Source organism: Stegastes partitus, unplaced genomic scaffold (assembly GCF_000690725.1).
Source record: "Stegastes partitus isolate 25-593 unplaced genomic scaffold, Stegastes_partitus-1.0.2 Scaffold1758, whole genome shotgun sequence".
Taxonomy (NCBI): Eukaryota; Metazoa; Chordata; class Actinopteri; family Pomacentridae; genus Stegastes; species Stegastes partitus.
The window spans coordinates 1-70563 of record NW_007579489.1 but is presented as its reverse complement, the minus strand read 5'-3'; the positions used below and the strand labels follow the sequence as shown (position 1 = coordinate 70563).

Sequence of the window (70563 nt, the reverse complement as noted above, 5' to 3'; positions counted from 1 at the left end):
CACAGCGGCTTCAGTGAGGTGCTGGTGGTTGATGCTACCTCTGATCAGACAGCAGACGATAAAGACATGAGAGTGGCACAAATATTCTTTTCTAATTCTTAGCAATTTCCTCAAGTTTTAAACTTTCCCATTAAGGATTGCACAGTGGCTTATGCACTGTCACTGGAGGATCTGGGATATGAGTGTTTGCTATCATCAAGTTGTTATGACGATCAAATTCAATCAAATTTACAGGATTGCTTAAAGAGAAAAGAGTTATGCTTCTAAACTGTTATTCTGTGTGTGTTGCTTCAAAATCTTCCCCAAAGAAGATATAATACTTTATTACTGTTTCAGCTTAAGTGATTGGAACTTGCTTTGGTGTTTGCAATTTTCTCACATTAAACAAAAGCTGAACAGCAGCTTTACGACACATAAAAACACTGAGACAAGCACAATATGTACTGTGTGGAGTCTGTGGGTGCAGATTTATAATCCATGTACACTGTTTTCACACCAAGAGTTGATTCAAATCTTGATATATTTGAGGCTGCAGTGAGTCGTGTCATGTTGCATTGCATTAAATCACAAGGGTTGTCTAATATTGTTGTTTTGTTGTGTAGCTGAGATGTGTAAAGTATGAACTTTTCGGTACAAAGTTGAACCGTACTGGAGAATTTAATCAAAATTAGTGGCCTCAACAATAAAGTTAACCTTTTAATGCGAGCACACGCTGCAGGATTTTACATTACACTGAACAAGTGTCCACATTTTTCTCTCAGTGATCTGACACCTCTGAGGATGCAGTGAGCAGCACCAAACAAATAATGTAAATGTTCACTTTTTATAGTTGTTTCTCAGCCCATAAAGGGACAAAATAAATAAATAAATAAATAAATGAATTAGTTTTAATAGAAGGAGTTATATCTGCAAGTAACATGATGCCAAGCACATTAAAGACGGGATTACAAGCTAACAGAACGCCAGCAGGCAGGCAGGCTGGCGGACAGACAGACTTACATACAGATGGACAAACAGACGGACAGGCTGGAGGAAAAAAACGTGCAACAAATACATCTGGCTTTCAGACTCAGACGTCGTGCCAACCTCGTGTGCATACTCATGCACGTGTGTGTGTGTTGTGTGTGAGTGTGTGTGTAAAGGTGCGAGGCAGATGGAGGGCTTACGTAAGTCTCAGAAATACGTGTGAAAAGAAGCCACACCAGTAGAGGCATGCCCTCCTCTCCCCTACCATCTATTATTTCTTCTATTTTCCCTCTTTATCCCCTTCTCTCCTTACTTCCAATAAGCTGCACATTTCTCTTTTCCCCCCAAACTCTTGTCTTTTATATTCCATCTTTTTCTGCTTATACCTTCCTCCCAGATCTCTGTGACCACTGTGTCCACAGCGTTTCAAAAATAATGTGTGTCTGTGCATATGTAATGCATTCCTGCCTAAACTAAAACTCAGGCCACATCTTTGAAATTCAGATTGTCCCTTGTATGTTTTGTGTTGTCTTGTGTGTGTGCGTGTTGTGTGCCATCGAGTCAGATCGTTACCAGAACACATGTGTTCTTTATTGCTCTCCCGTATTAGATTAGTCTCCAGTGATTCAAACTCTTGAATGTGTGGGTGTTATTGTGTGATTATGCTCAGCTTCTGCAACAGTTAGAAAGACAGAAAGATTCAGAATGACAGACAGAGATAGAGCAGATAGTCTGCCTGAAAAATTATTTCATTAGTTTTTTTTTTTTTTTTTTTTACAAGAAGGCTTAATTATAGGGCTAACATCACCCACATATCTCAGAGGTAACATCACACATAAACAAACTGCTGTGTACATTTGCAAAGTGTTGTTGTGCATTTATAGCATTGCTATAGATTTTATTTTTTCTTTTAATGTTCAGTTTGGAAGTTTTTTCTCTACTGATTGGTGCTGGGTAGGAAATGCCTAACGGGTTTATTAGAGCTTGTTTGCTGAAAATGGCTGTTCAGCAGAAGATTTGTAGTCAGAGAACTTGAGCAGCTTTCAAAGTAAAGTAACAGGATACATCAGACTTCACTTTCAGTAACAATTGTCGCAGTGCTTTTTGATTGCAATTTCAACACTAAGTGGGCACTAAGTGCACATTAATCTGTGGTTCATGATCATGTCTGCTTTTGCAGTGGTCAGATCCAGTTTCAAACAGCTGTAAACTGAGGAAAGGTATTTTTGTTGTCATGTCTCCTCTGCAGTTTTTATTCACTCTGTCTTATTTACTGTTGCTTCCCATCTGGACTCATATAGGTGATATATAAACATACACATGCAGTATGTAAGAGTTGTTTTGAAAATTAAAACAACTGGGAATCTTGTTTATTGACTTTTCAGTTATGTATTTCACAAACTAGTGAGTAACTTACAATGAACACACCACCTGACATCACGCCACCATCTGCTCACCTGCCATATGTACTCTGCTGCATGCGCTGCAGTCAGTGCTGCTAAGAGGATTGTCTGAGCAGCACTATTTCTAAATTACCCCCAAGCACTTTTCCTCTCCATTATATTCTGAAAAAGAAGTTGTCATGTCAGCACATATTGGACAACACACACACCAACACCCATCTATGGTCAGGCTCCAGTCATGACAGAGGATAACTGCTCCAGCAGTACCTTCAGCGTCATCAACAGATGCATAGATATTACATTTTTTTGCTGCTGCAGCTTTGATTGTGTCAGACTTCTCCCTGTTGGTGCGCCAAGCAGAGCAAACCAGATTGCTTGCCATATTGGTAAAATGTGCAGGAACAGACTATCAATTTAGAGCCTGAAATTGAGATAAACTCCATTTTTCTTTCAGTAGCTTCAACCTTGCATAAAGTGCTCCATGCACAAAAAGACACTCTCGCAATAAAATAAGCTCACTAGGCAAACACCTCGACGAATAGCTTAGAAATCAGCTCACCATCAAACCCACACACCCTCTCAGTCATCGAGTTCTTTCTTTTTTTCTCTTTGCAGCCAACCCCATTGATGTCCTGAAGGTCCTGGAGCTGTCGGAGAACATGGAGGGTGTGTCACTGGAGGCAGGACTGTGCACCAGCAGGAAGGGACGAGAAGAGACAGACCTCTCCTTTAAAATCGACAAGAAGATTCAACTGAGCGCGCCCACCAGGCAGCTCTTCCCTGGTAAGTTTAAATAGAACTCTGGTTTGGCAAAATAACAACTGTGTGTCAGTGAGAATGTGTTTTATTGAGTGTAATTGCCATAATGTGTATGTGTGTGCACTCCCTCCAGATTTGCCATTTCCTGTGGATTTCTCAGTGATGACAACAGTTAGGGCTGTAAAAGGCTCACAGGTGTTTCTTCTCTCCCTGTATGACTCACAGGTACGTATCATGCATGCTACATCAGGATGTTGGAAACAAACTCTCCCCTTAGCATGCATCAAGCTAAACGTTTATTTAAGGTTTCTGTCCCCCACCATGTTTGGTCTTTGGACCATCTCCACCAAACACGTTATAATAAAATTTGAATCTGATGATTTTGCGACAGACTTTGAGCAAAACATTGAATCCCTACCAACCACGCACTCCACTGGGATCAGCTACACAGCTTGTCCTCAAAATGGGAAATTGTTTTGCCAGTTTCGTTCCAAATTTGTCCGAAAAACTGTCTGACAGGATAATTTTAATATTATATATACAGTATTCAATTTCTCTTTCCTCCTGGTCTGTGTGTCTGCTCATCTCTCAGGGCACACAGCAGCTGGGTGTAGAGATTGGCCGCTCCCCTGTGTTCCTGTATGAGGACCGCGAGGGTCATCCATCCCCAGAACTTTACCCCATCTTCAGAAAGATCAACCTGGCTGATGGCAAGTGGGTAACGACACATACACAGGCACCTGCACACACTTTTGTGTTTGTCTTGCATTTCTTTGCTTATTTTTTTTTTTAACAGCGACAGTGCCCATTAATAAACTGAAAATATTCCAAACATAACCCAGAGGCTGTTATTCATCTGTAGTCCCTAGACGAAAGGATATAAAATTACAAGTCACTGAGATCATTCATAAGCCTGCAGAGGAATAATAAAACCAAGAGAGACTATAAATGTTATTAAAAGCATCCTGCAGGATGTCGTTGTACTTCTTAGCTACTATAAAAAAAAAAAACATGCAGTGCATGCTACAAACTTTCCCTTTTTAGGTTGCCGCAGGATTCTAAAAACAGACATAACACACCTTCTCAACAAGGCAGAGCCATTAAAAAATAATTTTCTTCTTTTTCTCTTTCCTTGCTTGCAGGTGGCACAGAGTAGCCTACAGCGTGGAGGGGCAGTCGGTGACCCTCTACCTGGACTGTGTGAAGGTGGACACCCTGGACCTGCTCAGAGGTCACGACCCCCAGGTCAGCATCGAGGGAGTGACCGTGTTCGGAACGCGCCTGCTGGACGAGGATGTGTTTGAGGTAGGAATATCTGAACACTTATATATGCTTATATGCGTTTGTCACATCCTTACGTTGTGTAAATTTGTCATATTTAATGCACATATTTAATAAAACTAGTAACAACAAATCATTCCCTTTGTTCAGTGTAAACTCATTTGGTTTCAGTAAAAACTGCAAAAAAAAAACGTACAAAGGATTAGAACACACAATAAGTCCCTTGTGTGTTGTGAGGAAAAGTCGCTGCTTGTTGCTGCTTGTTTGATTTATCCATGAAAAGGTGAAAAAATGAATAAACATGACGCTCTTCTCTCTACATCACCCTCTAGTGGCTGTGAGTATGTAGTGCAGGCGACCCTGAGCCCCACAAGCCTGAGCTCTGCAGCAGCAACAAATATTTATTGTTTGAGCTCATCAGTAGTTATTGCAGAAATTAGCACAATAAGCACCAAAACAAAAATCTGTAGCTGCGTAAAGTGTTTGTTGACCGAGTTTTTTGTTTGTGCTGCAGTCTGAGGTCATTTTGACATACCTCGAGTGCGAACTGTGACCTTTGTTTTCAGCGCAATGTCAGGTGGTCCATCTGTTTAACTGAACAGCTCCCAGCCGTGTTTGGCTTGGACTCCTTTTGCATGTGTGAAATAGAGGGAAGGAGAAAGAGTTTGTGTCTGACTGTGGGTTTAAAGTGCTGGCACCGCTTGAGACCAAAGCTCTGGAGACGATTAACTGCAGAACAATGATAAAAAAAAAACAGCCTCTTAAGTCACTTTGATCTGACTAAACGAACACATACAGTCAGAGACGAAGACATGAGAGACACATGCATATGCCATGTCATTCATTACATTAATGACGTACTTTACAGTGATATCATCTTTAATCTAACACTTCATGTGCATTCCTGACGACTAATGTAGAGTCACAGATTTTCAGAGTTTTGTTTGTTCGTGTTTTTGTGACCCAGGGAGACATCCAGCAGCTGCTGCTCATCGATGACCCCAGAGCTGCAGAGACGTACTGTCGGGACTACATCCCAGACTGTGACGCGCCTTTACCTTACGACAGCATACTAACAGAGGCTGAGGAGGTGAGTCCCCTTCTAGCAGCCAATCAGAGCTGAAGCACCAGAGCGATGAGATTCCGATAAGAGTCTTTCAGTCCACCTGGCCTGTTCCACACCCACTGTGAGGTGTTGAATGCTGTAAATCCAGACTGTCGCTTAAAAATTAAAACAGCCCTCAAGGTTACAAGCAAGAGGAAAACTTTTACAGGTATTTATGAGCATTTAAGAAACCAGATATGACAAAAAGATGGATGGTTTAATTACGCTGGCGACATATTTACATTATGAAATCCTCACGGCGTTGTAAATTAAAACATCACTGTGGCGAAACAATCGCTCTGTGGAGGGCTGGATAATTGTTCAGAGCTGTTTAGTTTCCATTATGCTGTAAATATTTCTCCCTCAGACACATCTCACAGATGCCTACAGCTGCTTATTTCCCTGCTTCAAGTGTGATAAAGCCATTCAAACAAAGTTGAGTGTCCATTGAGCTCTCACCCACTTTGTCTCTCTCTTTCTCTGAATCCCTCGCTCCTGTACAAAATCACATTACATGGCTTTGTGGTTCAGTGTACTGTGCCAGGTTCTGTGTGCCAACGCTCTGCACTCCTGGGAAAAGTTTCAAATCCTCTTCCGCTACCGCTGTTTGATTTATCATCTGGCTTATAGCTCAAAACACTGTGGGATTCCTCTTTCCGTTTCTTTACTGTTGCACCTCCAGAAATGCATTTGGCATCGAGAAGCCAATAAAAAACATGGGATTGGAGAACTAATGAAATCGTCACGCTGAAATGTGCTGGCTTAAAGAAGACGAGGCCAACTTTAGCTGTGCCATGGGCAGAATATGCCACACTTTTATTGAATTTTTCATGATATTCTTTGTGTAACAGAGCGCCCAGTCAGACAGGCTGATAGAGAAAATGTTTCTGATAGCTCAAGAGTCGCCTTTTGTGTCCTGAGGGTTATAAGTCTCATTTTTTATTGATGCTGTAGGTTTAATGCATTCGTTTCAAAGCTACGTTTGTACATAACCAGGATTTTCTAGGCTTTTTGTCATCTGTTTTGGTTCTTTTGCGGTCTTCAGGTGGAGAGAACACCTAAGAAACGTGTCCAGGAGTTTGAGGAGTTTGACTACAGCGACCTCTATGAAGACCTCTCCGTTTCCACCGTGACTGCAGGTTCTAACGTCACTGAGTACGAGGTGAGAGTCTGCATGAAGAGCAGCAACATGAAGTTCCCCGTGTCTCGTTCTGTCCTTCATAATCTGACTCGTGCGTGTTGGACAGATTGTAGAGTACGAAGACTATGACAACACAACAAATTACTACCACGTGAACGAGTACGAATATGAGGAAGAGTACGACGATCGCTACGGACCGGCTGAGAGAGAACGGGAGACGGTTCTGAACACAGAGGTGCCAAGAGTTTATTCATTTGACGTAAAGTAGTTATGTTTCGAGAACAGAAAACTCCCTTTATGTGCATATCAATCATGCTGTTGATATCTCTCTACCTTCTCCTCTCACCAGAATTTACCAGAGAAGGGAGAGAAAGGAGAGCCAGGTGTTTTGGGACAGGTAAGAAAAACCCTCAAAAGGTTTTTATTGTCTTTGATTAAATATTCCATCCAGACATCTATTATCTGCACCTGCTCGTCCTGTGCCGGGTGGCGACGGAGACACTTCCTGATCCAAATCAGAAAATTAAATTTAAAATAGAGTGAATTCCGTTGAGGTAAAAGTCTTGTACAGATGCTTGTGATAAGACTGTGATGGATTGAGCTTTTTAGAAGGACTCGATAGAAAATGAAATTACATTTGTCAGCTGTGGTTTGAAAGAGATGTAAGAGCACTAACAAACACCGGTAGATTATGTGATAATATTATGTGTAATACTTTGGAAAAATATGCCTTTGTCACAATGTCTGTTGTAAATCAATTATCAGGATTAATTTATTGCAATATTAGAATTTTCTAGCATTTTTGGATCAGTGTAAATAAGTACTTTGATTGTCAGTTTGCTGAATAAACCACAGTCCGACTTTTAATTTAGGATTTTACTCATTATGTGGGTAAATTATTTGAGCAGAATGCCAAATGTCCCCTATTTTGGTAACATTTCTTATATAATCTAACTGAAGGGATCCTGTTAAATAAAACTAATGTCATGGGTTTTATGTTAGAATATGAACATGGGGCACTATGTGGTTATATTAGTGGTATTCAGCTGTCAAATTTCAGTAATGGCTTCAAACAGTCTGGGCTAGTCAGGCTTTAGGATTGATGGCAGTAGACGCAGTCAGGTATTGAGTTGAATTGGTATGATTGGTATGGCTGGTTACATCATAAGGAATGAACCTCAGAGCTTGCCATGTGAATATTTTGCAGGGAACACAGATAACAGGACCATATGGGCCTCCAGGACCTGAGGTAAGTGAATTTTACTGCATGACATGTAACCTCAAACACATTTTTCTTCAGGTTTAAGAAAAAAAAAAGTCCTCTGCACATGGAAAATGCAAACACAGCTGCAGCTGCAACGGCGATGAAAATGGACGTGTTTGATAATTCAGATTAATTGGATTCCATCATTCTCAGCTGACTGACTGACTGACTGACTGACTGTTTGTATGTGTGTGTTTGCAGGGAGAGCAGGGACCTCCTGGAGTCACAGGACCAGTGGGACCTCGAGGAGACCCTGGAGAGCTGGTGAGGATTCTGCCTTCTGTTTGCTGACTGAGTCCAACACACACTGGCTCCTCTGCTTAACCGTCCTTATCTCTCTCCTCTCAGGGTCCTCCAGGGCGGCCAGGCCTTAATGGAGCTGATGGGATACCAGGTCCCCCAGGAAACATCATGCTCATACCGGTAACTGCAAGATACTGCTGTGTTCCCTGAGGCCCTACAAGCTGCAGTGCTGTAGCTGTGGCAGTTATGTGGTCCCGTGAACCCTTAACAAAGCCCCAGGGCCAAAGTGAATGTTTAAATGTCGTTGCTGAGAAATGTGCTGGAGACTGTTACAGAAGTTTACCGTTTGTTTGTCTTTGAAACCTTCCAAAAGCCCCGTTTCAGCATGTTGCAATCTGTATTTGGTATAATTTATGTGCCGAATCAGTCAACTGTGGTTAGGTGAACCAGCATGATTATTTATTTTGCTGATCCCCTTAAATATTAATCACTGGAGCTGAGATCTGGTGACTGTAAAGGCCATAGTGTAGGAGTCATGCTGTTTTCATACTCATAAGCCATTCAGTGACCTCTGTGTGGAGACTTTCAGCATCGCATATTTCTCCCCTCATTTCTTCTGCCTTTTCCCTCAGTTTGTCTCCCATGTAAGCTGCACATTGTTATGTAAGACCTGAGCAGCAGTTCAGTGCGATGGCCACTGGGTGGGGTGTGGAGTTCGACTTAGGAGCGTCTGTGTGCTTGTGTGTGTGTGCAGTTCCAGTCCGGTGGTGATCCAAGGACAGGTGCTGTGGTTTCTGCACAGGAGGCTCAGGCTCAGGCCATCCTGCAGCAGACTAAGGTGCACAAACATGAATATTGCACACACACTACTGATTTTGAATTGCAATTTGCGTGTCACTCTGAAGACTAATAAAGCCTGGCTGACTCTTCCATCCCACTTCTTCCTCCTCCTCCTCTTCTAGCTGGCTATGAAGGGACCGCCGGGGCCGCTCGGCCTCAGGGGCCGACCTGGACCGCTGGTGAGTGAGCTCAGAGGTGCACTTATTTACAATATTGTTGTGTGCCTACACACGTAGGCAGACAGACAATTAATCCCAAGGCAGACTTTGTTGTGCAACTGAATGCTGCTTATTTTTTTTGATTAGATGGGCAGACATATGCATTTGTGTTATACATTAAAACGCTACTATTGTTAACACCACCTACTATACATTTAGTGAATATAAAATATGTAGTATGTAACATAATGTCTCTAAATTAGGCACCTGTATGTATGCTTTAAGTTTGTATAACGCGCACACACACAGGTGTATGAGAGTATCCAAGTATTTAAATGCATATTTAGTACATATGTATATCAAAGTGAAAAGGGAGTTCTTAGCTATGTAATTGTAATAATCAGTTTACGTGTGTTTACTCCGTTCATGTTACAGATAAATTGCTGCTAATGTGTCACATCGCTTCCCTTTTTTAATTAAAAAGAAAATGAGATTTTCTTAAATTTGGAATATAGAATTTCAGTTTGCAGTTTAAGGTTTTGTGACTGTTAAACATGATATGATATTATTCTCAAACTTGTTTTTCTCAGGGCTCACCTGGTCCTTCAGGCCTGAAGGGGACCAGCGGTGAGATGGGGCCACCAGTAAGTTATCTAGTCGTCATGGCAACACTCACCTTTGGATTACACCGAAACACATCGGACAACCAGCTAGATTCTTGTGTTTAACACCGCTTAACCTTTGGCAGCATTTCACTGTGAAAGTCACATGTGTCTTTGCTTGTCTGCTCCTCTTTTTTTCTTCCACTCTCACCTTTTCTCCTCAGGGCCCTTCAGGACTGCCAGGTATTCCAGGTCAGAATGGACGACCCGGGAAACGGGTGAGACAATTTTTCAATAAATGGCATTTTTTGTTTAAAAAAAAAAAAAAAAAAAATCTGTTATGTTCTCATTTCACAGAATGCCTGTGAAATCTGCTCACAGTAACTCAAAAACTTAAAGTATGTCAGTGAGGAATCTACCATGATGTCTATCTTTGCGTGTATTTATTAGGGTCGAGGGGGTGCAGATGGAGGCCGTGGTGCAATCGGAGAGACTGGAGCAAAGGTGAACCGATGTCACAGTCACTCTTTTCAGTCACTGACTGTTCTGTCTTCTTAAAATATGACCTTATGGCTCCCTTCTTTCTATATTATCTTAGGGCGACAGGGGCTTTGATGGCTTGCCTGGACTCCCTGGAAACAAAGGACATAAAGTAAGTCATCTGACTGAATGAGTGAGTGGTGGTAAGTAGATTATTCAAAGTACCGACTGTCCAACTCCCATGTGTGTTATTTCCCAGGGGGACAGGGGGAAGCCAGGCCCCGCGGGTCCTTCAGGAGAGCCGGGAGAAAAGGTCAGAGGTCATAGAGGTTTTGGTTGTTTTTGTCTATGCGGAGCTTTCTATGTGTGGATTTTCATGTTTGTTTTATTTCGCAGGGTTCTGAGGGGCCATCTGGGCCAAGAGGACAACCAGGCGATGCTGTGAGTGTCCACACAAACACAGACACAGAAAGAAGAAACTTTCCACTTGTTTTACATACAAATATCAGTTTACTTGTTATGATTAGCACCACTAAGTCTATGAAATTAGTTGCACTGCGTCTTTTATGGCCCCGAAGGGACTCTGATTAAAACCTGAACTTTGTAATAGAAGGCCTGTGTTCAACTGGAGTTGTGAAGTTGAAGAAACACTGGCGACCGCTGATGTAAAATTCATAATAGATGCTATTAGGTTTTCATTATGTGAGCTGCAGGATTCAGTGTTTTGAGCACATGCTAGAGCCTGGAAGACAGGATATATCTGCTTCTGCTGATGATATTTTTACCATTTCTGTTTAAATCTGCATGAATTTTAAGATTTTATTGCTTTTATCAATGTCTTTAAACGCACTTAGATTTTATGGCTGTTACCAAGTCACGTGAACAGAGTGAAATGATTTCTACTCCTCGCTCTTAAACCTGTTCGCTCCCATCGCTCTCACACTTTATAGCCCCCCCCATGGCTCTCAGCTCAATATCGATCAATGTTCAACTCAGCATTCCCCCCACTCCACACAAATCGCTCACCGCTCACTCCAATAACAGAAAAAAAGTTGCACACGCACTGTATTTGATTTCAGCTCTAACTTTAACCAGTACAAATACAGCCTGAGCTTGCCAGATTCCCCTGTTCCCTTCCATATTGCTTTAAACATAGTTTCATTTCATTTAAAAATATCAAAATCCAACTTCACTGTAGCTTACGGCTAACGTCTCCATGCATTCTTGGTTGGGCGTGCTTCAAGTTGGTGATGTGAGCGATGAAATTAGAGCAGCGGGAGATAAGATGACACACTGGCTTTTTAAAAACGAAACTCAACTCTTCGCTTCATCCAAAATCCTTCTTACACACTCGCCACTCATTTGCGCTCAGCTTTGCTCTTGTGTCCTGCTGCCGTCATATCACAGACAAATACGTACCAACGCACAATACTCATGCACTGAAAAGGTCTCTAATTGACTGAGTAGATTTCTTGTCTCATCACCTTCATTTAAACATGACTCTAACTGTAACATCAAAACTAAATTGTGAGATCTTGAAGTGAAGACTAACGAAAATATCCAAGTTGTAAAAAAATGTCCTCATTCATTTCAGTCAAATGGATGGAAGTCTGCAGACACATAAACTCAGCTATCTGCTGTCCTGGTGCATGTAACTGATAACTAATTTTATTTATTGATTTACAATTCTCCAATTTCATTTAGCAGACGCTTTTATCCAAAGCGACGTACATCTGAGAGTAGACACACATAAGCAAGGATCTAGTCAGGAGAAAACAATCCAGATAGGTGCCATAGAACAAGTTCAAGTGTGATAGGACGTTGATGCTAATAGCAGGCTGTGTGGGAGGTAATAAGATTTTTTCTTTAGTTTTTTTGTTTGTTTGTTCTTTTTGTTTGTTTTCGGGCAGTCAAGTGCAAAGGTGTTCAGTGAAGGGTTGGTCTTTAGTCTTTTCTTGAAGACTGAGAGGGAGTCAGCAGATTGAACAGAGTTTGGTAACTCGTTCCACCAGCGCAGAACCACAGAGGAGACGAGTCCACCTATCGTCCTCGGGCCCTGTTGTATCAGGCGACTTTTGTTGGTCGAGCGTAGTGAGCGAGAGAGAGTGTAGATCTGATTTCTCCATTTATTTACCTATTGACACCTTTAGTCTATTCAGTGTATTTTTTTTTATTTTAGGGATGTTGACTTCTAGATTGTCCTTTACATGTCCACCGATCTATATTTTATTTATAGATCATACAGTTCAACCTTATTGAATGCGTTGTTCATGATAGCGTTTTCTCACATCCTTACTCCTTATGTTTTTATTCTGTCTTTATTCCTTTCATCTGTAAAGCACTTTTTATTACATTTCATTTGTATGAAAAGAAAACTATAAAGACAAAATGTAACTGATTGTTTGATTGATGTGTATTTCAGGGTTCTCGAGGCCTGAACGGCCCCAGAGGTCGTCCTGGTCCTCCAGGCCAGCCAGTGAGTGTGAACTTCACACTTTTTCACGCATACCACCTTTACACACACACATACACTGTGACCGGCATTAACCTCTACCCTCGCCAACAGTAAACTATACAAGATACTAGTGATTATCCTGCTGTGTCGGCTCTGCGGTGAAAACCAGACTCTTCCTCCCAGCAGCATAATTCCATATGATAATACATAATCACAGTGTTACAGTTGTTCTGCCTTTGTTAACATGATGTTTTGCAATTCTTATCTTATCTGACAGAGCATCACATTCTCAAACACCTGAATCGGTGGCTTTCAGCTTTGTGTGTAACATGTGTTTGAGCTTGTAGCAACATGAGTTAGCGCTTGTCGGCATCTCACAACACACTTTCTTTTGTTTAAATTACATATTTATGCTTGATGTCGGTTCGTTAAGCATTAAGAGCCTCAGGCGAGAAGGCGGTCTGTATAAAATCCAAGGGCGCAGCTGATAATTTTTAGTTTCATTTAGTTGCGTCCACAGGAAGCTCATGTAACAAGTCTCAGAGAATTTCTGTTAAAAGCATTGGGCAATGCATCGTCTTTATGTCTTTTCTCTTTTTAGTCAGACAGCAAAATGCTTCATAAGGCTTATGTGACAGAAAAAGCTATCGCCAGAAGATATAGCCGAGGCAAGGAATTTAATACATGCATTATAGAGTTGGCAGCTCACAGCCTTGTTATAGAAAAAGCACACATCCTCCACCGCTGTCACATTATTCCGAAATAAAAAGCTCTTGTGCTTTAATAGATGAAATAGAGGCCACATAAATGCCCTCAAAGATACAGAAATAGGTGAGTCCCGTTTATGAACTGTCATTCTTTCTTTCACAGGGCATTCGAGGAATTGACGGGGTTCAAGGTTCAAAGGGAAACATAGTGAGTGAAACAAAAGTAGTTCACACTTGAGCTGCTTAATGAATTCCTTCCCATGACGTCATTTATTTTGTGCAACAGGGACAACCAGGAGACACTGGAGCACCGGGACAACAAGGCAACCCTGGAATCCTGGTACCATCAGAGAACACACACTAACAAAAATAACGACTTATCCGCAGAAGTGCTAATGTTTCATCTCTCCTGCAGGGTTTTCCTGGTCCTCAGGGGTTAGTCGGGCTGCCAGGAGAGAAGGTAAAGAGAGCTTCAGTTGGGTTTTTTTTTTCCCTTTTTGAGGAGAAAGAGGCTTGATTGATCAACTGATCTTTGCCTCACAGGGGCCTCAAGGGAAGAAAGGGATGCAAGGCTTACCTGGAAACGACGGGCCTCCTGTAAGAACACGCATTTACTTCTGTACTTCTGAGGATTCCTATTGACACAATGCATTCACTAGACTCTAATCCCGACCTTAACATCACAACTACATGTCTAACTGCAGATATATTCTTGTCAACAGGGTCACCCAGGAAGGGAAGGTACTCCGGGTGAAAAAGGACTGCCGGTAAATCTGTTGTCTGTTTCTGTGTGTGGGTGTGTTTTGTGCAGTGAATCCATGCTGCATTGATGTTGTTACAGTTTACAAGAAGGTGTCAATCATTATAATGTTTGTAAATGTTCTTTTTTAGGGTCCTTCAGGAGTGCAGGGACCTGTTGGATACCCTGGACAGCGAGGAGTTAAGGTAGAAAATACAAAACAGAGGGTTTTGTTCGTAGGTGTTTAGGGTAACATTGAGATTTAATCCAGTCATTGGTATATTTTGGGATATATTAAAGGACACATGAGGTATCCAAGTACGAGGTTTATTCTTTTTTTAATCAAATGTGCTTCAGAAATTTGACACTACAGCAATGGCAAAGAAATCTTATTCTGATGTGAATATCAAAAAGATGAGCTCAAGACAAGAACTGATTTAATAAATAGGATACTATATGTCAGTGCCGTACTGCTAGCTTTAATATGCTTCCCACTACATGCTGAAATCAGGAACAGCCACTGATATTGTGTCATGTCATCTGTTTTCTTGTTGACTTCCAGTGTTGTTGTGTATCTTCCTGTTTGACAGGGAGCAGATGGAATCAGAGGATTAAAGGGAAGCAAAGGCGAGAAGGTAAAAGAGAAAAATGGTGCAGTCTGTTCAGGATAGTTTGCTGTCTGAAAATATCATATTACCCCCGCAGAGAAAGTACAGTATGCATGCTATTTAATTTCCAGTACCATCTGTGGTTTTATGTCATCATCTAAATTCTCCAGAGTTTTGATCTATTTTGAGATCTCCTCCTCTCTTTTTTTCTGTCTGCAGGGCGAGGATGGTTTTCCAGGAGCCAAGGGAGAGATGGGAGCAAAGGGGGACACTGGGGACAATGGAGTTCCAGGAGGCCGAGGAGAAGATGGACCTGAGGGCCCTAAAGGCCAAATGGGTCCACAGGGAGAGGCTGGTCCTTCTGGGATTTCTGGAGAGAAGGTGCAGCGCTCAGAAAAACTGATAAAAATATCAGCAAATGATCTAACAGATTTATGAACAGTAACCATCTCTCTGTTTTAGGGGAAACTGGGAGTTCCAGGACTGCCAGGATATCCAGGACGACAAGGGCCTAAGGTAAAACAAATAACGTAATGAATTATTGACTGAATTAAAGTAGATTTAGTAGGTGTAATTTATACAAAGTGGATGTGTGCACCATCTTCTTCCCCAGGGTTCTGATGGATTCCCTGGCTCAGTGGGAACTGCTGGAGAGAAAGGGAAGAAAGTGAGTAGAGAGTGTGAAAAGATGATGATGTTATATCAGGATAGCAGACTTTGTCCAATAATAATGCTGCATTTGTGCTGTTACACAGGGTCCTGCAGGACAACCAGGCAGCGCAGGCCAGAGGGGTCCGAATGTAAGTGCTGTCTCAAAACAGATATTGTCTTTTTCCCAAAGTCATTTCCCTTATATTGTTTGACATTTAAATACAAGTCAAACACAGTTGAATCGACACAAAGTTGAGCTCCAGGCCAGCGGATTTCTTGCAGAACAACTCTTTCATGGGTGTTTCTGAAAAGGTCAAACATCTTTCTTCCACATTTTATAACTTAAATTGCACTTATGCATAAAATATATGACACATGCAGAGAGATCTGATAGCTGAGAGTTTACAGTGTATACCACATGAGCGCAAATGCCATCAGCAGTCAGGCCTAGTGTAATTCTCAGCCTGGTGGACCTTCACTCTGAATCATTCCCCTGCTCTGCTTCCAAATGTTTCCTGTTTCGCTTTACTCTCTAAAAGAAGCAAATACAACAAAAACAATGTTAAAGAAATACTTCACAGCTTGTAATTTTTAACAGAATAAATAGGTTATTTTTTTAGCTTTCAGCTTCCACACAGGTTTGACAGTGTAACAAAGCCCAACGTATTGACTGTGCTGTTTATTTAATGCTAATTGCTATCTTGGTTAAAATGACACACTATATATATGAAGAATATGGAGTAGCCTCACTGCACTTCTTGAACCACCCCTTCTTGTTTCTTCTTTGACAGGGTGCACGAGGTGCCAGGGGGGCAAAAGGACCAACTGGGAAATCTGGAGAAAAGGTCAGCTGACTCTCCTCTCAGCCAATAACAACGCTGCTACCTGTGCTTCAATATTTCTATCCAACACTGCCTCCATGCTTTTCTCACCTCTTATGTTTTTATAGGGAGCTTCAGGACATGATGGGCCCCCAGGATCCCCTGGAGAGAGGGTAACATGAACACTGCTGATATATGATATCATCTGATCAGTAGAAGGATTGATTGTTTACCTGTTTATTGGCTGGTTATGCTTTTTAGGGACCTCAAGGGCCGCAAGGAAGGAATGGAGAGCCAGGACCTAAAGGATCAAGTGTGAGTGACAAAGCACAGATTCACATACATTCACAGTATTAAACACACACAAATATAGACCTGATTACTGTGTATTAAACGTAACCGTTATTTTTATTTTGAACTGTGTGTGTGTCAGGATAAAGATTTACTCCACCATTGCACCCACTCTAATTACTCGTTTGCCGGGAGAAAGAATCCACCAAAGAAAAAGTCCATAAGTCAGTTCAAGGTCTCAGTGTTGCACACAGGAATAAAACCCCTCACATTTATCTGCAAGCTTTCAAAGTCAGAACGCAGTGTTTGTAAAGGTGCCAGACCTTTGCAAACAGATGCTCTCTAAGTGAGTGAATACTAGAAGTCAAATTTTCAATTCAATTCAATTCATTTCATTTCAATTCAGAGAGCTTTATTGGCATGAACATCAGGTTAACAATGTCGGCAACGCATCAAGGACAGTGCAGTTCCACAAGTGAGAAATAAAAAAAACTGACATTATGTGGAATAAAGAGAGTGAATAAGATGATTTATCAAAAAAAGTTTTTCTAGTTTCAAAAATATGACTAAATCCCGGACCCAGGGGCAGGTTGTACCAATATAAAAAATGTTTGTGATTTCTTTATATTGTGGCTTTGAGCAGCTGTGGTACTTTCATTTGATGCTGACTGCAGGTTTCCTACATTTTGCACTGCATCAGGAGAGGAGATTGGTTATTTTGTGATCAGAAATCGCTTCATTTTTCTGTCTGAGAGTATTCTGGGAGGAAATTCTTGTCATATACTCTGAACCACACACAGCGATTGCTGGATGGAACAGTTCTTGCGTTCATGTTTCAATATTTGAATAATGAATGAATAAAATGCAAGCAGAGAGAAATGTATTCAGGCTATTTTTTGGCAGCTCATCTTTCACATCCTGAACTTCTATTCATTTCTTCCCTTTGTCCCACCGTACGTGTGTTTGTAGGGTCCAGCTGGGAAGGATGGACTTCCAGGTCACCCAGGTCAAAGAGGAGAGCCGGTGAGTGAGGTCACAAGAGGTCAATGATTAATGAAGGCACACACACTATAAAAATGTTTTCTCCGAATACAGGGATTCCAAGGGAAGACGGGACCTCCAGGACCCTCAGGTGTTGTGGGACCACAGGTAAGCACAAACACCAGTCAGCGAATCAGCACAGTAATGTAGAAATACTTCTTCCTTGTCCTTCCTCAGTTTATTAGTGTGACTCACCAAGTGGCTTTCATGTCTGTGTTTCAGGGCAAATCAGGAGAACCTGGCCCAACAGGAGATCGAGGTCATCCAGGAGCACCAGGTGGGCCTGGAGAGCACGGCTTACCTGGGGCTGCTGGGAAAGAAGGTGGAAAGGTCAGCCTGCATACTCGAGTCCCAGTCATCGGTGTTTTCTCATAGAGTTGTTATTTGTGTTCTGATTGTACTTCTTAAATCTCAGGGTGATCCAGGTTTACCAGGGACATCTGGAAAGAATGGTCCAACAGGACTGAAAGGGTTCAGAGGGAGCAGAGGAGCACCTGGAATTATGGTAACACACTCCAAAGACATTACTTGAGTTTTTTAATATTCTAAATAATATGAGCTATAAAATAGAAATGATGTGTGATGTTTCCAGGGACCGCCTGGCCTGAAAGGAGGATCAGGACCGAGTGGATCTGCGGGAGCCATCGTGAGTTATAGCACATCTTTATTTCTACAGTTCATGTTCAGTCTCTCTTCTTAAATCAGGGTTTTGTTTGTTGGATAGTTGAGATGACATATTTGAATTGTATTTAAAACACATGTTATGATGTGTTTTAATTAAAACCAGTGTCCAACGTCATTATGATTACATGCAGATTTTCCTGCATCCATATTTAGTCTTCATTGCTTTAGGGCTCTTATTTATCAAGACATTCAAGGACCAACATGCTGTAATTCCTGTGTGTAGGGGCCGACAGGTGAGAGGGGCCCTCCAGGACCAGCTGGAGCCATTGGACAGCCTGGTCGGGCCGGATCGATTGGAGGACCTGGACCAATGGGAGAGAAAGGGGAACCTGTAATTACATCTAATTATATCCAGTGTTTTTCAGTGTTACTTTAGTGCTTCTTTCATTATGTCCTCCCTTAAGACTCATTCTTTGTCTGTGACATTGAACGTTATTGATATTTATAGCACACAACTAAAAATTCCTAATCAGTGAGGTGGAACGGAGACCACATTTTAAGTTATCCATCTTCATTTGGATCAGTTGTGTCTTGTGTGTGTTTTTATTGTTTGTATGGAGAATAACACTTTATTGTGTATTTGTATCCCAGGGAGAGAAGGGTCCGATTGGACCGGCAGGTCAGGATGGAGATCAGGGACCTGTCGGGATGCCTGGAGCTACTGGCCCTGCAGGACCTCCAGGAGATGATGGGGATAAGGTAAACTGTGTGTCCATGAGCCAGAGAAGATGAGTGAGACTGTGTGTCTGTACTGTGGTGATAATTTGTGGCCTCTGTGTGTGTCCACAGGGAGAGCAAGGAGGACCCGGGCAGAAAGGCAGCAAAGGAGACAAAGGGGAAGCAGTGAGTCTGGAGCTGGAGAAGTACATCAGCATGGACTGTACTCCATAACACTAGAAACTCTGATCATGTCTGACTTCTCTCTCTGTCTGTCTTCACAGGGGCCTCCAGGCCCCACCGGCACTCAGGGGCCAGTTGGCCAGCCAGGACTTCCTGTGAGTCTGTTTTTCTCTTTGTATTCTCTTTGTCTTTGTTCTGTGTTAAAAACTGAAATAGCTCAAAAACACACTGTGCCACCAATATGATGAGAGGTTTTTGAATCCCAAAAGCTGCACAAGTTAGGATCCAGTTAGATGTTGTTTTTCACACACACTGTTGTTGAGGAGAATTAGAAGAGAGTAAAAATACATCTGTCATGTCCCAGCCACAAGACGGTTGGCATAGCGTAGCTTTAGCATGTGTAGATCTTTGTACAGATTTAATAAACCAGGTCCTGCATATTGTGTTATTTACAGGTACTATTAGGTGGACTTCTTTTCTTTGAAAGGACACATGCTACCTGTTTTCCTCAATTTATTGCATATTTATTAAAATGTAAGCGACCTTCCAACCCTCCAAGAGATAAGCAGGTATAACGATCTGTATAATATGATGTATGTCATTTTTCCACGCAGAATGGTGTAGATTTTCTCATCTAACTCTTCGTGTGACAGAAACAGTTGTATTTTCCACTACTAGTAGGTGTATTTAAAAGTCCAGCCTATAAAGAATTTACACATTTTTAACAATCCTACCTTTTCCAGTCCTATCAAATCATAATACGCCATGAATGATTACTACTCGGTACTTTCAATCAATACTTGACTGTGTTGTCCTCCTCAAACAACCAGTTTCAGCAGGAATTTCATCATGTTAGGGAGGCAAAGAAAGCTTTTCACAAGGTCTTTAATCATTTCAAAGTCAGAAAGACATTCTCATGTGACTCTCCCCTGCGTACCAGGGTGTAGATGGACTGTCGGGTCCCCGGGGCCAGCAGGGCATGTATGGTCCAAAAGGAGATGAGGGACTCCGTGGCTTCAAGGGCTCCAGAGGACCAATAGGATTACAGGTAAGACTTGTATTTGTCAGGGTACAGAACCTTGAAGTGATGTTTTTTGAAGAGATGGTGTGAACATTGAACTCCACACTCTAATCCTCTAATCCTGTACGTGTTCTCCAAGGGCATGCCGGGCCTTCCAGGAGAAAAGGGCGAGAGTGGACATGTGGGACTAATGGTGAGCTCACATCTTCATTTCTGTCTGTTACTGCATCACAGTTCTTTCATTCATTTACACAAATTAATTACCCGAGACTGTTTCTTCCTCATCACATGGTTTTAGGGTCCACCTGGGCAACAAGGCCCAACTGGTGCTCAAGGACCTATTGGAGGACAGGTAAGTCTCACAGATATCTTTATGGATTCCCATTTAGTTGAGCACTTGTTTTAAATCTGAGGAAATATCCTGATCTCTGTGCTGCATAGGGGCCGAATGGTCGACCAGGGATGATAGGACAGCCAGGTGTTGTTGGGGAGAAGGTAAAGAAACCGATAACAGCACTTTTTAGATATTGACACCCCACACAAATGATTTCCTCCCGTATTTCTTATACTTCTAAATTTCCTCCTGCCTTAGGGGGAGGATGGCGAGGCAGGTGACCCCGGACCAGTCGGTACTCCAGGAAGGCTAGTGAGTTTGTTTGCTTTCTTTGGGGTGGCGGGGGGGCATTCCTTCATCAAAGATGTCTTCAAAAGAGCCCCCACCATTATCAGTTTTTAAGACTCTCTAGCTCTTCTCCTCCGCTCCACCCATCATAATCTCTTGCTCCCTTGATACTTCAGGGAGACAAAGGAGACCAGGGAGAGAAGGGAGATACAGGCCCTTCAGGAGCAGCTGGTCCTCCAGGAGCCAGGGGCCCCACAGGGGAGGACGGAGCCAAGGGCAACGCTGTGAGAAACACTCATTAAAAAAAAAAAAACCCATAGCACTACCTCACTGTTATATCCTGTACCACCACTGTAATACAATATGATACTGTGCATTTTAATACAGTTTGTGCTGCTATCACATGCTTTATCTGTATATTTATATCAAGTGAAATTTATCTGGGGAGATATCTACAGCTGACCCTAAAACTGAATATACTGATTATTCCCGAGCTGTTATCTGAAGCTTCAGTGAGAAATATTAATCTAGTAGCAGCATAGTCAGATTAACTAACTTCTCTGTACGTAGTTAAGCAGTGACTAAATCCAACAATGATGAAAAAAAACAAAACAAAGATACCCTTCTGCTATCGTTCAACTTTTGAGTCTAATATAATTCAATTGATATGCTGTGGTTAGTTCACCCTTAAATATTCAACTGTACTTTATATAGATTGCTGTGTAAATATTACCAGCACATGTATATACTCATAACAAAATGTACATTTAATAACTTCTGGCAAAATGAGCAAGAAGCATGAAAGAGCACGTTTTATTATCCAAAGCAGTAGTGCAGTATTTGCACATTTTAGGTATTGTGTAGGTTGTATTATTAATGATGTTTTGGATAAAGTTATCTGTCTCAAAGGGCTTAAAAGGAAGACTTTGGTTCAACGCTTTGTCGACCAAAGTGTCTCAGCTTCACTGCATCCGTAGCTACAGCTCATTCAAACATTTATAGCATGCAATGTCATGCTGTGCTCACTCAAGCTCCCCGCCTCCCCACAGGGTCCTATAGGTATGACTGGAGACCTCGGACAGCAGGGAGAGGCTGGACCCAATGTGAGTGTCTGCACTTTGTTTTCTTCCTCCTCTTTCCCTCCTTCTTCATGACTGATTCACATTCTGTTGGCAGTATTAGACCTGAGCGATTGCAACCAAAGAGATCTGTCTGGTAACAAAGGACATGATTTTTTCAGTTCAAGGCCGTTATTTTTGTTTCGTCTTTCTGGCTGGCATTGCATTTGCAGGATCTATTTACTGTTAAGTAAATACGGTCTAACTAAAATGTTAAACATTTATAAGAAACAGTAGAAGGGGGAGATGTGAAATAAGCCGAGCTAAAGATGAAAACACAGAGCCACCATTTATTTTACATGATTTGGAGCGAAGCAAAGGTCCTTGTGTGCTTATTAAGAACTGGTATGTTAGCAGTGAAAACTATCCACTGAATGCTATGTAACATGTTGGTTGTTGTTTTCTCAAACAGTCTATTGCATTGTTTTCCCCCCCCATTGTACTGCTTTAAAAGCTGTTGTGTGTTTACCTCTGCCCACAATCTCTCGTTCCTCTCCAGGGTGTGGACGGCCTCCCCGGATCTAAAGGAGACACCGGGGACCCTGGAAAATCTGTGAGCTCCTGTTTTCTACACTGCACACTGCACACTTTAAACATGCTGTTAATAAACAACATAATGACTGGCTGTTTCTGTACCTTTATCAGGGACCACCAGGAGCAGCAGGAGAACCTGGACCAGCTGGACCCCCTGGGCGAAGGGTTTGTGTGTTTTTTGTCATTGTGCATCAGCGTCTGATGTACTCAGAGTCCACATTTTCTATTTACTGTTTAATTAAGCAGAAGATTCCGACTTCGTCCCCTGTTAGGCTGAGGTTGGGAGGGCTTTGCTTAATGCATTCTCCGTGTATGTGTGTGCGTGTGTATGTGTGACAGATTCAGGTTAAAATGTCTTAAAACGTTGTTTTTCAGGGCCACTTGGGGAAAGCAGGGAAGGAAGGAAAAGCGGGCCTGAAAGGAGCGAAGGTGAGAGTTAGAAACAACAGCTCTGAATAACAACTTCTGACAATGCTCACAGTCTCTGAAGGTCGACCTGCTTTCTGTCACTTCAGGGTGCACTGGGATTGGAGGGCCCCATTGGGAAGACAGGGCCCGTAGGCGGCCAGGGGCACCCTGGCAAGCCTGGTCCCCAGGGTCTCAGAGGGATCCCCGGCCCTGCGGTAAGTTAATTCAGCAAATGCATGAAGTGAAAGACTGAACACAAAAAAAATGGAGGTTCAATAATTTCTGTTGTGTGTGTGTTTCTTTCAGGGTGAGCAGGGTTTAAATGGACCACCAGGTCAGACAGGACCACCAGGTCCCATGGTAAGATCACCCATCAAATAGAAATTCTCAGTAGTTTTTTCAGAACACTGAAAAAAAAAAATCACATTTTTGAAATACATTAAAGTAACAATTTAACATTTTGTGAGAAATGCTAATCTGTTTTTTTTTTTTTTTGCTGAGACTTAAAGACTGATCCAACCTCATATCCATGTGGTAAATAGAAAACTAAGGCCAGCAGCCAGCTAGCTTAGCTCAGCATAAAGGCTGGAAACAGAGTAAAACAGCAAGACCAGCTCCGTCCAGAGACAAAAAAAAATCTGCCTTCCAGCACCTCTAAAGCTCACTAATTAACACATTATGACAAACTGTGGTTTTATGTATATTGGAGGGATTTTTTTTGTAACAGAGTACTACTCGACTGGGAGCAGTGTTAATTAGTTAGATGTAGATGTGCTGGAAAGCAGATTTTGTTACCTTCAGACAGAGTGTGGCCAGCAGTTGTCTTGATGCTAGGCTTAATGCTTAGTACACAGAACCAAGAGTGGTGTTGACCCAACTTTTGAAAAGAAAGAGAATGTGTTGCCCAAAACATTTGATTATTCTTCTTATCAATATTATAACATACAGAGTTTATCAATAATATGCTGTGTAGGATGACCCCGTACCTGATAAATGTGCACTTCAGATGTACTGACTACGTGTTATCTCATCATAACTTCATCCCTTCAGGGACCACCAGGTCTACCAGGACTGAAGGGAGACCCTGGAAAAAAGGGAGACAAGGTACGTGCAGACTGTACACACAAGCACCTACACTGACCCCGACTGTGGCTTTGTTTTTGACGTCATTTATCCATAAACTGTGCAGGGTCACGGTGGTCTAATAGGTCTGATCGGGCCACCAGGAGACATTGGAGAGAAGGGTGACCGAGGCCTACCAGGAAACCAGGGACTGCTGGGCCCTAAAGGAGACGAGGTGTTTAAAACTCTCAAACACACACTCACACTCACATACAGCTGAACTTTCAACCAAGCATAAAAACTGGTTGATGTTGTAGAATTGAAGTCACTCAATGATTTTAATGTGGTCAATAAATGTGAAAAAATGCCATCAGTCAGTATTACCCCAGTTTATTTACAAAGTGTTATCCCCTTATAGTTAGCACATCTTATGTCATGTAGCTGTTTGAAGCCTGTTTGTAGCAATGCAAGTGCTTCACAGGCAGACAGCATCGTCTTCTTTAGGCTAACCACAGGTCAAATAATCATGCAGTCCTCGTTTAAGAGGTGTCAATAGAGGTTCTTGCAGTCCTAATTACGATTCAATAAGGAGACATCATTGGGAAGTAAAGAACAACATTTATTGCAGAAACAGGCCCTTGATAAATCAAAGCACATTTTGGCGGTTAGGCTCTGGTGAAAGACGACCTCACAGAACAGAGTCCTGGGTGAATTTAGAAGAGGACACTCAGGAGTCTAGATGCTGGTGGTAGTGGAGTCCTGGACAGCCTGGATGAGGTGGAGAGGAGGAGGAGGAGGAGGAGGAGGAGGGATGCACGATCGATAATCTGAAAGGGAGTCAAGAGAATTACAATGAATTTAAAGAACAGAGTCAATAGGCTGATTAACTTTGAGAATATGGGCTGGTAGAACACCGGACCAAAAATTGAGAATAAAGTGATTCTGACAGCGTGGGAAAACGGAAGGTACAAAGTGAGCAGACAGGCAGGAAGAGCTTATATTGACCAATAGGGGAAGAGATCCTTATTGAACTTACGCATCAGCTTCTTTATGTAGACTGAGCTGATCTGACAAGAAAGAAGAACAGTGGATATAATTTGACTGCATTAGGACAAGAAGTATTTGCTTCACAAAAAATACAAATTTAAGATCCATCCTGTCGTGCACATTTTAAAGACTACATGATTGTCATCCAGTCCCATAAAAAGATCAAAAATAACAGTGAATTTATCCGTTTGCAAGACGTTCTTGGGGAATTTTGGTCCGAGTGACAACAGACAAAAAGAAAAGTCAGAGAGATGGATTAAAGCCAGACATATTATTCACAGTATTAATCTAGCCACTAATGCCTTGTAGTCGTGACCTCCTGCTGATGTACTTCATCTGACAGTTTTATCTCTTTCCTGTGTAACATCAGGGTCCATTTGGCCCACCAGGTCCCCCCGGTCCCCCTGGTCCCACGGGTCTGTCTGTGAGTATACAGGATCGTGTTGACTGTACATGACCTACAAATACAAGATTGATGGCACATTGTTCATCTCTTCTTTTAACCCCTCACCTCTCTTACAGGGTGCTATTGGTCTAAAGGGCTCCAAAGGAAACCAGGTAGCTTTATACCCACTGTTAAGACATTATTAGATCCTAATAATTCCATGCAAACTGATCATTGCTGTGCTTGTTTAGGGTCCGATTGGCCCCAGAGGAGATGCTGGAGCTGCAGGACCTCCTGGACCTCCAGTGAGTTCAGCTTACAAACATTTAACGCGTTCACAAAGATCAAACTCTCATTTAATGACATTTATTCATCTCCTTTCCTCTCAGGGACTGCCAGCAGCTGGGATATCACCTCTGCCAGAGCGAGGAAGAAGAAGGAGAACTGACACCTCGGTGGATGGCGCTGCACTTGAAAATGAGGAGGGTGAGGAGGAGGAGGAGGCGATAGACGGGGGAGACGAGGGGTGGATGCAGGGGGACCAGGCGGCACAGGACGGTTCGATGAAGGAGAAGGAAGGCCAAGGCATGGAGGAGGTGTTTGCATCTCTGTCCTCCATGAAAGTGGAGGTGGAGGGTCTGCGTAACCCGCATGGAACGTACCTCAGCCCCGCCCGCACCTGCAAAGAGCTCTGGCTCCTCCACCCAGAGCTCCCCAACGGTACGTTATCAGTTTGTGTTTCTGGCCATCTGTTTATCACAGCTGTCTTGCCTGCATGTCTAGACTCATTTTTCTCTCCCTATCTGTTTTTCTAGCGCTCTGCGTGTTTGCCTCTCCACCCAATATCATCTGTGTCTGTGTGATTTTGGTGTTTTTGTTTTTGGCTGTGGTGTTAGCCTTTAGGTTCTTCTGATGTCTCTTTCGTTGCCTCTCTTCAGGTGAGTACTGGATAGATCCCAACCAGGGCTGCCACAGAGATTCCTTCAAGGTGTTTTGTAACTTCACCGCGCAGGGAGAGACGTGTTTGTACCCTGACAAGAAGTTTCAGTCGGTTAGTTTACATGCAGCAACACAGACACACACACTTTTTAGAGCATTTGATTAACGGTTCAAAGGGAGCAGGAGACTTTGCCTACAGCTGAATGACGTAAACACGGTTCAGTCATCATCTGTTTGTGAACTCTGAGCTAATTTATTTTTTTTTTTTCCTTTTGCCATCAGGTAAAACTAGCAGGCTGGAAAGGGGAGAAGCCTGGCACCTGGTACAGTAAATTCAGGAAAGGAAAACAGGTATAGTGTGATAAGCAGTTTATGTCTGTGTTGGTTAATGGACTTCAAACGTGAAACAGTTTAATCACAATTACCAACAATTCTCCAAATGTAGGACGCATTCAGCTGAACGCCAGCTACAAGCGTTTCTCATTTTATTAATGAATTCCCAAAGCAGAGTTTTCAGCAGTTGGCAGACAGTTTTTATGATTAATACAAAACCGTCAGGCCATCTGAAGTTAGACGTTGGCAGCAATCAGATCATATCAGTGATGAGCGCACCAGGAGCTGCTCCACCGTCTGAAGTTTTCTGATTTCAGTTCATTTTTCAGTGCGTATTTCCTGCGCCGCATATTGTAATGACAAAAAACAAAGGGTGCAAAGATGAGGGTAGGGGTGGAGTTGCTTTCTATTCCAGCAGAGAGGGGCTGAGTGGCGGTATGTTTGGCCTGGCTGGCTGTTCGAACAGACAATATTGGCTGTTTTCAAAGGCAGGAACCCTGAATAGATTTGTGTCCTTGTTGCTCCACTGCAAAGTAAACAGATTTTTTTTTTTTAAGTGTGAAGTGCTAATTAGGTGAGAAGCACGAATTATCACAATTATAGTCACTACATAATCGTGGCAAGTAAAACAAAACAAAGGGCTGGCAGTTTGTACTAAACTAGGCAACATGTTATTAAAATAGAGTGAAGGGGGACCATTGAAATTCTGTATGCAAAGACAAAGAGCGATTCTGCAGGCCAGATATGTTGCAGAGGCTTATACCAACATTAAGAGGCAAACAAAATGCTCTTTTCGCAAGGTGTTTTGCGTGAAGGTGGATCCAGGTGAGGAACAGACTGAAAAAATGTTGCCCCAGTAAAGGGGCTGCTGTGGCCCGGAGAGAGGCAGGTGCTGGTCTATTCTGAGCATCACAAGTATATAAGAATTATGCAAAGGGTTGCAGACTTGAAGAAGATTCCCTAATAAAGAAAACTGCATCAGAAACAGAAGTTAATCTTAATTATCCAATCCAATTTTATTTGTGAAGCACTTTAAATGAAGTTAATTAATAATGGCATGATGGGAATTTTTAATATTAATAAGGGACTGATGAAAATGAATTGGCATTGAGTTTTGTACGACTCCCCTTTGTAGCACTGAACTGGTAATGTTTCATCTGGCCTGTTGTTCCTCTAATTAGGTAGGGGGTTATTTGCTTTTCCATCGTTTTCTGATGACTGCGGTGTGCTTTTATCCTGCAGCACCCTTTACAAATATGTTTAAATGTGTTGTACTGTGCATAGCGATCTTCTCTAAACTAGCAGCATGGCTCTACGTATGAGTCAGACTGAAATGTTTCAAAAAATATCACATAGCTACCATGAAAACCTGAACAGGCATCTGGGATGATTCCTACTGACTTGGTGATCTTCTGACTTCTCACCATGAGCTGTCTCAACAACTGTTTTGTGGATTACCATGAAATATAGAGAGAGCATCAATGTTTTCCTCTGGATAAATTGTAATAACCCTGCTGTGTCAAGAACTCACTAACAGGTGGACACAATTGCACAGCACACACAGGTTCGGGTAGAAAAGTAGGTTTATTACCAGGCAGGGTTCGGTACACAGATGATCAATCAGTAAGGCAGAGGTATCCAAAGACGAGAGGCAAAAAGGCAAGGTCGAAGGCAGAAACAAGGTCGTACACAAAACAGACTATGACTTTGACTATGAAATGCTGGGACGAGGACCGTGAAGTACAACGAGACCGTGAGACACACAGGGTAAAATACAAGAGGTAATGAGGGAGGATGGGAAACAGGTGAGGGGACCAATCAGGGAGCAGGTGTGACGAGACGGGTAAGGGCGTGGGGGAAGTGAAACTAAAGCAGAGACAACAGGTTAGTGATTACAGAACAAAACAGGAAAGACAAGACATGAAATGTGCAAATATGAAACAGAAACTTGACGGACATGACAAGCTGAGTTTTCATCAACCGCCACCAGCCACCTGTGGACTTAAAGCCACAGTCAGTATCATAAACCTGTAGGCACTTATGCTAGTACGCTACGAATGTTTACCAAAATTGTGCCGATTTCTTGTTTAATTGTGCCGAAATATTGCCAGTTTAATGTAAATCAAATTTAGTGTCAATATGCTCGGCACGTTTTCTTTTGCTGGCTGAAATTTAGGACTAAATCCGCACATGGCTACTCTCTGTGTATGTTTATTGTATGTTTCCATAGCATGACACTGTTGCTAACGATCCTGGTGTTCTCCTCCAGTTTACCTACTCCGGGGCAGACAGCGTTCCAGTCCACATTGTACAGTTGAACTTCCTAAAACTGCTGAGCGCCACGGCCAAGCAGACCTTCACCTACCACTGCCTCAACTCGGCCGCCTGGCTGCACACCGCCACCTACAGCCACCAACACGCACTGCGCTTCAGAGGCAGCAACGGAGAGGAGCTAACGCACGAGAACACACATTACATCAGCGCGCTGTACGACGGGTGTCAGGTGAGCAACGCAGACACACGTCCGAGTGTCAACACACACACACACACCCAGACTCTTTTTTTTGTTATTGGGGGTTATTGAGTTGTCTTTGTCTGCTGTAGACACGCTCAGGGCAGGAGAGGACGGTGTTGGAATTTGACGCTCCCCTGTCCAACACGCTTCCCATCATCGATGTGGCCGTGTCCGATTTTGGAAACGGGAACCAGAAATTCGGTTTCCAAGTTGGCCCAATCTGCTACAACGGTTAACCAAGTCAGGGGGGAGCCAGCAACAGGAGTAATTTAATAGGACAAAGAGCCATGGACATTTTTTTTACATGCAGGGAGAAAACTACACTCGAGACCACATATTTATAAGTCAGTATGCCTACAACAGTGTTCCTTCATCTACACATTCCTTCTTTTAGTCGCACATTCATTCACTCACTTTGTCCATCTGTAAGTCACACATTGATCTCATGCGTTCGCACAGTCAACTCTCAGGCTGTATTGTCAAGAAAAGTGCATTCAAGCAGTGACTGCTAACATCCTCTCAGTGACTCACATTTTTCACTTTCCTCTTTGAAGGAGTAAATGGTGCTCTCACAGTTTCATTCCATGTCTGTTCATACCATCATCGATTTATGCACTCAACTCTCATCTATACACAATTACACACAATGCAAACATTATTATCAGTGGAATCATCTTTCAGCAGCATTCACCCACCACGTTGTTCTGTGTTGTCATCAAACCTCAATTTGTTGTGTAATTTTTGATTGTTGTTGTAATTTTGTTGTTCTGATTATCTGTTATGTGATGTATATTGGAGTGTAATTCATCACGGTGCTATTATGTGGCTCCTTGCGGAGTACATTTCTTTGTAAAAGGGAACTGGGGCAGTGCATTTTTTTTTTATATTGTGAAGCCATATTTTATATTTTTTCAACATAACAAACCAAACTGTGGTATGTGATTTCCTCAAGGTCTTTCAGGCATATTTGTGTGGGGAAGTGACTGATTAACATATTTTAATAAAAGTACATAATGTACATTTAAGTTAATATGATGACAGTTTGTTTTATTGATTGCATTTGCTAAACAAGTTTAACTCGAGGAACAGGCAGACTCCAGAAAGTTTTCATGATGCATGTCAGGTTTAAACAATTTTTATAAATGACGCTGTCCGAGAGTCTGTTGGTCCACCACTTTGGTTGAGACAGAAATACTTCAGCATTTATTAAGCAAATTGGCAGGATGTTTTCTACTGATATTCTGAGATGAAACCTCCTTATACTGACGGTATCTTGACTTTTCCCCAAGTGCTGTCATAAGACTGACATTTTTGGCTCAGCAGCTTTTGGATGGGTTGCCATGATGTTTGGCACACATATCCATGGCCCAGAGGACTTTCATTATCCTCTGACTCCCAGCAAGTAAGCGTTTTCACCGGAAGCCTCTAGCTGTCACCATTTTGGCAGTACATGACTCCTTCTCGCTCCTGGCTAATCCAAAAATGAGCAAAGAGTTGGCGTGTGAATGAAGCTAAAGCAAGTCATGTAATATCCTTGCCCCATGGACTGTCCTATGACCTGAGACTCAAAGTGTTAATTGATGCATAACTTAAATTCAACCCCAGCACAGGAGTCACAAACAGGAAAATTAGCTATAGAGATCAGGCTGTTTTTTGTACCAGACTGTAAACTTGTTTATTTCTGCTGTGAAGTTGGACATTTTGACATAGGGTTCTATGGGTACTGACTCACTTTTGTTGCAGGCCTCAAGTGGACATTTGAGGAACTGCAGTTTCTGGCACATGGCATGAGGTTAAAGTTTTCAGTTGTCCAATTTATTTATTTCATTTATGACCTCAAATGTGTAAAATTAATGAAATTCTCATTTCGTGTTGGCATGGTGACATGTTCAAGGGGGGAAATGGTAAATGCACCTGCTCAGTACATTAGCATCTAGCTCAAAGCATCCTTGCAAACATTTCATCAGCCAGCAGGTCTACGGCACTATTTTTCCATTTAATGGAAAGTTAAAGTTGCATCTGCAACCTGTTGCAACGTGACATTGGATCAGTTCTCATTTTGACGATATATTTCTACTTTCTGATTCTGTCTAGGTTTTAATGTTGTCTCTGGCTCTAGACTTGTCTGGCTCGATTTGCATTTGAGCTATTGGACTTACTGTAAGATGGTTATGGAGTTCCTGATGACATGTCAATTAAAAGACATCACTGAGCAATTGTATTAAAAATATAGTGCTGTCAATGCATGAAATACGGCTCTTATCGCGTAAGGTCAGAAAAATAATTGAGGACAAATCCATTTCACGTCTGGTAATTGATCAGTATAATGTTAAATTGTGATCTTAAAGTCACAGGAAGTCAGTGAAACGATGATAAAATGTATTTAATGTGCTCTGAGCTCCATTTGAACCATTTCCAAAGTGCATTTGTAAGTGCAGAACATTGAAGTTCAATGTCAGGAAGGACAGAACTAGAGGCATGAATCACCTCTTTAGGTCAGCAGCACACAGGATGTACTTGATTTCTTAAAATATTTCAAACCATAGATAATACAGCCCTAGTACTCGCTGTCCAACCTTAAAATTTGAGTCAAAGATGATTCCTGAGTTTTCTGGCAGAGGCTTTGTGTTTGGTTGGCATGAAGCCATCTTTGTTGGTAATTTCCTTTGTCAAGAAAATTTCTACTGAAGGGTTTTATGTGCCTGAGCTGTATTTTATTCAGTGCGCTGCAGATTGAGCATACATCATTCATGTTTCCCGGCCTTCTTCATTCACCCTCACCTCTTCCCAGTGTTTTATTCCTCCTCTGTCTATCCTGACATCGGCGGTACACCTAACAGGGACATTTCCTCTGATGCTGAAACTTTAATAAGTGGAGGCATGTGAACACAGCGAGCTCGTCCTGGAGCGTTTAGCCGCTAATTTTCAGCACTGAAATATGGATGACATGAAAGTCAGTCACATTGTGTTTAACTAAACCCAGAATGGCAGCATGTCTGCGCTCTTTGAGCTTCAACCCAAACCTTTAATGAGAAGAGTTAATATTTCATTCCTTCTCTGTTTGTGTACTGAAGCCAGATGTCCGCAGAGAGAATGTGAAGGAAAAGGTGAGGAAGACGTTTTAGCGCTTCGGTTTTGTCTTAGCCTTTTGACTCAAGGTGTGCTATCTATGTCTACAGGTCTAAAATATGATCAAATAAATATTAAATAACTTCATAACAAGCTACACCCCCAGCTGTATGCTTGAAATTAACACCTGGGCTCTGAAAATATACCTCATGATGTTTTAGTTTTTTTCTCTTTTCTGTTTCTGATATGATGACAGAGGAAAAGTATTTAACATTATGAGAAATAATTCATTTGATATTGTCTGCAGTGAACTGTGGGTAGGGTTAATGTGTACAAAGAAAACCTAATATAATCTAAGGAAAAATATTTAGTTCACTTGATTTTTCAGTTCCATTTTCTAAATAGATAGATAGATAGATAGATAGATAGATAGATAGATAGATAGATAGATAACTTTAATGATTCCAAAAGAAATGTAGGCATCCAGTAGCTTTTATGACACATGCACAAGCAAGTGAAGATTAAAAACAACCATAAAGAATAAATAAAATCCTGCAGAGTATGTATCCAGACTGTAGAGTTTTAACTTTCTCACCACAATTTGTTTGGAATAATCATTTCGAGTGCAAAATAAGATGTTTATTTTCAATTTAATCACGTCAGGATTATATAATAACCAGACAAGTATGGAGTCAATTATTGCCCCGCAACTATGGCTGAAAATGTGTGTTACACAAAAGGAACAGAGTCGACAGCACAATTGAACCCTTTCAATTTGTGTCCCAACACACCATGAGTCACTCCAGCGAGCTAAGATTAGCAGAGCTGCCTTTGTATTGTATGTTTTCCATTAAATGATTTGTTTCGTGATGTGTAAGGAACGAGTGACTCAGACCAGTTCGCTTGTGTTTGGACTTGTTCGATTTATTTTTATTCTATTTATTTATTTTTTATATTCAGGCTGGAAAGTCGACTTCGGTACACTTTTTCGTAGCGTTTGAAAACATTACATTTGTTCAGGCATTTAAAATGAGCAGGAAATTGGCATCTAATGAATAATGGTGAAATAAAGAGAAAAATAATTGTCTAAGCCTGCAACTAATTGTTACGCTCAATTAACTTGCTAGTGTTTTTTTTTTTTTTAATTACCAATTCATTGTTTGATGGGTAAAATGTCAAAAAACATGAGCTTATTTTGTCCAGCCAAACCCAAGCAATGATGGATTTACTTTTAGTAAAATAAAAACAGGAAATCACCACAGTTTAGAACCTTGAGGTTGGGAAAGTTTGCAATTTTGTATGAATAACTATTAAAATCCATTAACTATTTCAGCACAACAAAATCAAGCCATACCAGCCCATTCTTTATAACTGAAAAAACTTAAATGCACTATTCTCCTGATAGTAACCCTCATGAGGGCAAAATCAACACTGTCCTCACATGCAGTCCGTTAACTAACTGTATCTTCACTGCCTCTGTTCATGTACAAATAATCATCCTTTTCTCAACTCCTCCTTCCATACGCCTCCTCTCTAACCTTCTTGTAAGACAGTTTTTGTCTCCAGTCGGCGCCTGAGTGGCTCTTCTCAGCATGCAGCCAACACCAGGACTGAGTTCTTCCACAGCCAGAGGGGCTTCAGTCGCCACAGTAGTCCATAACCTCTGGGCTGAGCAAAGGGAGGTGTGCGGCCCCCGCTAGCACCTGAAGTAGTTTTTTTTTCTTCATGCCTGGCGTGAGTCAAGGCTGGGTCAAGACTTGGGGGAGCTGCAGGAGAGAAAAGGACAGTGATGGGTCCACCTGAAGCCCTGTGGGTGCTGCAGCTGCTGTTCACTGTCAGCTCATGTAAGGTAAGAAAACACTGTGTCCCCCCACCTAAAACATTTTACTGCTGTGTTGTGTGAACACAGAGTGTGTCAGACAAGTTGAAATTATTGCAACTTTGCATCAGATTTTCATCATTACTTTTTTTTTAAACTCTGGATATCCGTGCTGGACTTAAAAGCAGAGGAAATGTTTAGGGTGGTAATGCACTTTGACAGATGGCTTGCAGCGTCCCTATTTGACTCTTTCCATATCCAGAGTTAAAGCGTGCATTTGTTTGCATGGGAAAACATATTAAAATCTCCTAAGGACACGCATGACTTGCTGAAAAATCTGTTTGGCTTTCACCCCAGGTCTTTGTTGTAGCCAAAGAAATGAAATGCCTCTTGCATCCACGGCATAAAACAGACTAGATAAATGCAATATTGGCTGCCAGAGGAGTTTAGAGTCTTCACAGTCTTGCTTCCGGTTACTCCTAAAAACCCAATATTATAGATTTATTTTACCGAGTTTTGTACTCACTATCATCTTTCTCCTTTATTGTTATTCTATTGTACATTCTTTTGGCTTGTTGTTTAGGTTATTTTCAGTTTCAATCTCTTTTTTTTTTAATCTTTTCTTCTGTGATATGTTTAGCTCCTTTAATATTGCTCTATGAAAAACATATTATTGTTTTCCTCAAACAGCAGAAAAGCAGCTACCTGAGTCAGTGACCATGAATACCCTGAAGGTGTTTCACACTGCTCGGTTGTCATGTTGGCTCTGTTGTGCCCCTCCATCTCCTGATGACTGTGTTGCCCCTAAGTGCTGCTGATTGAAATATTCATGTTGGTTCAGCGTATTTGCTGAAGGGCATTTTATGTATAATCCATGTGTATCCCGCAGGCTCTTTACCGAGACAAGAAAGAATGAGCATGTTACTGCCGATGAGAACAAAGGCACGATGAAATATTTAATGATGGTTAGTTAAATTGTCAACACATAATTGCTCCAGGTGTGAAACACTGAGAAGACATGTTCTTGTGTAGCTGCTCTGTGGTGAGGACTATTTAGGGCGTTTAGAAACCTCACGCACATCAGTTGTACGCAAATGTTCTGTTTAACAAGTTGGTTGTATCACAAAAAAACTAACATTGTTTTATTAATATACGTGAAGATTTTCCTAGCTTTATTAGAAAATCTTCTAAACATCACTTGGAACTGACAAACTATGGATGTCCACTGAGAAAATTTCTTGCTTGATCTCCCAGAGACGTCAGCTGTAGGTGAAATTTAGTGGTCTTTATCCTCCTCTAGGTTTTTTCTGGCTCAGAATGGGCCTTTGGGGGGGGTGACTTCACACAACAGTAAGCATGATCGGCTCACGTACAGTGAATGAAATAAGCTGTGGTACCTTGTTTGACAGAAAGCTCTGCCTTTTGCAGATATTTTTGTCCATTTGATAAATAAAAATGTCTATTATGCTTGAGTAAATGAAATCCCAATTACCAAAGCTGGTAAAATCTCAATCGGATCATTTTTGGGGCTGGTGATTTTCCCTTGATGCTCACTAAAACCCTGACCTGTATCTGAGATTGGTGTTGAGTTATTTGATGCCATGGCATTGGTATGTAGAATTACACACACACACACACACACACACACACACACAAACATATGTACTGTCTTCTCTGAGGATGGCATTTCAGTAAACAAAATAAACACATCTTCATGCACAGCCAGTATAGCGATTTTATTTTTTTCTGTTCTCTGCTCATTTCCATATTTTTGCACCTTGCAGCAAAACCGCTTTAACACTGCCCAATATATCAGGGTTTAATTAGGTTGCATCTAAAGGAAAAATATATTCAAAGGGGGGGAAAATCGATTGACTATGCAGCTGTTCCACCGACGACACTGTACCTTTAGAGATTGACCAGATTTTCTCTACTTAGGGCTGCAGCCAACAATTTATCGTAAATTATCAGATGAGTTCTTTGTTTTATTCAGTCAGTTGGTTTATAAAATGCCAGAAAATAATTCCATCGGGATTTCCTAAAGGCCAACCAAATCAATTGTTTTGTTTTGTCCAGTCAAACCCGATGTTAGATGTTCAATTTAATATTACATGAAACTGAAAACACAGCAAATCCTCACAACTGAGAGTCTTAAATCAGGGAATGATGGGATGATAAATGATTTTTTTTTTTATCCATCATTGAAATATTTCAATCATCAATTGAGTATTTGATGAATCAGCTGTCCTTCGAATTACTATGCTGTTACATTATTTTTTTTTGTACAGTTCCCACAAGTTTGCTGATAAGAGATATGGTTGGTATTGTGCTATTGATGGAAACAATTCACCCAGAGAGCAAAACACTAAAGAAATGGAGGAGCTGCTCCAAGACAAGACAAGTTGTGCACGGAGGTAAAACAGCTTTGTGTCCTTGGAAGAAAAAAAAAGAAAAGAAAATACATCTCTCTCTATATATATACTGCTGACTCTTAGTGGAATTGTTAGTGTCCTTCAGTTACAACTCTGAGTGAAGGGAAGCAACTTGAGGGAGCCAAACAAACCTATAAGTTGCAAAAAATGTGTTTTTATTGCGGTGAACACACAATCAACAGGAGGTGATGGCTGGGAACAATGCTGCTGCTGCTGCTGCTGCTGCTGGGTGGAAGAAGGAGTGTGGCTGGAGCTGAAAAAGGGCTTTTAGAGGCCAACAGGTGCCACAGAGCAGATGATGATGGTGGAAGGAGGAGCTCCAGGTTACACCAGAGATGCAGGAGATGCAGTTTTGAACACAGAGCATTTTTAATGTTGTTTCTGGTGTGAACTGAGTGAAGCATGTTGATGTTTTAAGACAATCAATACAGAGTGTACGCTGCATACAGTTAGTAAGCTGCATTTAACTGGGACTTGTTTGTGCTCTGTACCATTTATCAAATAGTGTTTCCCTAACTGCAGGTAGACACACACACACACACACACACACACACACACACACACACACACACAAAGCAGAGGTGGCTGGATTTTATTTTGGGAGTTTATTGCTTCCATGGAAACGCTGCAGACACAAATCACATACAGCATCTCCTGCACATCTTGTACTTGCTCTGAAGTTTTAATCAAATCTAGTGTGAAACAGCTCGCATATTGAGTTAGATGTTGGCAGGCGTCCCTGGTCACATGGTGGCAGTGTTGCACCAATTTGTGATGCATATGAAGCACATGCACCAACACACACACACAAACACAGACAGATAAGGGGACAGGTCAATCTGGAGCATTGTGCATTCACGTAGGTGTGTGCATTTAATCAATATAAAGGAAAAGAGGGGGATAATGGTCAGAGAGGACAAGGAAGGGATGTGTTGACTGCAATCAAGAAGAAAAGGGGGAAAACTAAAGGTCAGGGAAATAAGGAAGAGAGGTGCATGAATACAGAAAGAGCTTTTAACAAGGCGAGAAAGGAGGATGAATGAGATTTTGTTATCTCGCTGTATATATTATGCGCTTGTTCGTTTCATCAAATATTGTTCAAGGGGAGATTGAGCTGCTCGGATGAAGAAGAAGTTGAGCGAACGGGTGAGAGTCTGAGTGAGGGATGGAGGAGTGTGTCTGAGGGAGGGAGGGAGGGAGGGAGGGAGAGAGGGAGTTTGTGGATAAATGAGCGAGCAGCGCTGGCTCTGCCACAACGCCTCACTGCCAGACAAAGGAAGGAGTCCAGGAAACACACACACACACACACACACACAGTTCAAACCAGCCGTGTCCAGGAGCATCTCCTGCAGCCTGAGCCGAGCGCTGGATGTTTAGACCTGATGCGTCTTCACATGGAGGCATCTGGAGCGGTTTGCGTGCCAGGATTAATTTACTAACCTGTGGCAGCGTCGGAGAGGAGACTTCAGCTGTGGGAAAATCTCTGCCGTGCTTTTTTAAAAGCAAACACTTGCGAGCGTGCACACAGCGTGCTTTTCCTGTAACATCATGTTGTGCGGCTGCTGTTTTTAGAATGACTGCTGTCAACAGTTTGGACTGTGTGTGAGAGCCAGCCAGAGTTTGTGTTTGTGTGTGTGGATGTGTGTGTGTCAGGATGAGCGTTCCCATGTTGAAGATTGGCGCGGTGCTCAGCACTATGGCTATGGTAACTAACTGGATGTCCCAGACTCTGCCGTCGCTGGTCGGACTCAATGGAACCATCATCTCGTCTGAGGGCACACATGAGCGCATCGTCAGTGTATGTATTCTGCACAGATACACACTCACACACACACATTGTAAGACGGAGGGAAAGAAAAAGTGTTCAGGTGAATCTTTGCCACCAGATCTTCCAGATTCTTTAAGATTTGCACAAGTCAGTCAGTAAACAGAAGATGTTCTTTTGTCTCGTTGCTACTTGAGTTGTTTTGTGATCTTCAGTGTGGCATCACACACTTCTGTCTGTTGTTTTGACCACATCAACACCCACACTCTCTACATGTAATTACATAAGCTGTCCAATGTGACATGGTTTATATTTGATAAGATAAGATTTAATAAAAAAATCACTTGAAGAAAAAAAACCCAGAAGTATCGCAGGGAAGCTGAGTCAAATTCTGATGTTTGATCTGTTCATTGGTGCAGAAAAGACATCAAAGAAGGTACAGGAATAGAAAAAAAAATACTCAGAAGCACAGATTCAAAAGAAAGGAAGCACAGCAGGTTACAAATGTGCAGAATAAATAGCACTAATAAATAAATAAATAGCCTCTCCTGTTAATGAGTCATAAAGAACACATGTACAGTATGCACCCACTGCCACACACACACACACACACACACACACACACACACACACACACACACACACACACACACACACACGTAAACCCTCTGCTACACACACACACAGCAGTAATAGGATTGCTCTGTCTCAGACTTACTGGGGTGATATTTCTCATGGGGAAGGCTGACTCACCCATGGGACAGCCAGTGATTTGTTGCCCTAGCAACACCCTGGCAACCCCAGACATGTACATACTGGACCGCTGCACACACATGCATCTTAACCCCGTATATAGACCCCTATATACATCCCTGTTTGTGCGGTGTGTGTTTGTGCGGTGTGTGTTTGTGCGCGCTCGGGCGATTTAGCTTTCTGGCTCAAGAGGAGCCTCACATCTGCTGTGTGGTGGTACTTTGCAAGTTCAGCAAAGTGCACACAGGCTCATGCAAGTAGACGCCCACACACAAACACACGCGCACAAAAACACACACGAGAAGTGACTGAGAGCAGATGGAGATGTGAGAGGGGCAGTGTTGCCATTTGAGAAGGTGGTAGTGAGTTTATAGACAGAAGAGCTCTGAAATCTGCTGCTGGGCTCCTGGAAAGTGGTTTATGAGGTATTCCCACAACTACATCCGCTGATCCCTTCATCAGCACCACCTGTCAGGTTCCAGATGTGTTCAGATGTGTGGAACTGATGTCAGTATGGATGGTATTTAAAGCATTGATATTGTTGTAATAATCATGTTTGCTACAGAAGAACTGGTTAACTTTGCAGTGGTAGAACCTGCTTTACTTTAGCTATATCACTATTTTTACCTCCATATTTTGCAGTTTTATCTAATTTTAACCATTTATTGATTACCTTTAGCCATGATTTTAAACATGTATTCACTGTTTCTCTGCCTGTTTTAACCATTTATTCAACTATTCTGTGTATTTCAGCAGTGGATTTTTTTTTTTTTTACTTTTTGCAGCCCTTTATCAACTATGCCAACTATTTATCCTTTCATTTTACTGTTGCAGCTTCTCGACCTACTTGCTAACAAGCTTTGACACATTCTCTAAAATATTGACAGCATCCTATTTGTGTATCTCGCTGTGTCTTCATCATCATGGAACGTGTGTAAAATTAGAAAAGAAGGCTATTGCTGATGTATAATTCAATAATGGCTTAAAAATAGCATAAAAGCAGATGCAAGCGGGTGATTAATCACTAATTCACTTTAACGAAGACACTAGCACGCTCGCTATTCTTGTCATTGCCGCCGCAGTGTGGTAACGCAATTGTAAAAACTTCACTCAGATAAACAGATAGAAAACTTTCTTGATGCCAGCTGCTGTAAAACAAAGCAGAAGAGCAAACCGAGCCCTCAAAGCAGGCAAGCAGCAGCTTTTCATCTTTATTTTCTTCTCATTCATATTCTTTTTAACAGGAATAATGATAAATACAAGCAAAAAGAAGCGCTTAATGAATAGTGTCTGACTGTGAAATAGTCATGTAGTTTGCATATTGTCAATATGGAACAGCTTTTAATCAAATGAGCTTTCAAACAAGTGGGGTTTTGTTGTTTAAAGTGTTTACCTCTAATCAGCTGCGGTACCACCCGGGGTGCATGCACCTCTGTTTCACTGAGCAACACGACAACGGATAGATTTTTGAGTAAAACAAGCTGTTACACACATTTGATTGCGTCCTGTCTCCGCTGCTTCTCACCCACAATGTGCTAACTGCAGAAACGAGGCTCTGTTAGTTCTGCTCTCTCTCTCTCTCTATTTGCACTGATCACAATCAGCTGAGCTGCCTGTGTAGATTTTTATCATTTTTCCCTCGTGTGAAATGAGCCCTAAGGTGCCATATGTCCTCCTCTGTTTAATTACATCGAGCAGTAGGCACATCCGACGCTTATATTCTCATCCCATTCACGTCTTCCTCTGTTAAACCCCACCTCCCCTCATCAGATTCATTGTAAATGGGACTTCAAGGTTACCACACCAAACCCAGCTGATTGATTTATCAGATGTTTCCCTCCAGGCCTCCCCCCGCCACCCCCTTCCTCCTCTCCTCTCATGCATCCATCCTCCCAGCTTTCTCCTCTGTCATTATTCTTTTTCAGGGTTTGTAGGGCAGCGTCTCTGCCAGATTACTGTGACAGGCTGGCGAGTGTCATATTGGGCTCAGCCATTCCTTTACATTGTTCGAAAATGTTACCAGTAAGTAGGTCAGACTGAAGACCTGGTTAAAGCTCCCTCTAATGAGCTCATGATTTCACGTGTCCTCTTGTGTGATGTGTTGTGACTTGGTCTAAACGTTCAGACCCCAGGGAACAATTGCTGTTGCCTCAGCCCGACCTAATGAGGACCCAAATAACCTTAAAACATTTTTTAAAAAAGGAACCACGTCTTATGACTTACTTGGATGGTATTTTTGAAGTTTTAAAAATTGCCTGTATTTTGCTGTCTACTGCTGCCTTGGAAATCACTTCAGCAAATTCTGGTTGTATCTGTGCTTTTCTTTATGGTACAAATGAAGCAGTAAATAATGGCCTTCAGCAACTTTCATCTTCCAGCCTGAATACCTCATAATGAACTGAAATACTACAGTATACTTACAGGGGTGCCAACGTTGAAATATTTATTTTTGAAAACCACCTACCCTAACTTAGGCTGTGAACGCCTCTTTTCAAAATTTGGAGGATAATTTTAAGTGATGCACATTCAAGAACTTGCACTTATGCTGCAAAAACAACACCAGTAACATTAACACATCATCATCATATGGCACTAATAAGGCAAATGTATTAATCAGTTGCAGCCTATTTGCACAGTCAGCAGAAGTGGAGCAACATTTACATTTATTTGCTGTCGTGTTTCTTGCCATCTGATAAACGTGACGTCCAATATTCACTCTCATTTAGCTCTATTTTTAGTCTCAACCAACTTCTGAGAGATTCATCTGGCTCTTTAGCTGCTAAAAGCCTAATTCCTGCAGTTTCTTTTTTAATGACAGTTGTTCTTTTCACTAAAAAACAGCACTATGAGAGTGAATTGAAAATGGTAGGAAAGCCTATATAACAAGTTAAAAGACACTAAAAGGCTCTGTGGAGTTGAGATGAACAAGTCATGCTTGTAAATTTGTCACTCCTAAAATGGGAAATGTGTGCTGCAACGTTAATATAAAAAGACAGATTACGTCGTCTGGATCTTGTTTTTGTTTTGTCTCCTCGTTTAAAATTCACAAATTTAGATTCATGTCTGTAATTTCGAGAGGAGATTACCACATGAATCAAAAATACATACGTTTTGAATGTATAATTCACAAACTGAAGTATTCCAGTGCTATAAATTCAGTAATACAATATGACAGCATCACACTGTAATAATGGAACCGAGCGATAAGGTTTTACTTGCCAAGCTAGCTCCTCCATAAATTGTGACAAAGGAGGAAAGAAATATCGCAATAAACTAAAAGTACGGATCAAAATATAAGTTAATGTTATGCTTCATAGAAATTCAGCTGTCCGTGAAAGCATATGTCGATGAAATATGAATTTAATATGTGAATGAAATGGTAGCGGCAAGAGTAGAGGCTTTGCTTTGCATTAGTATGGACTGTAGGAAAGGGGAGAAATCATCTTTTGTGCAGATTTGTGGGAGCTCTAGGGAGTCTGTGACTTTTTGCCAGCGAGAACAGCAGTTCCGTCTGTGGAGGCAGAGGGTGGAAACTCTCCAGTCATGCTGCTAGCTTTCCTGGACACAGACAAGTGTGGAGATGTCACAGCTGATTTTAGCTGCAAATGAGGAATATCCAATTTAGACACGGATGTCTCTGATGCAGTCAAGTACAATAAAGCGCAAAGAGCAGGCACTCTCCCTTTTTACAAACATAAATGGATGCTTAAATCACGATACGTGTCCAGTTGAAAGCTTCTGAAATCATGCAGAGATTTACCTGCAGGGCAAAATTAGACAAAAGCCTTTTTAGAGGAAAATATTTGTTCACTTTGATGACTAAAGCCTGACCTGAATAATATGCTGTGATGCTGCTGGAACGTGTGTCGTGTGAGAAACAGAAAATACAACATGGAATCATTTAGCAGTGATTACATATTAAAAACATGTTAGTGTCAGGTCATGTCTCTCTTTAGTGCTAACTTGATTTCAAAATACGTGCATTTTCTAAAACGACTCATCTTTTATGTCTTATTATTTTCATCTTTTGTCACATCTGTATATTGGAGTCAGGGTTTGTGCTACATGCAGCCTTGAGTGAAGCAGCTCCTGAAGAATTCATTGCAAAATAATTTATAACACCCTGCCAGTGTTCATGAAGGTTGTCGTGTTTGCATTATACAAGCACATATGATGAATATATGATATCTGAGAGCATTTTTTAAAATCTTATCCTGGCTGAAATAATGGCTGGAGGGAAATTGGTGGTATAGATTTTGCGGGTTCATCCACAGTTCATTTTTTGTTTTGTTTTTTTTAGGAGTAAGGTGGACAAAATGTGGATTTTGGAAACAGTCTCCAGTGAAAATGATGTCCTTGGCAATACCATGAATATAAATTTGGTAATTTCATGTTCAGTATGGCTGCAAATGGCCATAATTCTTATTCTGACAATGTATCGATTATTTTCTTATTTATAATTTCAATTTCTACAATTTCATTTATAGAAATTTGCAGAAATTTAGTCCGTCGCCCATCATAATGTTTGTCTGATGAGCAGCTCGACACTCTATTAAAATCACTTTAATAGGAAAAACAGCTTCTTGTCTTTCTTTCTTTTTCACTAATGTCCCTGAGTGAATTACCAGCAGGTGTTTTGTTAGTCTTTTGTTTGGTTGATTTTGTTTTCTTGTACTGTTCTAACCAGAGCTTCAGGCCTTCAGGCATGAAGCAGCATTCAGCAAACTCTGATGTAAAGATTTATTTAACGAATTTTGAAAGCTTTTTGCCTTTTTTTTTTTCTGATTTACACAATTAATTGATTTTCAACAGGGATGACAATCTTTAATAATTGATTGGTTAACATATTGTATGGCTGCTGTATATTATGGCTCAAGAAAATGTTTTAAATGCTATTAAATGGTAATTCAATGCTTTTATGTATTTCAGCCTCAATAGAAATGTCAGTCATGTCCTCAAAGATCTGAGCTGAAATCACAATTATGTTTTGTACTTCACTGCGCTAACCTTCTGTTTAACGAGTTACGCCTGCAGTGGCTCCATTAACCCGGAGCCTGTTTGTGTGCAGGGTTTGTACCCGGGCTCAGAGGAAGGCTGGCAGGTGTACAGCACGGCCTCAGATCCCGACGGCAGGTGTGTGTGCACGGTGGTCGCTCCGGCACGAAACCTCTGCAAACGAGACCCTCGGAGTCGACAGCTACGTCTGCTGACTGAACAGGTGTGTGTGTGTGAGTGTGTGTGTACTTGTGAGTGTCTGAGTGTTGAGTGCATCCCCTCATGTTTCAGTGGTCAGCATTGTGATGCAGCACAGGGGAGTGGCAGCGTCCTGGAATGAAATATTCACCGGACTGTCTCTTTGTTTTGACACTTGCAGAAACACACATGAACAGACGCACATGCACACACACACACACAGACACACACACACACACACACAGGTCTCACTGACAGATGTATCCCTGATACATCAGTAGCTGAATCCTCTACAGACTTCCAGTCATTCAACATGCCAAAAGAGTTTAAACTCAAAAGAAAGCCTGACAGATAGGTCGGAAAGAAACACTTTGTTCTGTGCGGCGGGGTGAGGCTCTGTGTATGGCCATTTGTACACTTGTCTCTCTTCATATATGTGAGTGCATATGTGTGTATTTATGTGAGCATATGCATTCGATTGCGTAAGCACATTCCACTCAATATATGTGCGTCCTCAGAGAGGAGTAAAAGTGATTTGTGACAGAAATTGATGAATTATTGAACACCATCAGGCCAGCAAACATTTCTCAAAGCATGCACCGCTGTAAGCCGCACACATCAAGATATATATATATATATATACGGGCTGCATTCTCACCAAAGCATAAGCAAACCGCAGTACACCACCGTGAACGTGCCGAGGATTATCAGTCTTTTTGTCATTCACTGCTGGTGTTACATCCTGTACTGTCTTCACGCAAAATAATCAAGAAATGAGAAAAGGTAGATGAACGCTATCAGATAAAATAACTTCTTCTCCCCTCTCCTCAGTCTGTTCCTGTTGGGAGGCTTTTGTATTTATGAATCTTAATTAGCTCAGCATGTCTCTGGAAGTGACACCTTGATCCTGCTGTGAGTGTGAATGTGTGTGCGTTTGTGTGTGTTGTGCTGGTTTTTCCGCTTCTTACTGGCCTCCGCAGCATGTGTTATAGTAGGAGATATGTGGGTGGGTTTGTTTGTTTGTTTGTTTGCATATCACTTCTGGGTATCTGGGTCATTTTTAAAAGAAGATCTTTTTTCACACTTGTCTTTTTTTTCCATTCAGCATCAAAACAGATTTGAAGTATGTGGTAGCATCTCGTGATGGCTAATGAGAAGAGGCATTAGAGTGCTTGTTCCTTTAAAACACAACACACTGTAGGTGAGAAACTCGTGTTTTAAATGGATCTAATGAGACGCTCCTTCAAACAGGACGATGATCTGTGTGGTTTTGCATCATGTCCTGTCATAGGAATAGTAAACACAAGCACACAACACAGTTTTATTATGTGTCACAGTGAAAATTTCTTGTTCGTTGTAGGTACTTCTGCTGCCTCCCTGTTAAAACTATGGAGAAAGGAATTTTGTCTGTGGTGCACACAGCTTTTCAAAATTACATTTAAAAAATTCAGTGGCACTGTGTCTCTCCTGAATCAGTGTCTTCCCTATTTTGGATCATCCACAGTCCTCACCTTAAATTAGAACCACATTCTGTTGGAAAAATACCCAATAAAAACACACTGCGGTCTTTATATAAAACCAGCATACAGTACATGTATATATACTGTATGTAGGTCAGGAATGATTTAACACAAAGAGGTGTTCAGACCTTGAAATTCCCCAGATCTCAATTAAATCAGCATCTGTGAGTTTGACCCATAAAGGCCCCACGTTGCAACTCACAGTGTGGTTGATTGATTTAATTAAATTCAATTCCAATATAAATTTCATACTGTAGCTCCAATTCACATATGTCATCTCGTAGCACTTGACACAAACAGAGAACCCAACATCCAAAGTTGCCTTTGGATTCCCTGTTTGCAAGCAGTTGGTGACGGTGGGAAGGAACCCAAAAAAAAAAATAGGGTGCAAAAAAAACTCAGACAGAACCAGGCTCAGGGAAGGCAGCCATCTGACTCGACTGGCTGGGGTGAGAGTGGGAATGAGGGCGGTGGGGATAGCAGGATAGCAGATGGAGAGCAGACAAACAATACAAACAGAACAACGAACATGTTGGAGGTCGCTGAGGCCAATGACTGCAGTTCAGAGACACATCGCTCCAAATGCAGAGACATCTGCTGAGAGAACAAACGCAGGACCTCGAGGAAACACAGAGTTAGTGACATGTAATGGTGGTATATAAAACTGTACGGAAGAAAGAAAGAGAAGAGTAGGGGAAGGGAGCTCAGTGCATCATGGGAGTCCCCGAGCAGTCTAAGGCCATGTTTATACATAGCCGGGTATTTACAAAAACGGATCTATGTCTTCAAAAATAACAAAAATCTTGTTGCAAATACGTCGTTAAGAGTTGCTATGAGCATGCCAAACCTATAGGGGGCAGTGTAAGGAGAAGCATAAAGCCATGCCAGTGTTAGACCCGATTCTTTAGTTGGAAGCCCAAGAACAAACCCCAGAAATCTTCAGTTCTCAGATGAAGAATTTATTTAGGTCACAGGTAAAGTGAGGCAGTGCTGGATTCAGAGGGACAGAGAGGAATGTCATGTCCAGCTGAACTGAGTTTTTCTGGGTTCAGGTTACAGATATGTTCTTGGGCTGGGACTGCCCCGAACAGAGGTTGGACTTGTACGCAACCGAGTTTAATTGGCCAGTTACTGTGACGTGAACAGGCTAACCACTGTTCATGTGGAAGTTCACTGAAATGTAAACAGAAACTGCTTGGATCGAATACAAAGTGTGTGTGTGTGTGTGTGTGTGTGTGTGTGTGTTGTCCACAAGGCGTGTATCTAAAGCAACTGATAGAAAAGAGGAGTTTCCGCTGTCACCCACTATGTGAACCAGTTCTCACTGGCCATGTTATGTTCAAGGACGTACCTTGTGCTCAGTAGAAACGGAATCATAGGTTCAGTGGAGAAATACAGATTCAGAATACATAATAGCTCGAAACATAATTAATTATAACACTAGCCAATCAGAATCCTGGAGCGAACCTCCGAGCGATCCTTCTCCTCTGCTCCTTCACATAATACAACATTTCTGAATGTAAATGCAAACCTGCCAAAAGTGTACAAATGTAAAAACAAGCACTGTTTTAACAGCATCCATTTCTATCACAGTAGCCAAACTGTAAACCTGGGTCGCGCACATACGAGGATGCTTTTGTCGCACACTGTGACGTCCGTCTCCTCCCGTCTACATGCAAATGTAAAGACGGAGTTTTTCCAAATCTCCACTTTGGCCGGAGTTTTCAGATATGATCATTTAGCTTTGTTTAAACCAAAGGCCGAAACTCATTGAAATATCACCGTTTTCAGCCTAAACTTAAAGCAGCATAAGTAAGGAACAGTTGATCCTGAGCTGTCCTAACATTAAGTTTTATCAAAGAGGACAGCTTTAAGCCTCATCTTAAAAGTAGAGAGGGTCTATTTGAATATATACAGTGGATATTCATTCATTCTTTCCCTCCCACATGACGGGTTGTGTGTGTCCTCTCAAACCTCACGCCGTTTACCAGATTCCTGAGAGTTTGAGCTTTCTGTACAGGATCTTTGCTGCTTCTAGGACTGTGCTTATTGAGACTTTGATGTTGCACATGGAACCTGCTGGAGACGCTCCTTGTGTCAGTTCAAAGTGAAACATCTTAACAACATTTAAATGGATTGTTATGGACTGGTATGTTGTGATAACTTCAGTTGCCCCATCATCCATAAACTTGTGCACATTATAACAACTAAACATCAGTATGTTCCCGTGTTGTTAGCGTTTAGCTCAAAGCATCAGTGCCGGTGTGGAAAGGTGCTAATTCACCGAGCTGCTAGGCCACAGTATCTTCAAATAACAAAGTCACACTGTAGTCAAGTCGCTTTTAGATGCACACACTCTAAAACATGTTTCTTTCTAACACAACATTTCTAAATGCCTTTTGTCAATGAACCGATTAGCACAAATGAAATTCCTTTTTTTATCGCTGCTGTGTTGGGGTGGAGGCAGAAGTCTCACAGATAAATATCTCCTGGGAAGATAAAACCAAATATATCTGCAAGGCCAGACACCACGAGAGGCGGTAAAGTGAGCGAGCCCTTTAAGAATAACATCACATCACTACACAGCCATGTTCTTCAGCAAACAACAGGTGTGCGGAAACATAGCAGGTGCCAGTGATCAGACAACAGCCAAAACCAATCAGAAGCATTTCTAACGACAGGGGACACCTACAATATTCACTCATAATGTCGACCATGTGTTTGTTTGTGCTTGTGTCAGGTTCAGAATGTGAGCCAGTCCATGGAGGTGGTCGACCTGCGGACATCCAGAGACCTGCAGTATGTCCGAGACTCTGAGCCACTGCTGAGAGGAGTGGACGGACGTTTACACACTTATGTGGCCAATCCGCGCACTCTGACAGCTAAAGGCCTGCAGGTACGCAAACACACACACACACACATATACACACACACACACACACACACACACACACACACACACACACACACACACAAATCCAGAGTCAGACACCCAGACACACACATGCAGTGTAAGACGGTCGCTGTAGGGAACACATAACCTTTGGTGTGAAAACATTGATTTCACGCATGCCAAGCTGAAGTTTCCTGCCTGCGCTCAGACACGCGAGCCTCTTTCATCAAGGGGACAAAATTTGTCTTGAAGCTGTCAATTTGCTGGCTTCATGTCCGCTGTGTAAAAGTGTCACACAGCCTTGTTCTGAAGGTGCCAGCAAAACTGCAGCATCACTGCACACATTAAGGCTTCAAGCTGTCAGAAAAAAAATCCATCTGGAGAGACTCTAAAATTTTAATATTAATAGCCAAAAAAATTTACATAATATTGACACAGAGAAGCACAAGACATTTGCACCATACATTTCTTCTCAGTTTGTTTGTTGGTGTTTTAACATTTGTGGAGTGAAGACGAGATTAGCTCCCAGGATAAGTATTGCCTTTTATTGAAGGAAATCTAATTTCACTTCTTGAATTAAGAGTACTAATCTCATCAGGCTTGGTGTTTTCTGCCATGATGCTACTGGCAGGCGTCTGCTCCAACAACAAAGCAGGAGGCTAGTGGAAGATTATCTTCAAGGGCTACAGAGAATAAGAGGCTATTGATCTGAAGAATGAAGACTAAATGATCTTAACAGTTAAACAGCTGTGAAACTGATGGTTTAATGTTGGCAATTGGCAGCTAAGGACTCCTAATGATACTGGAGTAAAAGGTAGCAAAACCCTGTTCACCATTTACACCTGCATGAAGCAGGAATTTGGGGATTTGTGTCTAAAATCTGAATATTATCTGGTTGATGTTTGTAGACATATGTGGCACATCTGTTTGAAAAGTGGTTCTTCAGCCCTATTCTCACAGGACTAGTATGACCTGAGGACCTCATGTGATTTTAGAATTACCCCCCTACGTCTGTGATTTCTGTGCGGCATTCACGGAGGATAAGCGAACATTATCCCTGGATATGATATTAACAATCTGCCACATAATCACTGTTGAGCCTGTTGAAAGACAGCAGAATGTTCCTTACCACCTGCTGCCACGCATGTCCGCCATCTGAACATCCTTGGAGATTTTGCTCTTCAGATGGATTTGAGTTTTCTCTGAATAGGTCTCCATGCTGTGCAGTGATATGAGCCTCCTGATATTTGCGCTCAAAATGCTTCATACTTTCATTTGTAATCACCAATGCAGCCTCCATAACACTTGTGTGGGAAAGAGGAAGAAGAGATGTGCAGAGAAGACAAAACAACTCACAACAAGAAGCAGTGATGCTGATTTACACTGAACTAATATTATCACAGGATCTCTGTGTTTGACAAAATGTGCGTTTTTGTTGTTTTCATGGCAGATTTACAAAGAATTAAGTTTCACAGAAGACCTCTGCAATTCTTACAATTTACTAGAGGTGTCCAGATTACGCCAGTCCTCTGCAAATGGAGCTTTTTATGATATTTTAGCCTGACTAGTTGGAACACGATTTAAGCTGAAACACAGTCATTTGCCATCATCAGTCACCTGCATCAGCTAAAAGAACACATTAGAATTATTGCTATTTAGTACAGATAATTTTTTGGGGGCCTTTTAAAAGACAAATTCGTTCTGAATTGGTTTCAGAGAAGTGCGAGAAAAATGTATTCACCTCCAGACTTGAATTGATCATCTTGCATGGAGATCAATGTGACTGATCTTTTACCTGCTAAATCACAAGCCTCTCCAATGTCCAGGCAGTTTCAGAGACAGACAAGGAAGACTCTCACTTACCACGTATCGATTGTTTGTATCCTTAAATGCTTTTGATATTTCACTGCAGCCCACAACTGAACTTCACCTTGCCAGTTCTGGTCTGACTGAATCAATCGGTCACGATGCTCTCAGTGTCACGATACAGTGTTAAATGAATAGCTTTTGGGAAATTCACTTATTCGGTTTCTTTCAGCATTGGATAAGACTGACAGCGCTGTCATGTCTTTACAACAAATGTTACTCTTCAGCCAGCAGCTTATTCTAGCGTGAAGACTGGAAGCGAGGTAAATCTACCTACCGAAGCCTCTAATACTCTAATACCATTTTATAGAAGGTTATGTGCCACACTTTTCCTTGTCCAGGTCCCCAATGGTTGACTGATAACTGCTGAACTAAGTGGCTGCAGACTGAAACTACACATAGTGTAAAAATGCTTTGGATCAAATCAACAAAATTTGATTCTGGATTCTGTTAAAATACAAAACAGCAAGCATAAAAAAAAAAACAATCATTGCTCGTGTGATTAGGCAGCCATAGACCCAACATTATATTATATTTAAACACTTGAGATGCTTTATAAGCTGAACAGAGGCTTCTTTAAAGGTCCACAAACACCCGCACACAGTTTTGTTTTTATCACTTCAGAGGACATTGACTCGGATTAATTTCTTGGATAATTACTAATGATTACTTAATTAACCCTAACCCTATTTGTGACCTGAACACACCTCTTTATACTAAAATGTAATGATTTACATTATGGGAATTTGCATTTCGTCTCCAGAAGGCGGGCAGTTCCTCACAATGTGACTGTGTAAACAGATTTATGTCCCCACAAAAAGAGTAATACGAACACACACACACAAACACTAACCCTTACTTCCCTGAATAGAGCATATTACCGCCTCGCTATAAATCCATTCCGCCTTTCATCTTTTGCCGAGCATCTCCTTAACAACTGGGGGGTCTGTTTTTAAGTTTTTATATAGTTAGTTTATGCCTGTGTGTGTGTGTGTGTGTGTGTGTGTGAGTGTTTGTGTGCATGCGCTTGTTGCTCCTTGGGGGTTTTCACAGTCATAAGCTTTTGCCTTTGCACTGAGAGGCAGAACTCCTGAATATTTATGGGCAACAACAGTAAGTTTATCAATAACTAAACAGTATTTTTATCCCATGGAGGAAGGAACCAAGAGAGATAGAGAACGGGAGGTCAAACAGAGAGATTAATAGTTAGAGAGATGGAGGAGAAAAAGGGAGGAAATAGAGAGGAAAGGATATCTTACTGCACACGAATGTTTTTCCCTATGGGAGGAAGGGATGAGAGGAATGAGCAAAGTGAGTAAGTGGGAAGGTAAAGGTTAGGCGGAGAGAGAGCGGGAGAGATAAAAGAGTGGAACAGGAAGGGAGAGATTAGAGAAATGAAGATGAAGGAGGAGGCACGGCAGGGGAGGGATTATCCAGGTAAAGTGTTCACTGTCTAACAAACCATGACATTTTTGGCATTTTGTCAAGATTGATTTTAATGAATGTTTAATGAACATGCAATTATATACGAATAATGCTGCCAATAGCAATCAGTGATGATAAAGTAGACAAATTGGAGGTCAATCGCTTTAAATCTCAGATTTTTCACACTGTGCTCTTATGACATGAGAAAATTGGGACTAAAACGGTTTCGTAAAATGTTTCAAAGTGATGTTGGAAAAGTATTCAGGGGCTGATTTCAAGATAGCTGGCGACGGATTAGACACATAAAGTGTCTGACTGACTGCCAAGCCCGTTTCCTGGATATGTAGTTGTGTTTGTGTGCGGGGGTGTGTGATGTTCTGAGGAGATGATAACATATTTGTCTTCGCTTTTGACACTTCTTTTAATCCTCTTTTTTTTTTTCCAATATCTGATCCAACGCCTTTCTCTACATGGCAAACAGTTTTGGGGGGATTTGAAGGTGAAGACACAGCTAAGAATAAAACAGATGTTTTAAAAAGCAGTATCTAAATAAAACCCTCTTTATCCTCCTGCTGCAAGTTTTTTCATAATTTTTAATCATATCGATTTTCATTTAAGATGATCACTTAAAAACTTCTGTGCTCTCCAGCAATAACAGCTCAAAATTATCCAGTGTGAGCTGTTTGAAAAAAAAAAAAAGATTCTTCCATCCATTTTGTGCTGCTTATCTGGGTCACAGTGCCAGCAAACTATGCAGAGTAGCCCAGACATACTCTCCTCCAGCACATCTCCCATCGCCTCCTGTGGGACTGTGAAGTATTCACAGGCCAGATGGGATGTGTAGTCCCTCTAGCATGTTCTTCGGGGTGCTTTCCATTTGGTTAATGTGGTTCTTTGGTTCCCTCGCATCTATTTAAGTACCCTTAGCTCCTCCTGATGGAGAGTTAAGGGATGCGACGTGGAATGGAAGCAGCAATTAATCATGATGCGCAGCATCTTGGCTGAGAAATGTGCAGAAATAATTAAACAAGAATAAAACAAACATTATACTCAAACGTAATCAGGAAAAATATCAAGCTCGAAGGCCAGAGTTGGATCCAAAAGGTATAAAAATGGTCAGTATAACCAGACGCCTTAGACTGATTCTATTAGTCTTTAGCCTCAAACACAGACTTGCACAGATATTTTGGCATGAATTCTGCTGTGTGCGATGGTCCCTCAGTTACATGTTTGAATTCGTATATTATTACCAGCAGGTTGCACCAGCTGGCTGAATGTAGTCACACCTGCCTCACTAAAGCAAACTGAACCACATCTTTGCTCAGTTTTGACAGTGAAAACTGAATCAAAAAGAAAATGTAATGGCTTTTGATGTTAAAATCATTTCTCAATAGTTACATAAAAATGTAAAGACAGCAGCTGAAGACTGCGGCTGCAGCCCTGATTATAGACCTGTGATGTTTTCAGGGCTCAAGAAAACGGGCAATTTTCAATAGATAGTTAATTCTATAATGACTCAGTAATAATTTGTCCTACAAGCAAAGGACAGTATATGTTATAGTAATGAATATGAATAATGTTAAACTCTCTGATATTAGTCTTTTTTTCTACATTTACTTTATCTAATCTCTAATTTTGGAACCATGCAGTAAAATTCATATTATAGCGATGCTGTTTTGAGCTCTTCTTTTTACTGTCTCATCAGATCAGTGGACTAATTAATTAATAAATAGATCCACAGTGAACGAATGCTGCTGTCCAGTAAAAAAAAACAAACAGCAAAAGCGTCTGCGTAGAATACACTGGTGGTTCCTCGTTTAAAGCTCCTGCCTCCACTCGCCTCGCTCGATCAATTTCCGGGCCACAGGCTGCAGGAGAGAGAAGCGAGGATGGCAGGAAGCATAATTAGCTGAATGAGAGGAACCTTGAATCTACTCTGGGGTCCATTCCAGTTAGACAAGCTGGGAGGAGGGTCCAGATGCATAAACTGCCTCAAATGACTGTGGAGGAGCAGTGTCTCCGGGCCGCGGCAACTGGAAGAGAGAGAAAAACACGGCAGATGGGTTTTTCAGAATTAATTGTACGGGTGCAGACTTTCTCTCTAACTTAGTTTTTCTTCTGCTTTTCATGGGGCCACAGGAGTTAAAGGGCCAGATGTCTCAGCTGCGGCCCCTCTTGTCGGTCGTGGAGCAGTACAGACTGGACCTGCAGACTCTGGCCACCTTGCGACTGGAGCTGCTCAACCTGTCAATCATCCTGACAGCCATCCAGGAGGAGATCGGAGCGTACGATTACGAGGAGCTTCAGCAGAGGGTGTTACTGCTGGAGACCAGGCTGCACAGCTGCATGAACAAACTGGGTATGTGCTGCAGGGAGACTGATAAAAACGATAACTTTTAAAGTCACTTATGAGTTTGCATTTTCCACATGGAAAGTCAAGGGGATGAAATGCCTGAAGTTTAGGGGGTTTAGAAAGGCAACCTGACAGATTAACACACATGAACTTAAGGTTTGTCATCACAAGTACTCCTCAGGCTCTAAAATAGGTGCATCGTCTCTTGGAGAAAATACATCAGGGTTAGCTGCTGTTAGACTTGAAAACTGTGATTTTAATCAGCATATTTGTGGTATTATCCAGGGCAGTGTGTGGACATTTATCAGACAGGGTGAATATTACCGAGTTGCTTGAGGGGCGTTGAAATATTGGAGTAATACAACCACCACTGATTCCGAAGAAGAATAATGATCGGTAAAGCTCCACCCTGCAAGTTGACAGCATTGTTCCCTCTGGTTTGTTACCATAGACTGTATAAAAGATGGACGTAGCTACCATGACGTCACCCGTTGGTTTCTGCACTGAGAAAATGAAGCCAGGGTTTTGCTACTTCCTGGTTGACATCTTGGATTTTTGGAGCCAGTGACGCAAAAATCGTCGGAGGGGGGCGGAGCCATAGGAGCAGCGATTGGTCAGATGGATTGAGAGGCGGGCCCTCTCTGCCCGCCCACATTTACCGCCTTCTGCTCGCTTCATCTGTATGGTCGCTGCCGACTGTCAATCAAGCCAGCCACACCCCTTGCCCCGCAAAATTTTGACGATTTTTAAAAATTCAGTATTGATTTATTTTCAGATTGGCCACCTGATCTCTGGACTTGACCGTGAAAACTAATTTTTAAAAAAATTCTGAGCTGTAGGAATGCGGTATTCCGTGATCTGTGATCACTTCTTTTCCAATTCATTTCTATGGGAGCCAGGACTAGCGGACGTAGTGATACTGCAGGTTTTTGACACTTCCGGGTTGGCTTCATTTTTCAGGGCCGGTTGCTACGTCCATCTTTTATACAGTCTATGTTTGTTACATATGAAGCCCCCAAAAGTCTTTAACTGTAGTTTTGATATTTCCCTCAGCCATGGCATTGACTTATTATTTCAGTTGTCATGTGTGTTCTATCATTAAAAAAGCATCACATGGACATGTTAGCAAGGTAAAATAAAAACTTCATTTACACCAGAGGGGGCTTTAAATAAGTTAAATTAAATTAACAGAAGGCACCTTTCACAGGCTCCTACATTTTAATACAATCATCATCATGCAATAAGCCACAACACAGATCTTTCACAAAGAACAAATCTAGTAATAAAGTCAAGGTCAGATGGGCTCTTTTTATAAAGTGAGCACAACAAACATGACCCACTTGAAGGCACCATTAATTGGGTCCACTGATAATACACTGGTAATCTGAAATGAATAGTTGTTATAGGAAAGAAGGAGGAAACAAAAGTAGTTTTAATAATCAATGTAGCACAGCCTCATCACGTGACTACAGAAGACGTGACAGTTGCATGATATTTGACATAAGACAAATACATTTGTCTTCCTTCAGACGTAACGAAAATAAAACGTGTTTTTTCAAAGATACCCATGTAAAGTTGCAATTACTCAACCACTCCTGCGCTATGCTGATTTGCTTTTCTTGCTGACAGTTTGACACGATGATTTATACCACTCTCATTTCTGTACAGTAAATGCAAGTCTGCAGCTAGTAGCCAGATAGCCTAGCATAAATACTGTACACAGGGGGGGGAAACAGCAAGCCTGGCTCTGTCCAAGCTTTGTATATGCTGGACAGACATGAGAGTGGTATTGATTTTCTCATCTAACTCTCCAGCAGACTGCGAATGGACATTTTTCACAGAATGCCAAACTACTGCTTTAAGAGCAGTAGGCTGTGCTCTAACAATTAAGTCTGACAAGGTCGTGCATGAGGACAGAAGCAGAAATAGTGCTATTTAGTCATATTTTGATGAAAATTGTTGAGACGTACAGTGTTGAGCCCATGAATAGGAATCATAGAAGCGGATTATGCTGCAGAAGTGCTTTCAGATATTTGTATGGATGTTTTGACATTGCTTTTGTGCTGAAAATCTTCCCTTATTGAAATCCATTATAACTGATGTGGATCCAAGCTGAAGGAAAGCCTCTTTCAAAGTTCTCAGTGAAATAGCGCACAACGTTTCTAGAGCCACCTTCCAAACATACAGATGGTGTTTTGTGCTCAAAAGATTTTGGGCCATGTATCACTTAAAGGTCACATTTTCTATTTAGTTGTGTAAACACTGCTATAAGGCTATGCAGCTAAAACACTTGGTCAATGTCTTGGTGGATGCTGCTGATGGATTACTTTACTCATATCAAAAGGACTTTCAGAAACACTTTCTTTATACTTGCACCTTATTCCAGTCATGTCTCCTGTAAGTTATCATTTTGTGGAGGAGAAACAGACGCTTGGGGCACAAACATATTCTCAGGACTTCATGAAAGGTTATTAAATTGAGTTGAGACCGGTGGCAGGTGATGACTGCTCATAAACTAGCTGGTCAAGTAACCTTGACAGCAAACATTACTCAGTCCAAGCCACAAAATGTGTCCGTAAAAGTCTCCATATCCTTGCTGAATATATAAACTGCACTTTGTTTGGAATTTTCATTGCAGACGTTACACGATGTGTTGATCGTTTGTTGACAGGTTGTGGTCGTCTGACTGCAGTTAGCAACCCAATCACCGTGAGAGCCTCGGGGTCCCGTTTTGGCTCCTGGATGACGGACGCCATGATTCCCAGCTCTGACAGCAGGGTAGGTGTACAGCGTGTGTGTGGATTTTGTACTTCTATGCAAGAGCTAGTTTGAGATTCAGACCTTGGGGGGACATCTTTCGAAAATGAAGACATTTTGGCCAGTTCTCACTTCCTGAAAGACCTTCAAAGAGGTCTCAAACAACCCTTAAGACTTGGTTTTAGGTTTAAGGTTAGAATTAGGTTAAAGTCAAGGTTGTGATTTCATATTTAATTGTGCTGGTTAAGGTTAGTTTAGGGTGCATTCCATAGATGAGGATCCCCACAGAGATAGATATGCAAATGTGTGTGTCTTTACTTGTATTATTCATGTTGTGAGGACATTCATCTATTTAGAGAGTCACATAAGGGTAAGGTTACAATAAGGTTCCATTTAGGTTGGAGTTAGATAAGTGGTGGTGAGAGTCAGGGTTAAGGAAAGTAATGTGAGCCAATGAAATGGTCTCAGAAGTGAAGAAACAAGACTCTGTGTGTGTGTGTGTTTGTGTGTGTGTGTGCGTGTGTGTGTGTGTGTGTGTGTGTGTGTGTGTGTGTGTGTGTGTGTCCCGCTCCTGACACGTGAAGCAGGTGTTGTGATCGTGGTCACAAGGTAGCCAAGCTCCAAATTTTTCCTAATATATTTTTCTGTCTCCTTCAGCCTTATTTTTAACATGACTCCTGTGTGCACTCTGTCTCCGCTCACTACAAGCTTCACCCATTTCCAACACACACACACACACACTCGCTAAGGGAGCGCATATTAAGCTAGTTGTCAAGGCGACTGTCTTCCAGTTGCCAGGTGTGATTTATATCGCCATGGTGACCCTTGCCTGTTCCCTATTAGAGTGTCTCCCTGGTGATGAGAAGGAGCTATACGCAGCAGCAGTATCCCAGTTATTGCCTCCTGTTTCCCAGTTACCAGTGTGACTGGTGCTGTTATGGGGGTTATGTGTGGGGGCTGTTTCACAGTCCCCATGTCTGTTTGCATCTTTGTGCTGAGATGAGGAAGTCTTTTCTTTCTCTGTCTTTTAATGGTGTAAAGTAGATGCTCCCCAAACTGAGTGTGGCATTCCAAAAAGCACAAGAAGTGTACAGTATGACTCTTTCTGGATTTGTATTATAAATAAGCCGTGAATCTATAAAAAAAACTGTAAACTACTGAAATCACTTTTATCTTGTTTTTTTTTTTTCTCCCAGCGTTAAGGAGCTCTGTGGAGCTCTCCCATAAACAAACACAGTTGTGTCTGCCTTTAAGTGCTTTAGTGTGTATCCTTGAGGCCTAACCATCATGTTGGATGCATTTCCTTCCTCTTAAAACATTTGCAGAGCCGACATTTTTTCAATTCAAAGAGCCATCTGAGGTTGTTTGTCCTGCTCTAAAAATTGCATTCAGCATCTTTCCTGCACTGGCCCAGAAACCTTCTGCTCCATACACAATCATTAGAAAAGCTGCAGCTGTAAAATGGTAAATGAGTTTTTCTGTGTCACTGCGTAATGTATATGCACCGTGACCGCATTAGGGGACGCTGGATACTAGATGGTGTTCACTCACCTTGTGTACAGTTTGAGGTGTTTTACCGATACCTCTTTTATCATAGTTATTGTAGTCTGTGGGAAAAAAGCTTTTTTGGCCAATGGGCAATATTTTGTTGCAATTATGTGAGTGACCACTGACACAGCATTCAGCCAGGCTGAGTGGTGTCATATCCATCTTCCCTGTGTACAACACACAGCACAGTGAGCACCCCTCTGTGCAACATCAACTAACTGGCAAATGAAAATAAAAAGATTAAAAAATAATTCTGAGTGAACAATCGAAAAGAGATACTTTAGAAAGACTCTAATATAAATACAGACCCCAAAGTAGAAACTCAGTGCAATAAATGTGAATACTACTATGATCACAGGCATACATGTTAGAAAACCTTTGATGACTGCATCTAAATTAAATACATCTGTGATGTCCAGTTAGCAACGAACATGGTTCTAAAATGACCTGTTAACACCAGAACTTTCTTACTTTATGTGCCGTGCATCTCTGCATGTCTAAATCATGGCTCCACGTGGAAAAGAGTTGCCAAAGAAGCCATAAAATCTAACTGTAAAACTTCACAAAAGATACAGGAAGGTCTGTGGTCAGCAAAAAGTCTGTTCAGGCATCTTTGCTGCAGTAATCAGCAGGTACAGAGTGAGGCACAGTACCACTAATCAGAGCTGCAGCGGTCGTCCTCCGAATATTACACCACAGACTACATGCACAATCTACCTCTGCAAAACAGATGAGCAGCTGCATTTGACTTGGTACAGATGTTATCAGTGGAAATCAGAGTTTCTGTGACAGCTCAGACGGTGTAAAGATCAATCTGTAATGTATGAACAATGTCCAAAAAATACCGTAACAAAACCGCTCAATAAAACTTTTCTGAAGAACATGAAAAGAAGCTTGATGACTATTAAGAGTGTAGAACATTCGTATTTTTTGATCAGATTTAAGCAAGATAAATGTGTTCAGCTCAGATTACGTCCAGCATGTTTAGCATGAAGCTGGTCTGGACTGCTGCAGTGAATGTATAGTCCTGACAGTGAAGCACAAAAGTGGGAGAGCAATGATATGTGGCTGCATGAGTGCGAACATGTTGGAGAGATGACAGTTTTAGATTCACAAGGAATGCCTGTAGATACATAGCACAGTAATGGCTAACAAGATGACTCCCAGTCTGCAGAAGCTTGGCAGAAGAGGAACATTGCAGCAAGATAACACACTGCCAAAATCACACAAGAGTTTGTAAAGAAGAAAACAGTGAAAACGATGACCTGGACACGTTTGTCCTCTGAATTTAATCCAACAGAACACCTTCGGAGTATTTCAGAGTGAAAGGTAAAGCAACATAACCCGTCCAGCAAAGAGCAGCTGAACAAAATTATTCTGTAAAGAATGGAAGAACATCTCTTCAGAAATTCGGTATAGTCGCTGCTAAGGTAGAACCACAACGTATTGGAAAAATTAAAGATTTGAATGGCAGTATGAGCATTCACTTCTAACTGTGGAGCCTGTATTTTTAACATAGTAAATGTAATTGGTTAGTTTTTGATTTTGCATTAAAACAAATACCCTAAACAAAGAAATAATGCAGTTATTTCAAGATGATATAATATTAAATCATTTGACATTCATGTGATTTTGCATTCACTTCTGTTGTGTACTGTGCATGTATAGTACGCGACAAGTGAGCACCTCTAACAGAAGTAAAGGACCACCGTGCTTGAATGTGGTGTCCATGTCTTCATATTTTCTAGTTAGCTGATTGTTTCATTTTCTAAAATTACAAATTCAACATTTTACTGGAGACGACAAAGGTCAAAATTTTAGTTTCTTCATTTCCTTGTCGAACATTTCGAGAGCACACTTCAGTGTTGGTGCTGAACTCATCTTATCTACTGAATTACAGCTGGCTGCTGAACAACATTGCATTAATTTCATCTCAGAAAATCAAACCTAAAAGATTCACTGAAAGCTAATGTGGGTGTTGTTGAAAAGATGATATGGCTTTGACAACCATTGTGCTCTTGTTGTTAAAGCTGCTATATTTCATTATTATTCCAGCTAGCTGAAGAAGAATCATCCCATTGCATTGATTTTTGAAGAGCAGGATTTATTTTTTTTTTCTGTCTCAACAAACACATACCAATCCAAACAGTGATGTGTGCTCTCATTATGTACATTTGCTGGCCTTCCATATTGCACAAGCTTATGATTTCAACATAACATTTTTCACATCACAAAGCTACCGGCTACAAATATTATTGTGTTTTTATTTTGTGTTCTTAAATAAAAAAAAAAGTCTGATGAAGCCATATATAAACCATCAGCAGCTCTCCAGGCTGGACGACCTGTATCTCATCAATTAAAGCTGTGTGCTGCTCGTGCGCACAGACACACACTTGTCCAGCTCACGCCGCGATTCAAAATGAGTAAAATCATCCTCATACATCCTTTGGTATCCATGACTACAGTGTCTGCACAGGGTCCCAGTATGGCATTTATGAATTCTTCATTAGCTCATCAGACTGTGAATGCGTGTGTGTGTGTGTGTGTGTGTGTATGTGTGCGCACGTATTATATTTACACACATAGACGCGTGCACACACCTGTCGCTGTATTTGAGAACAGCTGCCGAGGTGCGGATATCCCCTGATCTGTCAAGATGTCTCTGCTGATCGTGTGAGAAGGAGAGAGACGCAGCAAATAAGAGGGAGAGCATGAGGACTGCTGCTGAAGAGGTGTTAAGCAGGAGAAGGAGACAGGGAAGAGAAACAGGGGCGGGGAGGGGGGGAGGACAGAAAGAGGAAGAGTCAAAGAGGGGACGCAGGAGACGGCAGATCAAACGAACAGCAGTCGGGACAGATAAGCGGGAAGAGATTAAAGGAGCAAAGGAGGTGAAGGTGAAGGTGAAAAAGGCACAGCTACAGAGGCAAGATAAGAAGAGGGGAGAGAGAGGTCAGGGGAGATTGTGATCTCTTAAAGGGTCGTTATTTGCTGTAATCATTATGCTTCTCCAGCCGGGTTGTGCAGCGATACCTCCCTCGTGTGACTTTACTGTGAGAAATGAGACACAATATCCACATTCCTCATTCTGTGGAAATTCTCCAATCCAGCCACGGAGAACACGAGGCTTCAGAAGTTAGACATATCAAGCGGGTATGTCTTAGGTTTCAGCGTTTCTAATATGAAATTCCCTGATAAGACTGTTCCCCTGATGAGCCAGTCGTCTCTGAAAGCCGGTTCTCCAAATAACGTTCCCTTGCATCTGAGGATAGAATAGACAGAATAAAATGATCTGGCTCTGGAAGCAGCGCCTTGTAAAGATGCGAGATGCTGTCTTGGTGAGGGAGTGTTGTTTTAGCGAGATGAAGAAACAAGATCCAAGAAGACGTCTAAACACAGCACTTTGGATTACAGCACAATGATGCAAAATGATCACAGCCACAGGCGCGTAATCCTCTATCGCAACGATTAGCAATGTTTGCATTAAGGCTCAAACATTCCTTTCTGCTTGCATTTATTTGATTGGCCAACAAAGTGGTTTTTCAGATTACATCATATTGCATTGCAGCAAAAGTTGCACCAGGTTCAGCTCATTTGCCAGAAAGGCCTGTGATGTTTCCTGTAGCTGTCTGCAGTGGGGGCTTTGCTGTGGCAGAGCTGCTTTCTTGACGGGATTCAGGGGCTGCTTTTGTTTTGGGGTAGCGCTGTTGTTCCTCTGGAATAGTTTGACTTTTCAATGATAACCCGGGTTAGTTTGTTGTATTTTTCTGGAGAGTTAAATGTGAGGAGCACTACTGGCTTGCAGTGTCTTCTCTGCATTTGGGGCCAGTGGGGCCTGACCCCACCAAATGTCGCTGTGGAGCTCTATACTGGCTTGAAATAATGGAAAAAGCAGAAAAAATCGGTCGTTATAGAGTAATAACCTAGAAAGAATATTTTATGAAGACTTATAATACTCTAAAAAGTCCAATTATGTTACCAAGATGATTTTGTTGTAAACATTTATGCATCATCCAAAGGCTTTGCCCACAGAATGCCGACAAGTAGCCTAATTCCTCTTGACGCATCTGAGAATGGGGCAGGCCCATCAGCGTTTGTTTACAGTCGTCCTCAAATTTATCCATACATACATACATAAGTACTAATAAACAAAAATTTGTTAAATTGTAATGCAGTGAAATAAGCTTTTGAATTGTGGTTGAAAAGAATAATTAAAGAAGAAAAAAAAATGTCCCGGACAAATTGAAGCACTTTGCTGATGAGCAGTGGTGCAGAAGTCTGATTGAGAGTTACAGAAAACACTTGATTGCAGTGATTGGCTCAAAGGGTTGTTCATCAAAATATTAGTTCACGGGTCCCATTATGCTTGTTTGCTTGTGTGTGTGTTTTTTTATATAGATACATTTCTGTTGAACCACAATTCAAAAGCAATGTCATGATGTTCATTAAATTTTTATTTATTATTACTTTTGTCAATTCAAACTTATTTCAGTAACAGCTGTTTTTTTTTCCTTATTTAATGGGAGGGTATGAATACATTTGAGGACGACTGTAAGTGATGAACTGCTGAAATCATGGTGTGCATGTCCAAAACTGCTCTCCATAGACAGCTACGGGGTACATTATTGTGGCCCCAATGCTAGCACGCAGCAAGCTAGGTTGGTTTTCATTGTGAGTGAACAAGACAAAAAAAAAAAAAAAGAATAAAAAATGCATGAAGTAGATTCTTTGATAACGGCTAAATTTAGCATTTTGCCACAACAACACTGGTGAGTGACATTTTTTAGTGACCCTTTATTTTATAATGCTATGCATAAAAATAAGTTGTATTCTTGAATTACCTTGATATGAAACTACATCTAGTGTGTGGGTTTTGCCAGTTTTTGTGGCTCATTTAGTACAGATCAATCTCAGGTTGTCCCGTATGCATCACAGAATAATCAGATGCTGCTTTCAGATGTAGAGTGTGTTGTGCCTCACTCAACTTTTCACGCCACTGCCTGCTTGTCTGACTGGGAAGTCTGAGGTTACAGTCCTTCAGCTAAAGTGACCAGCAGCTGGCAGTAGCTTCTGAGCGGGGATCAATCCACTGATCACAGAGTTGATTTTTTGATCAATGGGTTCTTGTGTTGAAGTGTCCTTAAGAAAGACACTGATCCCTAAAGGCCAGTGAGGCCAGCGTCCTCACTGCCATCAGCACGTGTGTTAAATGAGTCAGCAGGAGGCTAAAAGCACGATATAACACAGTACAACAGCCAGTCTTTGGCAGCATGCAGTGAAAATACCCACCAAAGATCAAAATGACTGAATTTAGAAGGCGTATTTCCAGAAATTGAGACCTGTGGTTTTTTTATTCCATATATTTAGTTTTTTATTAGGATACGACCGATCCTTCAAGGGAGTATGGGAGTAGGCCGCCTGGGGAGGTGCCGAAAGAAAACAGCTCAACAATCTGTAAAACTTAGGTGTGAGTTCAAGAAACAGCTTCTCGCCGACTTTCTTCTACGCACCGTTCGTTGTATAATCAGCGTCTGGAGCTTGTTTATATAAAGTAAATGGTGCATTCAAATGCGAGAAGATTACAGCTGCCAGAAAACAAAGGGACTCGTGTTCCTTTGAAACCCTGTTTAAAAGGGAATTAAAACAGAGAAAGCTTCATCAGTGTTTGGAGGGGAGACGAGGGAGAGAAGAGAGCGTTGGAAGTAGAGAGAGAGGGCAATCAGTCTGTTTTCACTGTCTTTCCAAACCGCGAACCGAGTCTCAAATTAAACGCCACGTCTCCGAAGGTCCTCAGACTTACTGCAATCAGTTACCTTTGTCTGAAAGTCTTTAATTCAGTGTGAATTTTAAATATGGCTACTACAAATTAACTGTAATTTTAAACATGGCGCTGCTACTGCAGGAGAGATTTTTTTTTTCCTCTTACAAAAAAAAAAAGATCCTTTTCATCTGCTCCCTTTTTTCTGTCCTCAGTACTTTTTCTGTCTTTGTGGGGGAAATAACGAGCATCTTTTTTACCAACAATGCTTTCTCTTCCCAGCGCACTCTGCTCTTTACTTTCATCTGTCTCACCTCTCGTCCCTCTCTGGGTAATTAATCCTCCACACTGTCGACACTCAATTTTCCTCCCATCTCGATTCTTCTTCCCCCTCATCTTTTCTCGTTCTCTGTCCGTTTGTGTCTCCACTGAACTCTTTCACTGTCTGCCCCCTTCCTCCTCTGTCCTATATTTACACCTCATCTCATTACTCTCAGATTATCTGGTTTTACTTTCCATCGGGCAGTTATTTAAATTCAGGTCAGCCTGATTGAGGAGGTGGGAGAGGGTGGACAGCCGTCCTCCAAACCTGGGATAAATCAAAATTTATTACCTCTGAATAGAAAAGTTTAAAAACTGCAGAAATTTGCAAAACAGAAACTCTCCCACTATCAACATTGGCACAGAAAGGATAAATATTATTTCGATGGCACAATATTCTCTTATTCTCTCTAAGCTCTAAACTACAATCAGGCAGCGCAGGAGCATGAGAGGAAGAAAATAAATGCCAGATATTCACCAGACAGATGAACAAAAGCCATCGTCTCATTTCTAGTCAGAAACCCTCAGCTTTACCGGTAATCTTCCCAAACAATTCATTAGCTAACACCTGACAGATGTGTCTTAAATTTGGCTGGGGTTCCTGGAATCCAACTACAGAGCAGCAGGGTTTTGCATATGTCTTTTTCTAAGGCAACCTTTAATCCAATGTAGGATTCAAAGTAGCAAATAAAAAGACTCAGATTTGGACGTAATGCTGGAGGGCAGGTTGCTGCAATAAGTAAAATGTTAGTTAGTTGGGCAACACTGTTGCTGTTTTTGAATCAGGAAAAGCAATTTAACCTTTTCGGCCCATCACTGACTTTAAGTAAAAAATGCCTAAAGTGTCCGAAAAACAAAACAAAACTGAAGGTGATACAGAAACAGAGCAGTGTGGTTTGAAATCAGTAAAATATGAAGATTTATATTCCACTAAAATAACTGTATAAATAATTAATATGCCAGTTATAATCCTGTAGATTTCAAAATGCTTTAAGATCTGACTTAAGGCTGTCGTGGCGATTTTGGACTCTGTGTGTTTAGGAGGCTCTTGTGCTAAATACATATAAAGATAAGTAAACGTATTGTATTTTAACAAAGATGGGGACTCCCTGAATCCTGTGATATCAAATGTGTCCATGTTTGTCGACGGGGTGTACGTGGGCCAAGTCAAAGAAAGGATGGGGGGCATTTGCACATCTCTTCCGCTTGTTGAGAAATCCAACGCTAAACAGATCTGCCGAGCCTATTTACATTTGTTAAGCTTCAGGGGACAACCGACGTTCAGGTGAGGAGAGCAAACCATTTTAAAGCTGCTGCTGTTTTTCCTTGACTTAAGTTGTGTGAGGGCCAACAGAGACGGAGTCTGAGCACCACCATGTCATTATCTAATCAAGCTGCTGGTGAGCCGCGGTGATCATGACGGATCACTCTGCACAGTTAGCAGAATTCATTGCTTGGTTGGAGACTATTTTACAACCTGGATGCTAGAGGTAGGATCAGAGATAAGCCATCTGCTTTCCTCTCCTCCTTGCATCAGGTGTGGTCGATGGATGGCTACTATAAAGGCAGGCGGGTGCTGGAGTACAGGACCATGGGGGACTTCACGAAAGGCCAGAACTTTGTGCAGCACCTGCTACCCCACCCCTGGGCAGGGACCGGCCACGTGGTCTACAACGGGTCTCTGTATTACAACAAGCACCAGAGCAACATCTTGGTAGGAGACTGGCTGGAATATGGGCTGAATATTGGCAGTTTGACGACCAAAGGACCAGAGTAAGACATGTTGGACATGTGTGCGTGTGTTTCTAGGTTCAGTACCATTTTCGCTCTCGCAGTGTGATGCTGCAGCGCAGTCTGAGTGGAGCGGGCTACAACAACACCTTCCCCTACAGCTGGGGAGGATCCTCTGACATCGACCTCATGGCCGACGAGACGGGACTGTGGGCCGTCTACACCTCCATCCCAAATGCTGGAAACATCATGGTATGGTGAAATGTTCTGACTGTGTCTGGAACATGTGATTTCAACATTAGGAAAATCTAAACCCACTGATGGTTTTCAGGAGTCTCGGCTGTCAGCAGTTGTCTTTACCATCCAGTAATCATAAAGGCCCACGCTTTTTTTTTAAAAATCCATTTGAAAAGATGACAGAGACACATCACTGCACAGAATAAAGTCATCTATCATGATGAACAGCATGTGTATTGCTGATTTTCCTGACATGACTTTAATATACAGCATACAGCTGATTTTCTCTATTACTGAGCATTTATTATCACCCCCTGCTTACACCTAGTGGACAAGAAGGGAGGGTGGGTGTGATTGATGAATGGGTTTCAATAAAATGCAGACAGTTTGAAAGGATATGTCTTACGGCTTATCAAGACAATAGATAAACCAGAATCCTGCAAACTAAAGAAAAATCAAAATTAGACCACAAAGAAAAGTTCAAATCTTGAACTCCGTCTTTCAGCAAACACAAAAGAAAAAAGTGTTGAATGAAATAAAAAATGTAGTCCACTCCTCTCACTCTAACAGGTATTACATTCTAGATGTAAGTAAGTGTGATATTTAACTAATGAAATACTGATATCATGTTAATAATACATTTTTTTCTTTTGTCATTGACAATAGCCTTTAAAGAGGTTCTGCAGGAACAGTTCTTGAGGTTGGACCATACACAAAGGTTTAGTCCATCCTAAAAGGACCCTAAGAAGGGGGAAAACAGCTTATAGTGGGTATTGCACCTTGATGCTGATTGCCACCAGCCATGAATGAAAAACAGAAGAAGATGCAGTGTCTGGCTAACTAGCTACTATCACAGTGTGCTGCTGCTCCTGCCACACAAAGTCTCGTCGGAAAAGATGACAGACAAGACCCAGACTCTTTGAAAATGTCTGTAGATAATGTTGTTGTTCTGAATTCTTTTTTTGCCGTGATAACTGTCTACTGAAATCTGACGTCTTGGCAGCCCAATAATGTGCTATAGAATGAAACTGCGTCTTCACTAAACTGATCCCCTGAACAGCAATTGTTCCATTGAAGTTAAAAAACCTAAAAAAAAAAAAAAAACACAGCAGGATTGTCAAGTTTATACAAGAACACATGCTGTAAACAAACATTTGCCATCAGGAAATCTAACCAAAATATGTACTGAGGAAGACATGTTCCGGTAGAGAAATGCATTTGTTTATCCTCCCTGGTGTATAATCAATGCGGTGTTGACACTGTTTTCAGCATAAGTTGGGCATTTCTGAACTGCAGTTGCTAGAGGCTTCCAAATATATCTACAGAAAGCTACTTTTGCCCAATATATCATCCTGGACTATTTGTAAAAATGTTATGTTAATACATTATTTTTTAGGCATTTTAACACGTACACTTAGTAGCTGGTCATTACTAGAAGCAACAATACATGCAAACGTCTTCTTCCTCCTTTTCAATTCAACACTGAGATTAAGAAAACGAGAAATACTGTCATAGCGGCTTCCCTCTGCGACCTGACACCGCCTCCCCTCCCTCTCCGTCTCCAGGTGAGTCGTCTGGACCCTCGTTCACTGGAAGTCCTGCAGAGCTGGGACACAGGGTTTCCGAAGCGCAGCGCAGGAGAGGCCTTCATGATCTGCGGCACCCTGTACGTCACCAACTCCCACCTGGCCGGGGCCAAGGTCCACTTCGCCTACCACACCAACTCCTCCTCGTACGAGTACACCGACATCCCCTTCCACAACCAGTACTCCCACATCAGCATGATGGACTACAACCCCAGAGAGAGGGCGCTGTACACCTGGAACAACGGCCACCAGGTCCTCTACAACGTCACGCTGTTTCACGTCATCCAGAGTGACGGATAGACGGACGCGTAGGAAAAGGTAAAACATGCAAAGATAGCAGGAACAAAGAAGATGGGTTTTTAAAGGACACTGCAACTTACAACACATGTACACATGCAAACACACACACACACACACACACACACACACACACAATGGCCATTCACGTCAACAAGAAAATGAGTACTGTCTGTGTTTGAATTTGAATGACTTTTCGACTGCGAGAGCTCACTGAGCTAATAACTAGACACAATACACGGTTGTCGAACACCAGCCTAAAGGTCACCGACAAGAGTATTCATCACAGCCGAGACGAAAATTAACTGCCACCGTGGCGCTGATAGAAAGAAGGAAGTCAGACATTTTGAGCTCATCCATATTCCGTTACGTTTCATTCCACTCGTATATCAAGAAGTGACTTTGGAAGCCGAGGATGAATTTTCAAAAAAAAAAAAAAAAAGGAAAAAAAAGAAAACGCAGCTTGTGAACTGAATTTCACCTCGCGTCAAACCTCGAGCTGCGACGACGACCCTGATGGAGGTGTTCTGGGTTTGTGATGTGATCGTGGACGTGTTCAGTCAGCATGGTTGTTCATTCAATAAACTTGATTGTCAAACTTTCCCACGTCTTCTTTGTCGTCTCTGTTGTGCAGCAGAAAATCGCACATGCGTGTGAGCTGGGAATGCGATCTTTGTTATGGGCTCTACGCAACTGTGGTTCCGACGTAGAGTGTAAAACATGTATGCATACAACATAGGAAGAGTGGTAGAAGTGTCCTCTCACTCTTTTAATTATGGTGCTCTAGAGGTATGAAAAAACAATACGGATGCAAGATATGTCGGCGACCACATCGGTATCGGCCGACATTAGTGTTTTTTCCGATTTTCCAATGAACAACTTTAGCCAATGAGTATTTTTTAGGTAAGAGCTGTTTTTACCTTTGACATGTTTCACTGTCATGTCAGTCTTCCTCAGAAACGTCACTGACATCTGTGGTGTCGTGTCTTTATCAGCTGCTGGTTTCCTGGAGGTGTGGCCCGCCCGGCAATCTGTCAGATTTGCCCGGCGGGCCACGCCTCCTGCCGCCCGGTGGTCTCTACAGGAGAGGGTCCCATGTGTGGGACAGCATGACTGCTCCCTCATCATGGTTCATGGTGTGTTTGGCTTGCCTCTTGATTTTTATGGCCTCCTTGATCCAACAGTGACGTCAGTGACGTTTCTGAGGAAGACTGAAGTGACAGTCGAAACATGTCAAAGACAAAAACAGCTCTTACCTAAAAAAATACTCATTGTCTGATTAAAAAACAAACAAAAAAAAGAAACCTTATACTTACAATCAGAGCAGACAACATGAACCTAATCATGCTCACAAATTTAGCCGATGTTTAAAACCGATGGTTGTCTAACATTAGCGCCTTCGTCTCTACATTTGATATTGCTGCTGTTTCACTGATGGTTATACTTAAATGATCCTGGACTTGAACGTTAAATATGTTTAAATATGTGTTACTTTTGTTACGTGATAAAGAAGTGGTCTAATTTGGTCTGGGCTTCTTCTGAATAGTTTTCACCTTTTCACAGTGCTTATTTATACTCATTTTTTGGTGTGAAAAAAAATTAAATATCGACAGCGGTAATATTGGTTATCAGCGATATCAGAAATCTTCATATCGGATATCGGTATTGGCAAGAAATTTTAATATCGTCACTAAAAAACAACAAAACAAAGAGGCTCATTTAACAGCCCTACCAGGAGTATTGGGGTGTCAGGTTTACGTTGCATATTCAGATAGACACAGATGAATACATCTTAATGAAAGAAGCTGCAGCCCGTTGCGTTGCAGTCTTGTAGTCGCGACCCCAAGCCTGACAAACCCTGCTGTCTTTCGGACAACAAATGTCCCTTTCGTTGCAGAGTTTCCATCACATGTGAGCATCAAGGAAGCAATTGGTAAAATTAAAACACTGGTTACTCTCAGGAACGACTGCAAATATGACAAGAATTTGAGGTGAACACAACAAACAACATTTTAAACGGTTAATGAAAGGGAACTGAGGGAGAACTATTTCTTAGGAGACCAACATCATGTTAGCAGCGGCATAAACTACCAGCAGGGGTGGCGGCCGCAGTCAACCACCAGCAATTACTCCCCCCTTAATGACCCTCCACCTTGGAAATCTAGTTGTTTACACTGTCA

General features: G+C 41.7%; 2 protein-coding genes across 3 annotated transcripts in view; both read left to right on the top strand.

Moving 5' to 3' along the window:
- LOC103372454 (collagen alpha-1(XI) chain-like) overlaps positions 1-30093 on the top strand; it is a 33397-nt gene extending 3304 nt beyond the window's left edge. The window contains exons 2-66 of the mRNA XM_008302109.1: positions 2985-3152; positions 3262-3353; positions 3721-3842; positions 4271-4433; positions 5377-5499; positions 6560-6676; positions 6762-6890; positions 7005-7052; positions 7863-7904; positions 8121-8183; positions 8268-8342; positions 8917-9000; positions 9125-9181; positions 9751-9804; positions 9987-10040; positions 10213-10266; positions 10361-10414; positions 10502-10555; positions 10639-10683; positions 12665-12718; positions 13568-13612; positions 13691-13744; positions 13820-13864; positions 13948-14001; positions 14127-14171; positions 14296-14349; positions 14734-14778; positions 14971-15132; positions 15214-15267; positions 15365-15418; positions 15507-15551; positions 16194-16247; positions 16352-16396; positions 16485-16538; positions 17484-17537; positions 17610-17663; positions 17778-17885; positions 17971-18060; positions 18148-18201; positions 18463-18570; positions 18831-18938; positions 19029-19082; positions 19181-19234; positions 20020-20127; positions 20240-20293; positions 20399-20452; positions 20542-20595; positions 20693-20746; positions 20899-21006; positions 21772-21825; positions 22340-22393; positions 22486-22539; positions 22750-22803; positions 22890-22997; positions 23089-23142; positions 23833-23886; positions 23972-24079; positions 25262-25315; positions 25414-25449; positions 25528-25581; positions 25666-25996; positions 26215-26327; positions 26498-26566; positions 28818-29051; positions 29153-30093. Of these exons, the coding sequence (XP_008300331.1) occupies positions 2985-3152; positions 3262-3353; positions 3721-3842; positions 4271-4433; positions 5377-5499; positions 6560-6676; positions 6762-6890; positions 7005-7052; positions 7863-7904; positions 8121-8183; positions 8268-8342; positions 8917-9000; positions 9125-9181; positions 9751-9804; positions 9987-10040; positions 10213-10266; positions 10361-10414; positions 10502-10555; positions 10639-10683; positions 12665-12718; positions 13568-13612; positions 13691-13744; positions 13820-13864; positions 13948-14001; positions 14127-14171; positions 14296-14349; positions 14734-14778; positions 14971-15132; positions 15214-15267; positions 15365-15418; positions 15507-15551; positions 16194-16247; positions 16352-16396; positions 16485-16538; positions 17484-17537; positions 17610-17663; positions 17778-17885; positions 17971-18060; positions 18148-18201; positions 18463-18570; positions 18831-18938; positions 19029-19082; positions 19181-19234; positions 20020-20127; positions 20240-20293; positions 20399-20452; positions 20542-20595; positions 20693-20746; positions 20899-21006; positions 21772-21825; positions 22340-22393; positions 22486-22539; positions 22750-22803; positions 22890-22997; positions 23089-23142; positions 23833-23886; positions 23972-24079; positions 25262-25315; positions 25414-25449; positions 25528-25581; positions 25666-25996; positions 26215-26327; positions 26498-26566; positions 28818-29051; positions 29153-29299 (5156 nt within the window). The 3' untranslated portion in view covers positions 29300-30093. The remainder of the gene's footprint in view (positions 1-2984; positions 3153-3261; positions 3354-3720; positions 3843-4270; positions 4434-5376; positions 5500-6559; positions 6677-6761; positions 6891-7004; positions 7053-7862; positions 7905-8120; positions 8184-8267; positions 8343-8916; positions 9001-9124; positions 9182-9750; positions 9805-9986; positions 10041-10212; positions 10267-10360; positions 10415-10501; positions 10556-10638; positions 10684-12664; positions 12719-13567; positions 13613-13690; positions 13745-13819; positions 13865-13947; positions 14002-14126; positions 14172-14295; positions 14350-14733; positions 14779-14970; positions 15133-15213; positions 15268-15364; positions 15419-15506; positions 15552-16193; positions 16248-16351; positions 16397-16484; positions 16539-17483; positions 17538-17609; positions 17664-17777; positions 17886-17970; positions 18061-18147; positions 18202-18462; positions 18571-18830; positions 18939-19028; positions 19083-19180; positions 19235-20019; positions 20128-20239; positions 20294-20398; positions 20453-20541; positions 20596-20692; positions 20747-20898; positions 21007-21771; positions 21826-22339; positions 22394-22485; positions 22540-22749; positions 22804-22889; positions 22998-23088; positions 23143-23832; positions 23887-23971; positions 24080-25261; positions 25316-25413; positions 25450-25527; positions 25582-25665; positions 25997-26214; positions 26328-26497; positions 26567-28817; positions 29052-29152) is intronic.
- A 3615-nt stretch (positions 30094-33708) lies between these two features.
- Positions 33709-68985, top strand: LOC103372450 (noelin-2-like). 2 transcript variants are annotated; one of them, XM_008302104.1, is made up of 8 exons: positions 33709-33981; positions 43970-44119; positions 48355-48510; positions 53938-54157; positions 56823-56929; positions 66070-66246; positions 66342-66515; positions 68066-68985. In XM_008302104.1, the coding sequence occupies exons 1-8, from the start codon at positions 33922-33924 to the stop codon at positions 68384-68386; spliced, it is 1365 nt and encodes a 454-aa protein (XP_008300326.1). In that variant the 5' UTR covers positions 33709-33921; the 3' UTR covers positions 68387-68985. The 2 variants fall into 2 exon arrangements, with proteins under 2 accessions (XP_008300326.1, XP_008300325.1); XM_008302103.1 differs by lacking the exon at positions 33709-33981 and adding an exon at positions 37931-38181.
- The last annotated feature ends 1578 nt before the right edge of the window (positions 68986-70563 follow it).

Excerpts from the sequence above, each read along its gene's own strand:
- LOC103372450 (XM_008302103.1), top strand. The coding sequence starts at position 38,038 with ATGAGCGTTCCCATGTTGAAGATTGGCGCGGTGCTCAGCACTATGGCT. Across the intron at positions 48,511-53,937 it reads TGACAGCTAAAGGCCTGCAG|GAGTTAAAGGGCCAGATGTC; the intron begins GTACGCAAACAC and ends ATGGGGCCACAG. Across the intron at positions 66,247-66,341 it reads AGCACCAGAGCAACATCTTG|GTTCAGTACCATTTTCGCTC; the intron begins GTAGGAGACTGG and ends GTGTGTTTCTAG.